Source organism: Dasypus novemcinctus, chromosome 25 (genome assembly GCF_030445035.2).
Source record: "Dasypus novemcinctus isolate mDasNov1 chromosome 25, mDasNov1.1.hap2, whole genome shotgun sequence".
Lineage (NCBI taxonomy): Eukaryota > Metazoa > Chordata > Mammalia > Cingulata > Dasypodidae > Dasypus > Dasypus novemcinctus.
The window spans coordinates 58,493,052-58,565,140 of NC_080697.1; the positions used below are offsets into that span (position 1 = coordinate 58,493,052).

Sequence of the window (72,089 nt, forward strand, 5' to 3'; positions counted from 1 at the left end):
AACCTCATATATATAGCCATATAATATTTGATAAAGCCACCAAACCCTCTCAACTGGGAGAGAATGGCCTATTCAACAAATGGTGCCTGGAGAACTGGATATCCATAAGTAGAAGAATGAAAGAGGATTACCATCTCACACCTTATACAAAGATCAAGTCAAGATGGATCAAAGACCTAAATATAAGAGCCAAAGCCATAAAGACCTTGGAAAGCAGTGTAGGGAAACATCTACAAGACCTTGTAATACGAAATGGCTTCATGAACATCACACCAAAAGCACAAGCAGCAAAAGAACAAATAGATAAATGGGACTTCCTCAAAATTAAAGCCTTCTGCACCTCAAAGGAGTTTGTCAAGAAAGTAAAAAGGGAACCTACACAATGGGAGAAAATATTTGGCAACCATATATCTGATAAGAGACTTATAACTTGCATATATAAAGAACTCCTATATCTTGAAAATAAAAAGATAAACAACCCATTTAAAAAATGGGGAAAAGATATAAACAGACACTTCTCCAAAGAAATACAAATGGCTAAAAAGCACATGAAAAAATGCTCCAAATCTTTAGCTATCAGGGAAATGCAAATTAAAACTACAGTGAGATACCATCTTACTCCCATAAGATTGGCAGCTATGAAAAAAATAGATGAATACAAATGATGGAGAGGATGTGAAGAAATGGGAACACTCATCCACTGCTGGTGGGAATGCAGAAGGATCCAACCATTCTGGAGGACATTTTGGCGGTTTCTCAAAAAACTATCCATAGATTTGCCATATGACCCAGCAATTCCACTGCTGGGTATATTCCCAGCAGAACTGAAAACAAGGACACAAAGCGATATATGCACACCAATGTTCAAAGCAGCATTGTTCACTGTTGCCAAAAGTTGGAATCGACCCAAATGCCCATCAACAGATGAGTGGATTAATAAAATGTGGTATAATGGGAGGCCTGCGGTTCAAACCCCGGGCCTCCTTGACCCGTGTGGAGCTGGCCATGCGCAGTGCTGATGCGCACAAGGAGTGCCGTGCCATGCAAGGGTGTCCGCCACGTGGGGGAGCCCCACGCGCAAGGAGTGTGCCCGTGAGGAAAGCCGCCCAGCGTGAAAGAAAGTGCAGCCTGCCGAGGAATGGTGCCGCCCACACTTCCCGTGCTGCTGATGACAACAGAAGCGGACAAAGAAACAAGACGCAGCAAATAGACACCAAGAACAGACAACCAGGGGAGGGGGGGGGGAATTAAATAAATAAATAAATCTTTAAAAAAATAAAATAAAATAAAATAAAATGTGGTATAAACATACAATGGAATACTACTCGACTTTAAGAACAAATACACTACAAACACATGTGATAACATGGATGAATCTTGAGAACCTTATGTTGAGTGAAGCAACGCAGGCATTGAAGGACAAATTCTACATGACCTCAATGATATGAAATAAGCAAGCTGCCTCAGAGAGCTAGAGACTGGAAGATAGGCTTACAGGAAATCGGGGGAGAGAGGAAAGATGTAAGCTGACATCTATATGGGTGAAATCTATGATAAGCTGGAGGTAAGTATGTGTACAAGGAAGGGACAAAATGGGGGCATAAGGTTATCTTTGGGTGGGGCTTTGCAGGATTGAGGGGGGCTAGTGATGGGCAGATGGGTAATATTGCCCAAGATTTTGGGGGGAGGGTGGAGCAACACATGAACTTAGGAGATTGTCAGGTGTTGGTTGAGAGTGTAATGCTCAGAAAACCTTTTCAAAATACAATTAGGAAAATTACCTGTTTAAGATACTCGAAGGGGATAATCTGGTGCAGGACAGACTCCTAGGGAATATCTAAATGCTCATTTTGCCAGAGTGGGTTATAGCATTGGGTAGAGACCCACATAATGAGAGTGAAGGTAGACCCACATCCTGGGGAGGACTAATGCCATCAAATAAAGGGAAATGTATCTCTCAATAGAAATGGTGGCTCCCAGGGCATTAGGGCAGTTGAGCAAGTCAAGCCCTCAACACTGTTGCAAGTATCTCTGAACATGACTCCTCAAGAAATGAAGAGTGACTGTCACTGTGGGCCCCAAGGGGAGGGGGAAATAGATATTGAATAGATGGAACCAAAGTAAATGTGAGGGCAAAAGAAGTGTTTCACAAGAGTACACAAGGATGGATATAAAACATGTAATATTACACCAAAAACATATAGGGATGACAGACTAATAATATAAAGCATAATGTAAAACATAGGATAACTAAAAAATTTAGAGAACTGTATAGCCTAAAGAATAAACCACAATGAAAACACAAATGTTACCTTGTTTGAAAGCTATTGTCTCAATATCTGTACATCAGTTTCAGTAAATATGATATGGATAAATTAAAAGATTATTGCTGTGGAAGGGAAAAGGTTTTATAATGGATATGTGGGAGTACTGTATATTGTTTATATGAATTACTGTGATCTAAGGCTCTTGTGAAGAGCAACTCAATAATTAGGGAAAAAAGAAAAGACAAAGATAGGGTGTCGAATTTTTCCAAATCAATATGTATTCTATATCTAACCTTTAAACTCATCGCTATATTCCATTTTACTATTAAGGGAACCTGACATTATATTGGGCTTTACTTTTCAGGAAGTTTTGGATCACAGAGTGGTTCAACAATGGCAGTGGAGGAATACTGGTATGGGATGATATTGAAAGGGGACATATGGTTGACAGAGAGTTATACAGGGCATGTGTCCAGGGTGCATGGAAATGTTTGGATATACTCATAGTGGAAACAATTAAAAACAACAGCCGGGGGGTACTGGGTTCCTGGCCAGTGGGGGGGCTCTGACGTGGTCCCTAGGGGAGCGGCGGCAGTCCCCCAGGTGCAACGGCAAGGACCAGGAAGGAATGAGGGTCCAACAGTGACCCCCTGATACTAATGACTATGCTTGTGAGCCTATACACCTGAAATAAGAACAAGGCCTAGAGCAGCACTATGCTTAAGAGTTCCCTCCTGATAGCCTCCATGTTACTTAAATGTAGCCAGTCTCAAAGCCAAACTCAGCATGTTAATGCACTGCCTTCCCCCCAGTGTGGGACATGACACCTGGGGATGAGCCTCCCTGGCACCTAGGGATCACTACCAAGTACCAGCTGATGACATAACTAGAAAATGACCTTGATTTAAAGGTTCAACACGGACCAGCAGAATATCCCCATCTACATTTAATAACAGGAGTTAAAAATGCCGTTTGACCTAAAGTAAGGGGGAAATGGAAAGGACAAATGAGTTTATATGGCTATGAGTCTCTAAAAAAGAGTCTGGAGGTTGTCAGAAGGATTACCCTTATGCACACCTGAGCAGAATCTCAGAGACAGATAAAGTAGATACAACCCCAGGTATTGGTTCTTTTGAGGGCTAAAGAGACCCACAGGTTCTATGGTCATGGCAGATGGAGTTCACTGCCATGTCAGTTGGCCCTTCTTTGGAGCTGGTGTTTCTGCGTGATGGAGCTGGACTTAGATGGGATCTCTTTTCACAAGCCTTTCATGCTACTTTACTGGAGTTGTATTTGTTGCTGGGGTTTAAGATATATCTAGGGGATTTGAATCTCTGGACTGACAGTATGATAGCCAGGCCCTGAGCCTCAACAGACTTCAGCTCCTACACTCTAATTTCGTGGACTTACCCCACTCAGCTAACATGGAGTTGAAGAAGGTCAACCACCACACCATGGAGCCTAGAGTGCCTACAACTGAAAGCAGGAGGATTGCATCCAGTATCCATGTGGAACTAAGCCCCCTCTTGACATAGATGTGGAATGGACACAACCAAGCCAAGGTCCACAGGAAGGAGGAATACAGTAAGGATTAGAGTGGACTTAATGATATTCTATTCATGAACTATTGTGGTTAACAATCGAGAAAATGTGGCATTGGTGTGGAAAAAGTGGCCATGTGGCTGCTGGGTATGGGGAATGGGAGGAAGAGATGAGATGTGGAGGCATTTTTGGGACTTGGAGTTGTCCTGAGCAGTGCTTCAGGGACAATTGCTGGACATTGTATGTCCTCCCATGGCCCACTGGATGAAATGTGGGAGCATGTGGGCTATAGTGTGGACTACAGGCCATGGGGTGCAGCGATGCCCAGAGATGACTCACCAGATGCAATGGATGTGTTATGATGATGGGGGAGAGTGTTACTGTGGGGAGAGTGTTGGGGTGGAGGTGGTGGGGGTGAATAGGGACCTCATATTTTTTGAATGTAATATTTTTAAAAATAATGAATAAATAAAATAAAGTTATTAAAAAAAATAAAGTTTTTTCTCTAAAATTTTTTACCATCTGCAAAGAAATGATTAATGATAATACTTGCTTACTAGGGTAATTGTGAGAATTAATTATAAAGAGATAGAGTGTAAATGGTAATCAATAAATATTAGTCATAATTAGTAAAGTAAATATTTTCATATATCCTAGGAACACTACCTGGTATATAGTAGTTACTCAGTCATTAGCACTTTTATCAAGTCATACAGACTATTTTCACCCCATATTACATTTTACATATAAAAAATATCAGTGCCCATAGAATTAAATGTGTATACAATGGAAAATGACAATATTTATTAGAGCATATCTGCAACCCAGGATTTCTGTTTTCAGCTTCAAGCAGTGTATAACATTGATAGTTCATTATTGACAAAAAGTTGCAATTAGCAAATGTTCCAAGATAGTCATGACTTAAATGTAATGACACCTTTGGTATAGTGAGGGTTCAATTCAGATGCAGAGCAAGAGCTTGAGGGAGGAACAGGATTTGGAGTACAAAAGAGACAAAAGGGCAACTATGGGAAATGGTGTGAAGAAGCTAAATATATAGAACATTCAAAATGTTAATGTGTGGATTGTGCTGACAGGATGAGAAGGTTTGTCAGAATAGCAAATGAAGTTTGCACTGTATAATTGGGCCAGGAATCTTCTCAAAGATTTTGTGGGCAAACCTACTCATATCAAAGATGAGGACCTAAGAAAGGGAAATTAACTAGAAACCAGAACAGTCACGTGAACTCAGGGCTTCTGGACCAAACCCAAAGTTCATGTCCTTTCCTCCCTAGTCCTATGCTCTATATGGAAACTGAGGTCTAGCAGCACCTTAACATGACAGTGAAATAGTTTGGAAGTATGAATCAGCAAACATTAAAGAAGTTATAGGTTTACAAGAAAATCATACAAAAGTACAGAAATCACCCTCCAAACACAATATTCCCTGTTATTAATGTCTAGATAGTGTGGTACTTTTGTGGTGATTATAAAAACCATATAACTATAGTTATACTATTCACTGCAGACCATAGTTTACATTAGGGTTCACTGTTTGAGTTGTGCAGTTCTTTAATTTTTTTATGCTGGTAAGATATATACACTAAGATTTCCCATTTTAATCACTTCCAAATGTCCTTTCAGTGGTGTTTATTACATTATACTGTTGTACAGCTCTTACCACCATTCATTACCAAAACTTTCCCATCTCCCCAAACTGAAACACTGTCCCAATTAAACATTAACTCCCCATTCCCTACCCCAACGCTGGTGCCTGGTAACCTGTATTTTAGTTTCTGATTTTATAATTTGCAAACTCTCATTATTTCATAACAATAAGAGCTTACAATATTTGTCATTTTGTGTCTGGCTTCTCTCATCAACTTGATGTCTTCAGGAATCATCAGAACTTCACACTTTTTAGAGCTGTATAATATACATTATAGGTACATATGACATTTTGTTTAGGAATTCATCTGTTCATGGACAGTTGAGTTGCTGCCATCTTTTGGAATTTGTTTTCCTGATTTCCTCCTCAGATTGTTCATTACTACTGTTTAGATAACTGATCTTTGTATGTTGATTTTGTACCTCACCACTTTGCTGAATTATTTGATTTTTCTAGTAGCTTTGCAGTGAATTTCTCAGAATTTTCTACACACAAGATCATGTCACCTGCAAAGAGGAAGTGATTTACTTTTTCCTTTCCAATCTGAATTCCACTTATTACTTTTTCTTGCTAAATGTTATGGCTACAAATTCTAGTACAATGTTAAATAACAGTTCTGACAGTGGGCATATTGCCTTGTTTCTGATCTAAGAGGGAACACTTGCATTTTTTCACCATTCTTCATTTGAAAACAGAGCAAATTGGCATGAATGTCACTAAGAGATCTTTTTCATAACACATGGAATACTCTCTGTAGCTTGAAAGGAGCTGTGGACAATATGTATTTGAATGGGTGTAGCTGTATGCCAATAGCCACCATTCTACCAGACTTGGCCAACAGCCTGTAGTTTTATGAACCCTAGTCAAGACCTTTGTATTACTCAGGAGATATTTTGATATAGAACAAAATGTAAGATGTTAAGAATGTTAATTCACAGTATGTGAATGTGTATGTGGAAGTGGGGTGGGAGAAAGTAAGATGAGTGTTGCTAAAGATAGACAAAGATATGAGGGGAATAAATCAAGGTATTTCCTAATTTCTCGTGACATCTTTGAGCCATTGGTTATTTAAAATGTGTTTTAAATTTCCTCACATTTGTGAATTTTCTATTTATCCCTCTTGTATTGATTTTTTGCTTCATTCCATTTTGGTCATAGAAGATCTATGGTGTGTGTTATGATTCTATATATTTAATTTTCTTGAGACTTGTTTTGTGTCCAAACATGTTCTAATCTAGACATAGATTTTCTAAAGGAGAGGGTCTCTTCTGCTGCTTTTGGGTGAAGTGTTCTATATATGTCTTTTAGTTCTTGTTGATTCGTCATATTGTTCAAATCTTCTGTTTCTTTATTGATATTCTGCCTAGATGTTCTTTCCATTACTGAAAGTGTTATATGGTAGTCTACTACTATTAATGTAGAACAATCTATTTCTCCCTACAAATCTGTCAAATTTACTTCATAGATTTTGGGTTTTGCCATTAGGTGCATATGTATTTATAATTGTGATATCATGTCACTTTCATCAGTATGTACTGATCTTTGTGTCTCATAACTGTTTTTTTTACTTAAAGTCTATTTTATTTGATTATACTATAACTACACAGCACTTTTTAGTTACTATTTGCAGGGTTTTTTTGCATCCATTCACTTTCAACATACTTGTGTCTTTCATTATATGGTTATAACGAATGTAAAGTTGGGTCATGTTTCTTTATCCATTCTGGAAATCTCTGCCTTTAATTAGGCAGTTTAATCCATTTACATTGAGGATGATGAGGATCTGCATGGGCATGAAGCCTCTGGTAATGAGGGTCTCTGAGGGGCCATAGCAACCCATGTATCTCTTAGGAGTGAAGGGATCCCTGTTTTTAATCTGTCTATTTGTGGGTAGACCAATGAAATATAATCATTTGATAAAGTGTCATTGTACATCCTGTAATTCCCTGGAACAAAGGCAGGGTGGGGTGGATGAGCTAATCATGTGAAATCTTCCTGCTTTTTGATACGTGTCTGATATAGTGATTCTACTGATTACATGGGTCTATTTGCCTGGTGTCTGCACTGGTAGAAACTGAACCGTTCTTATTCCCACCTACCTGAATAGCTGTTGTACTCTCCTTCCTCCTCCTCAACAAGAAACCATTGGTTCCATACAGAATTGTGAGGAACACTAAAAGCCCTGCTTACTTTGGATATGATTGTTATCTCTGAAAATTTTCCCTGGTCCAAAGCTTTCCCAAGAGGATGAAACCTTGATTTGGTGGGCATGTCAGCCAATTGGAATTGACTCTCCAGGTGATGAGAATATGACGTTCTTGCCTCATTTAAAGAAGTGAGAACAATGACACACATCTTTAAAATGAATCCAGATTTGGGGTTAGGAGAGAATCAGGCTAAGGCTGAACAAATATCTAAGGTAAAACTATTTAATCATATCACAATTTATATGAGTTGCCATGGAACCATCCTATAAGGTGTTTCATAGGTTTAATTCCCACTGGCAGGTGAGCTCAGAATGCCTTCCTTGAGCACAGCTCCTCTGCAGAGAGCTCCAGCTCAGTTTACCTGTTTAGAACTATTTTCCATTATCTCCTTGGTCACACTGTCTGCAGCAGGGATTGGCCTTTTAGTCCAACTTGCCATCTGTGCCATTGGTCTAACAGTTGCTTAGGAGATGACATGTTGCACAATCTTTATCCAATAGGGCAGAAAATAGCACATGTTGATTGACTGAACATTTGAAATCCACTTCTGTGGGTTCTATTCACTTGAACAGTACAGGAAGAATCATCAGATGTTGGCAAGGGCAGGAAACAGAAGGCAGAAATAAAGCAGAGAAATCACTACAGGGAGAAACTAAAAAAGAGAGAAAGAAGTATTGAGAACAGTTAGGGTCTCCAGTACGTGAAGGAAAAATGAGGGAATGCTGAGTTTGCAAAATGGCAAAGCCCAGGTCGGGAAGTAGTGGATGCCTAGCACTGTCTCTGGAGAATGGAAGCATCCTATGTTCATGTTTATACTGGTCTGTTAGGAGAATTAGCCACCTCTGGAGAAAGAACTCAGCTGTAGAGTTCACTGGGAAAGCTGATTGATTTGTTGCCATCAGTGTCACTTTGATGGCTCTTTGGTCTAACAGTTCCATTTATCACACATCTCTATCACCTGATATGTGCATTTATTGTTGAGTTAATGATGACAACAATAAGTGATGATAGCCCTTCTCCCCCATCAATTATCAAATATCTGAGTCCTGGACTAGAACCCTTCCCTAAAGAGATGAAACTCCAACACATTGTTAGGGTCATAGAAAAGGGCGATCCCCATGTTTCACAAGGTGAGGGGGAGGGCATGCTCGTGCTTGAGTGTAGGGGTCAGCACAGTATCATTTTCATGCCTCGAGTGAAATGAGGCATAGTCTGGAGTTAAAGTGGAATTAGGTGAAGGGTAAATCAGTCTGAGGTTGGGCAAAGATAAGGGAGAAAATATTTTATTGTGATCTATTTACCTGAACTTCCCAAGCCCCACTAAGCAAGCTATTTGATAGCTGTTCTTCCTAGTTCTGGGAATCCTCTGGAGCCTTTGCTTCTCTGAGCAGAGCCTTTAGCTCAGTTTACCTGCTCAGAGTTCTGTGACCCTACCTCCCTTGGTACATTGTCTGCAATAGGAGCAGCCTTTTCCTAAGGGCAGAATGTTGGTTGGCTGGTTGGTTAAATATGAGCTGAAAAAACACAGAAATTTGACCGACAGTAGCTATTATATTAGGTAGCATGGAGTTGAGTGAAAGAAGTCTCCTATTGGGCAATTTGCCTCACTAAACCCAAAGAAGGTTTTCATGTTTTTGAGCAGGAGCCAGGAAGGATGGAATGACCCATTAGACACATTACAGCTGAGAAGTGGAGAAATATGAATGCTGAGGACTGACAGTAGACTTCAGCAGTGTGGGGGGATGATTGACAAGTCTTTAAGGGCCTGGAGCAGACAGCAGCCTGAAAGCAGTAGGCCTGGGAGAGAAGGAGCAGTGAGGTAGGGGGTGAAGACAGGACAGATAGACTGTTTATTTGGGAAGTTGTGCTGTTGTAGTTGCACGTAAGAGAGGAAGTTGCATGTAAGCTGCTATTTACTAGAGCATACTTTGATGCTGTTAAGAGCAAGTAAGTGGAGAGGAAATTGATGGTGCATGAAAGAGAGAGAATGATTGCAGGAACAAACTCCTAGGCAGATGAGAGTGGGAGAAACCCATAGCCTTTCAACGCCATCATGGCACTTTCACGTACAGCTATACTGGGGACAATTTGTTTGGGATAATGGTGATTGCTTTGTGTTCACAAATCTAACTTTCAGATATTTCACTGTGCTGCTTCAGGCCATGTGTGTTCTCCCAGATTTGGCAAGATTAATGGTGCCTGTACCTACATGTTCCCGTTTTTATAATACAATCTGAAGTCTTGTTTACTATTTTACCTATGATGTTATTTGGAACTGTAGTATTTGTTATATTTTCATCACAACTCTAACACTTTATGAAATACTTATGTATTCATATTCTATTTTTTGTACATTGAGGATATATCACTATGGAGAAGTATCCAAGAAACAAGCTAATTCAACAAATATATTCAATATTATCAAGGTGATTTGAGAATACCTTAGAAATAATGTGAGCCACATAGTGCTTTCATGTATGTGCAGACTTTCTGAATGCAGTGCTTGTGAAGAAAGTAGCTAGGTTTCCATGGAGATCTAATTGGTCTGATATTTCAAATATAATTGAGATCAAAGTTATTTCAACACACTTTACTCTAAACCTGACAGAAGGCTTAGCCCACTGGATCTCCTGACTCTGGGTCCCCCACATGCTGACAAAACATGGCATCCTCAGAGGGATGTATTTTAGAGACAGACAGACCTGGCAGGAAGCCCTGCATTTGCCAATCCTTAGCTGCCAGCTTCCTTATTGCAGACTGCTCCAGGATTGGAGCTCCAGAGAAACACAAGGGTAGGAAATAGAGCTCTGCTGTTCAGGATCAGACACACAGTAATTACAGCCCAGGAGCAGACATCCCAAATCTGAGGCCTTTGACCTTTTTCAGGTGTTTGAGATGGCTGTGTCATGCCAACCATCACATTATCTCGCAACCACAAGCACATATTGTACTTGGGCTTGTCCGCATTCCTATCAGAGATGAAAGTCTTCTTCAAGTCATCCTCCAGCAGACTTCTCTGCTCCAGTTGCCTAGAGGTGGATCACAGACATATGCCCTCATTGTAAAGAAGGACAGGAAAAAAGGGTATGGCCCTCTGAACTGCTGGATAAGGGATGGAGCAGCTATTGGCCAGAAAACAAGTGTCCGCAATGGAGACTTGGGCAAGAGCAGTTTCAGCGGACAGCTGAAGGTAGAAGCCACATTGCTAGGGTCAGGGAGTAAAGGGGAGTTAAAATTAGATAGTGGACATAGGCAACTCTTCAAGAGGTTTCCTTTACCTATGAAGAGGAGGAAAGACAAGGTGATAGCTGCAGGTGGTGAGAGATTAAAGAAAATATATAGTTTTAAGATGTATATATTTAAATAGTTATGAGAAGGAGATGGACATGTTTGAAAATACAGGAAAAATGGATAATCAGTAGATTGCAGAGGTTCCTGGAGCTATGGTAAGGGTTGAGGCCCAGAGGCCAGGTGGGTGCTATCAGCCTTGGAGAAGAGGAATATGACTTTCCAGGAAGGAACAAGGTGGCAAATAGGGATACATTTAATTGGATTTGTAGCCTGAAGTCTGTGAAGTTCCCATCTGATGTCTTTTATTTGCTCTGAGCCTTAGATGGCAAGATCATCAGTCAAAAGTGAGTTTCAAGGTGAAGAAGTAGAATGTGGGGGACAAGATGTAGCTCAAGTGGTTGAGCACCTGCTCCCCAAGTACAAGGTCCTGGGTTCAATCCCCAGTACATCCAAAAAAAAAGTGTTCAAGGACAATAGGGTACTTTTCACATTTTGGAAGTGGTGGTGGGTAGCTCCTGAGCCCACTGGCTGTGGAGACAGATGGGCCTACAGATGAAAGCCCAGATCTTACCCCATCTCCATGTCCTCACCCCCCAAATCCAGACCACCATTCTTCCTACCACATGGTGTGGTTTCATAGGCAGCTATAAGACAGTGCCATGCCTCACATGATGTAGGTGATTAATGGATATTCACTGTATCAATGTGTGCCCTTGATCCTAAAATGGTATGTATTATGCAATTATAGAAATTTTTAAAAATAAAGCAAAACCACTATCGCATTGCATTTGCATGGAGACAGAAGACACATGTAGAATTTCAGAAACCTTTAATGTGGTGGAAAGTGGTATAGAATGATGGAACTGGGACATGATTGTAGCCTCTCTGAAGAACAGGTAAAGGTCATTTAGGGACACTGGGACACTTAGAATAGTGGAACATAAAGGCCAAGAAGAGGCTCCTGGCATGGGAGGGAGGTCTGATCAAGGGACTTCCGGTGAGAGCAGAAGTACCAGCCTGGAGTTCATTGTACATCTTGGAAGGACGTCAGTGCACAGGAAAAAACACTAGCCACTATTTGCACAGTTTAATGCTGAACCAATACTTTTGAAAACCAAAAGTACTTATTTTGGGAAATATTGATACAAATTTGATATTTAAATTCTCCTAAGGGACTTACATTAGATAGTAAATTTAGTATGCCTGATTTGTTTTGAAAACTTCTAACACCTTAAATGGCAGATAAACACACTCAAGAACAATAACAAATTTATTAATACCATTACATCAAATCTGTACAAAAGTGAACTTAACTTTTTTCTCATTTGTCCTGAATTTCCTCCTTTCTGAGGTTTTGTAATCTTATCAGACCCAAGAAGAGGCAAGATGAGGTTGCAGTTTTTGTTGTCAAATAGCTGACTCTGGGGCTTGGTTGTGTCTCTAAGATGATTCAAACACCAAGAACTGATTATTAATTTCAATAACAAATATGTTTTCCTTTGTCATGTCATGGCACTCTTAAATTACTGCCTTTTATGTAACTTTTTTTATATCCCCCCCTCACTTGTGGCTTTTTGTATGCTGTCTGCTCTCTGTGTCCATTTCTTGCATGCTCCTCTGTGTTCTAACTTGTCTCCCTGTCTCCATTATTTTTGTTCCTTCACCTTTCTGAGTCAGCTCTCCATGGTGCTTGTGGGCCAGCAGCACTCTGCAGCATGTGGGTGAGCCTACCTTCCCAAATGGTAGATGGCAGCCAAAGTGATTAAGCCACAGCCTCTTCCCTTTTATTTAACTTTTAATATTGAAAATGTGCCTTTCCCACAGATAGGGTGCTCTTTATGTTTTGCTTGGGAGTTGCTTTGTAAGTCATTGTCATTACGATATGCTGACTTACTTCATTGGTATTATAAACACATGCATATTTCCCTTAGCATTTTATTAAAATTACTAGGAGCTATTATAATTAATAGAATTAATATCTTCAAAAGTATGGAGGGTTGAGACCAGATCCTTTCTAGGACATTGGACTCACTCAGTTATCTTTCTGTGTCTTGGGGGACCCCCTATTTCACTAGTTATTTGTGTCACCTCAGTGACCAGCTTCTGGGCTCTCCTCTCTGCTTATTACAGGAAACCATTAGGCTGCTCAGCCATTCCTACTCAGAACGCTTCTCATTTTTCTTTGCCTGCGATTCACTAAGGCTTTACTTTGCTCTATACCATTTATACACATTGAAAAAGTTGTATATAGTGAACAAATTTGCTTAAAATAAGAAAAATATCCATATATATAAATGACTTCCCACTAATTAAATCTATAAAAGTAGTCTATTGTATGTAACTTTCCTTTGAATCAACAACCACATTTTCATAAATTTTATAGTGATGTGCCTCTTTTGAATAGCATTTTGAATGTCTAGAATTCTTTAGATTCAAACTAACCAATTAACCCGTTAGTGTCTCTTTGCTGTTTTTTTTACAACTGATGTCTGATGCTCAAATTGTGGATCTTTGTGAAACAAAGGCAGGATCCTCTTAATGTAAACCATTCAGGACAGAATTCACAATAAAATTGGACAGCAGAGAAAAGCCATATGCCATGTCACACAAACAAATAAGCACAGGCCAAACACTGAGGCTAATGCTTTAACTTTACTTTGGATAGAGAAGTAAGAAAAATTACAAAGCATACAGAGTGAAATCACTCTTTTCAAGATCTTCAGATTGGATCTTGCACTGCTTTGCATCTCAGTTGACATGGCTCAGGAGCAGCAGAAGTTGTAACATCTGCCATTGCGAGGACAGATCCCCAGTTGACGCTCATTGAACAAGCAGCACCCAGTTCTGCAGAAGCAGGCGACTCTCTGCTGAGGCCCTGGGAAGAGAAGGGGTGCATCAGACACAGTGGGAAAGGAGGGAAGGGGGAGAGGCAGAGCAGACCACGGGAGATGCTCTAAGACACGCCATGTCTACCACTAATCAATCAATGTACACCGTTCATAAAAGGATGGAGAGAATTCATGTGTTTGTCATGAAGCAAAAATAAATCTTACTCTGAGTTGCTCATGAAGGATCATTCTTCAATCATTCTAGTCTATCATTCACAGGCTTATCACACCCCCTGCAATACAGCTCCCAAATTCCAACCCATCCACACACTCCAGATTTTGAGCCCTGCCTGCCAGTGCTAAGGAACAACTGTAAGAGGCTTGTCAACCTCTGACCCTGAAGCTGCTGATTCTCCCATGCACACCTCCTGGAACCCAATCCTCTGGTGTTCCAAGAACCCTAGAAGAGTCTCTAGTTTGAAGGCCCTCACTTGCTAATGCTATCGTGGCTGGCTTTTTGGTGGCACCACTGGGCTCTCACCTGAGCCTCTTGCACGGCCCTTGCATTCCCTGCAAAGTAGATGGCCGTATCTTGGTGCTGGGCCTCAGGCTGCTCCTCAGCACTTTCTCCAAAGTGCTCAGCATGGGTGAGGAAGGCCAACAGGAGAATGGCAGAGAGGACAGCGAGGGTCCTCATGGCTGAGAGTCACCTGGGGGTCAGACCAGGACAGGAGAGCAGGAGGCTGAGTGTGGTAGAGAGGGAAGAGGTTCAGTCCTGCATTTATAGGTGTGTCAGTACCTAAATGTGTCAATACCTAAATGTGTCAATACCTTAGAGAGGGGTGGCCAGCCCAAGGTCCTCCTGTTACCTGAGTCACTTTGATGTTCCTCTGATCTGCTTCTCCCTCTACTTACAATATGCATCTATTTGCTTGGTGTCCATGTTTGTTTTTCACAGGTGATGATTCTTGTTAGGAACTTAATAAGTCTCCCTGCTACTCCTTTGTTCAAATATTTATGAGTAAAAATATTTGTGTGTGTATGCCTCTAAAACCATCTAGAAAAAAAGAAAATGACTACAAGTGGGGAATGATAAAAATGGCATTCAACTTTTCCCTTGAACATTGGTTACTAGGTGCCATTTTTTACATATCTGAGGAAAAACAACTTGAATATGGAATTCTATTTTGAGACAATATATGAATCATATTTATGGGGACAAATGGTCTTTTTCTTTGGATATTCACAGACAATGGAAATGTACAGTACATGAATATTTTTTAAAAGGAAGTTGCTCAAGGATATACTCCAATAAAATAAAAAAGGAATCCATGTAATAAGACATAGAAATAGAAGAACAGAGTTGAAAAAAGACTCATTAAAACTGTTTATAAGGCAAAGTGAGCAACAATGTTTATAGGTTTGTTTCTAGAATAGTGTTAAAGAACATGGTGATTGTGTACTTAGAGGTGTAATCATGTAGGTTCTGTACATTAGATGTGTATCTACTTTTCCTGGAAGAGACCCTTTGGGTGCTAAAATTATTCAATTATTTTGAGGCAGACAAAGCTGTTACCCCAACTGATTTAGTATGATCTGTAATTGAGAAAATGTTGACCAAATTATACTTTTCAGTGTACATTTTATAGGGGACATGATCTGTATATAGTGAATAAATAACTTTTACAGCATCAAAAAAAACTGTTTATATTTGGTTTAGATATTTTTCCATTCATGGTTGATAATAAGGTTGGATATTTTAGTACTGTTGTTAGAAAACATTATTAAACAAAGTAGATTGAATTAAAACAATTTACGCATTGCCATTTGGAATGAGAATTCCCCAAAAGCTCAACAAAACATGGAAATTTATCAAGAAGAGAAAGTCAGGATTATGGATAATGATGAATTCAATATGAAGATACTCATTTAAATATATGTTTAAAAGGTATGATGTTGACCAATGGAAGTCTGTATAAGCAGGATATATAATAAATAAAAAGGTACAGTGGAAGGAAGAAAAGATAAGAAGGGAAAAGGAACTGTATTCATTCTCGTTAACTAAGAAAAAAAATATCAAGAATTATAATAGAAAATGCCAACAAAATGCCAGGAAGCTCGTTCACCCCCCCCCCCCCCACCTGCCTGTGCCATTCCCTTTCTTCTCATTGAATTGAAAGTTCCGAGAGGGGGCAAGATGGCAGCTGAGTGAACATCCCTGTTAGGGTCTTCTGCAGGGAATCAGCTGGGTGGCGTTGGAGACTCTTTGGGACCGGATTGTTTCGGGATTTTTGCTGGTCCGGAGGTGTCTGGACATCGATTTGGAGGGAAGGTAACAGAGAGGATCCGTCTGTGAAATATACACGGAGATCCCAGCTACCTGTAGAGGATTCCCTCCTTGGGTAGGCAGAGCCGAGGCATCTAGCTCCGTGCGGTGGGGCTGAGCCAGGCCGGGCCGCAGCGGCGGACGCCAGAGCCGGGCTGGGACACGGCCACAGCGGCGAGCGGAGCCAGGCAGGGCCGAGCCGGCCGCAGCGGCGGGCGGAGCCGGGCTGGGCCGCGGAGGCCTGTGGAGCCGGGCGGGGCCGGTCCAGGCCCGGGTCGCAGGAGGCGGACGCCAGAGCCGGGCCCGGCCGCTGCAGCGAGCGGAGCCGGGCAGAGCCGGTCCAGGCCGTGGGGGCCTGGCGTACATAGCCAGGCGGAGCCGGTCCAGGCCTCGGCAGCGGGCGGCGGCAGCCGGAGCTGGGCCTGCGGAGGGGTTTCTGTTCTTTGGTGTGTTTTTTTTGTTTTTTTTTTTTAATTAATTAATTTTTTTTTTTGGAGCCTCTGTAGTACTGGGGAGTTCGTGGGCCCTGGGTGGCCTATTGGGGGTTTGTGGGAAGGGAGGTGCTTGCAGACCCATTTGGGCAGACAGACGGGGTTTTAGGGCAAAGGGGGGGGGGAAGTTGTGATTGCGGACACAAACATAGCGTTTCCGCCTAGAGCCACGCCCCCACCCACCCACCCCTGCTGCAGAACTACAGCAGTCTCAAAGTGATAGCAACAAAGAGACGCTACCAGGGTCTCACGGGGTGTCAGACGTTTGGAACCTGATTAGGGGAATATTTTGCGAAGCGTGGGAATTTTGGGTTTGGACTCTGCTATTAGCGTTTCTGGCTGGAGCCCCTCCCCCGGATCTGGATATTTGATCTGAGTCATTAAATTGGCTGCAGCCTAGAGGAGCCCCCAGGTGGACGTTCCTGGGGACCACAGGGTGGGAGGGTTCCTGAACTCAATTGGTGATATATCCACACAATAGACCCTAGTGAGTGAATTGTAGGACACAGAACACAGGATAGAGCTTGTGGATGAGACCTCACCCATAGGGCTGGCACCCAGCTGCGGGGATCCCTGAAGGCTGTGATGCACTGTGGTGCTCCCAGGATTCCCGTTAACTGGACTTGAGGTTGACAGGTCTGAGTTCCCTGGACTCTGGCGGCCCACACGCCAGAGACTCACACCTCTTGAGGCCTTAATACCTCAGACTGTCCATCCCTGAATCCACCACGCCCTGAGGTTCATCTGACATCTGAGGCCCTTGAATATCCTAGCCCTCAAAGTTTGCGTTTTTTCTTCTTTATTTTATTTTGTTTTGCTTTTATTTTTATTCTATTTCTATTTTTTTTTTATTCAAGTTTTTAAATGTTCTGATTCCTGGCATTGCATTATCCCCTAGTATTTTCTCCCACCATATCCCCCAAAGTCTCTTTTTCCTTTTTTTTTTTTTTTATCCTCTCTTTCTTGTCCCCGATCTTCTTCTTATTCTATATTATCTTAACAATACAATAGGTCCTGCAGAAAACACCTCACATTTACTGGGTTTCCTCATCTTCCACTGCCTCATTTCTCTGTGAATAGATTTAGGCTATCTACACTAACCCCTTTCCCCTACAACTTGATATGCTCCACCATCTGCTATCTCTCCTACATTCCAACTCCCTTTCTTTGATCCACTAAGCATCTAACTCTTAATTTCTAATACCTTTGTTTAGTTTTCCATCTGGTATCTGCCCTTGAAACGATTACCTTTCTTTTGTCTTTCCCTCTCTCACGAAAACAATAGCTTCTTAGTACGTACCATATTCCTCCCATATTCAGTCGTCTACCTTATTATAGGTACTTTCCTACTACTAGAACTCTACACAATTTACATGATCTAACCTCCATCCTCCCAGAACTCATATTGATGCTTTGTTAACATATATCACAAATAATACTTTACACTTTTTCCTTCCTTACACAATTGCCTTTCCCCAGCACTAATACTTTCCTTTAAAGTGAACTTAACCAGCAATAAGAAATTCGAATAGGAAGAACAAAGTGACAAAGAGAAGATATAACACTTATGCAAAAAAAACCCAGTTAATTAATCACCAAGACTAGACAAAGAAGCTACAGACCTAATTAAACCTGTCAAGGAAAAATGATGACAAGACAGCAACAAAAATCTACAAACCAAACCAGTAATCAGGAAAACATGACTGAATCCAATCAACAAACTAAAAATCAGGAAGGGGAGCAGAACTTCGCACAAGCAATGAAAGATCTCAAAACATTTATCACCGACAAATTTGATGAAGTAATGAAAGAGGTTAACAACATGAAGACAACACTTGGAGGGGAAATTGCAGACATGCGCAAAAAAATAACAGATATGATGGAAATGAACACCACAATTCAAGAAATCAAAAATACACTTGCAGCAAATATCAGCAGACTAGAAGAGGCAGAGCAGAGAATTAGTGATGTGGAAGACAGTGCATTGGAAATCAAACAGATAGTAGAAGTGGTCAATAAAAAGGTAGAAAAAATCCAGATAGGACTTAGGGACCTGAACGATAATGCAAAATGCTCAAACATATGTATTATAGGCATTCCAGAAGGAGAAGAGAAGGGAAAGGGGTCAGAAGGAGTGTTGCAGGAAATAATGACTGAAAACTTCCCAAATCTACTGAAAGAGACAGACGTACATATCCAAGAAGCACAGCGCACTCCACTGGTCATAAACCCCAACAGGCCCACCCCAAGACATATACTTGTCAAATTATCCAATACTCAAGACAAGGAGAAAATTCTAAAAGCAGCAAGAGAAAAGAAAACCATCACATACAAGGGAAGCTCCATAAGATTAAGTGCTGATTTCTCATCTGAAACCATGGAAGCAAGAAGGCAGTGGTATGATATAGTCAAGGTACTAAAGGAAAAAAATTTCCAACCAAGAATACTCTATCCAGCTAAACTAGCATTCAAAAATGATGGAGAGTTCAAAATATTCACAGATAAACAGAAACTGAAAGAGTATATCAACAAGAAACCTCCCCTTCAAGAAATTCTTAAGGGAGTTCTGCAAGAAGAAAGGAAAAAACAGGACAGTCAGAGATGGAGGAGAGTGTAAGAGCAACAAAAAAGACAAAAATAAAAGGGGAAAATATAATAATACAAACAAAATATAACAAACACAAATCCAACCAAAATATGGCTACCATAAATAACTCTCTAAACGTAATAACACTGAATGTCAACGGATTAAACTCACCTATCAAAAGATTCAGACTGGGACACTGGATAAGGAAATACAACCCATCTATATGCTGCCTACAAGAGACACATCTTAGACCCAGAGATGCATGGAGATTAAAAGTGAATGGCTGGAAAACAATCAAACAAGCAAACAACAACCAAAAAAAGGCAGGAGTAGCTATATTAATATCAGACAAAATAGACTTTAAATGCGAAACAATTGTGAGACACAAAGAAGGATACTATATTTTAGTGAAAGGGACAATCTGTCAAGAAGATCGAACGATCATAAATATTTATGCTCCTAACAAGGGTGCCTCTAAATACGTGAGACAAACGCTGGAAAAACTAAGTGAAAAAATAGATGCATCTACAATTATAGTGGGGGACTTTAATACACCACTATCAACTCTGGACAGAACATCTCAAAAGAGAATCCCTAAGGAAACAAAACATTTGAACAGTATATTAGAAGAGCTGGATCTAATAGACATATATAAATCATTACACCCAAACACAGCAGGATATACATTTTTCTCAAGCGCACATGGAACATTCTCCAAGATAGACCATATGCTAGGCCACAAAGAAAGGCTTAATGAATTCAGAAAGATCGAAATTATACAAAACAATATCTCTGACCACAGTGGAGTGAAGCTGGAAATTCGCAAGGGACAGAGGCCCACAATTTGGAAATTAAACAGCACACTCTTAGAAAAACAGTGGGTCAAAGAGGAAATCTCAAAAGAAATCAATGACTACCTTGAAACAAACAATAATGATAACACAACATACCAAAATTTATGGGATGCAGCAAAAGCAGTACTGAGAGGGAAATTTATAGCCATAAATTCACATATCAAAAAAGAAGAAAGAGCAAAAATTGAAGAACTAACTGCTCTTTTGACAGAATTAGAAAAACAACAACAAAGTAACCCAACAGGAAGAAGAAGGAAGGAAATAACAAAGATAAGAGCAGAACTAAATGAAATAGAAAATAAGAAAGCACTTGAAAAAATAAACAAGACCAAGAGCTGGTTTTTTGAGAAGATCAACAAAATTGACAAACCTTTAGCGAGACTAACAAAGAAAAAAAGAGAAAAGATGCAAATACACAAAATAAGAAATGAGAAAGGCGATATCACCACTGACCCCACAGAAATAAAGACTATCATAAGAGGATACTTTGAAAAACTATATTCCAACAAAAATGACAATTTAGAGGTAATGGACAAATTCCTAGAAACACATAAGCAGCCCATATTGACGAAAGAAGAAATTGATAATCTTAACAAACCAATCACAAGCAAAGAGATAGAATCAGTCATTAAAAATCTCCCAACTAAGAAGAGCCCAGGGCCAGACGGCTTCACAGGTGAATTCTACAAAACATTCTAGAAAGAACTAACACCAATCCTGTTGCAACTATTCCAAAAAATCGAAACAGAAGGAACATTGCCTAACTCCTTCTATGAGGCCAACATTATCCTAGTACCAAAGCCAAACAAAGACACCACAAGAAAGGAAAATTACAGACCAATTTCTCTAATGAACCTAGATGCAAAAATACTTAACAAAATACTTGCTAATCATATTCAACAACACATTAAACGAATTATACACCATGACCAAGTGGGATTTATTCCAGGTATGCAAGGATGGTTCAACATAAGAAAATCAATCAATGTGATACACCCTATAAACAGATTGAAGGAAAAAAATCACATGATTATATCTATAGATGCAGAAAAGGCATTTGACAAAATACAGCACCCCTTCTTGATAAAAACACTCCAAAAGATTGGAATACAAGGAAACTTTTTGAACATGATAAAGAGTATATATGAAAAACCTACAGCCAACATTGTTTACAATGGAGAAATCTTGAAATCCTTCCCTCTAAACTCAGGAACAAGACAAGGATGCCCATTGTCTCCACTCCTATTTAACATTGTCTTGGAAGTACTTGCTCGAGCACTGAGGCAAGAACCAGATATAAAAGGCATTCAAATTGGAAGGGAAGAAGTCAAAATTTCATTATTTGCAGATGACATGATCCTATACATAGAAAACCCTGAGAGATCTACAACAAAGCTGCTAGAACTCATAAATGAGTTCAGCAAAGTCGCAGGTTATAAGATCAATGCGCAAAAATCAGTAGCATTTCTGTACACCAATAATGAGCAAGATCAGGAGGAAATCAAGAAACAAATACCATTCACAATAGTAAATAAAAAAATCAAATACTTAGGAATAAATTTAACTAAAGAGGTAAAAAACCTATACACTCAGAACTATACAAGACTGTTCAAGGAAATCAAAGAAGACCTAAATAAATGGAAGAATATTCCTTGTTCATGGATAGGAAGACTGAATATTATTAAGATGTCTATCCTACCGAAACTGATCTACACATTCAATGCAATCCCAATAAAAATCAACACAGCCTTCTTTAAGGAACTAGAAAAACTAACTATGAAATTTATTTGGAAAGGAAAGAGGCCCTGAATAGCCAAAGACATACTGAAAAAGAAAAACAAAATAGGAGGAATCACACTTCCTGACTTCAAAACATACTACAACGCTACAGTAGTGAAAACAGCATGGTATTGGCATAAGGAGAGACACACAGACCAATGGAATCGAATTGAAAGTTCAGATATAGAACCTCATGTATATAGCCATATAATATTCGATAAAGCCATCAAACCCTCTCAACTGGGAAAGAATGGCCTATTCAACAAATGGTGCCTGGAGAACTGGATAGCCATCTGTAGAAGAATGAAAGAGGATTACCATCTCACACCTTATACAAAGATCAACTCAAGATGGATCAAAGACCTAAATATAAGAGCCAAGACCATAAAGATCTTGGAAAGCAGTGTAGGGGAACATCTACAGTACCTTGTAATAGGAAATGGCTTCATGAATATCACACCAAAAGCATGAGCAGCAAAAGAACAAATAGATAAATGGGACTTCCTCAAAATTAAAGCCTTCTGCACCTCAAAGGAGTTTGTCAAGAAAGTAAAAAGGGAACCCACACAATGGGAGAAAATATTTGGCAACCATATATCTGATAAGAGACTTATAACTTGCATATATAAAGAACTCATATATCTCGAAAACAAAAAGATAAACAACCCATTTAAAAAATGGGAAAAAGATTTAAACAGACACTTCTCCAAAGAAGAAATAGAAATGGCTAAAAAGCACATGAAAAAATGCTCCAAATCTCTAGCTATCAGGGAAATGCAAATCAAAACGACAATGAGATACCATCTTACTCCCATAAGATTGGCAGCTATGAAAAAAACAGAAGAATACAAATGCTGGAGAGGATGTGAAGAAAGGGGAACACTCATCCACTGCTGGTGGGAATGCAGAAGGATCCAACCATTCTGGAGGACAGTTTGGCGGTTTCTCAAAAACCTAAACATAGATCTGCCATATGACCCAGCAATACCACTGCTGGGTATATACCCATCAGAACTGAAAACAAGGACACAAACCGATGTATGTACACCAATGTTCATAGCAGCATTGTTCACTATCGCCAAAAGTTGGAATCAATCCAAATGCCCATCAACAGACGAGTGGATCAATAAAATGTGGTATATACACACAATGGAATACTACTCGGCTGTAAGAACAAATACACTACAATCACACGTGATAACATGGATGAATCTAGAGAATCTTATGTTGAGTGAAGCAACCCAGGCATTGAAGGACAAATACTACATGACCTCAATGATATGAAATAAGCAAACTGCCTCAGAGAGCTAGAGTCTGGAAAAGAGGCTTACAGGAAGCGGGGGGTGGAGGAAGGATGTGAGTTAACGTCTGCAGGGGTGGAATCTGTGATGAGCTGGCGGTAAGTATGAGCAAAAAGAAGGGACAAAATGGGGGCAAGGGGTTGTCTTCGGGTGGGGCTTTGTGGGTTTGAGGGGGGCTGGGGATGGGAAGAGGGGTAATATTGTCCAAAAATTCGGGGGAGGGAGGGGCAACATACAAACATGGGAGAGTTTCAGGTGTCCGTTGAGAACAAAAAGTTGAGAAAATCGTATCAAAGTATAAGTAGGAGGGACACCTGGTTAGGATGCTCAGGGGGTATGGTCTGATGCGGGACAGACTCCGGGGGAATAGCTGAAGGCTCATTTTGCCAAGGTGGGTTGTACCATTGGGAAGAGACCCAAGAAGTGAGAGTTGGGGTGGACCCACACCCTGGGGAGGACTAATGCCATCAAATAGAGAGAACTGTATCTCTCGAGAGAAAGGATGGCTCCCAGGGCATTAGGGCAGTTGAGAAAGTCAGGCCCTGAATACTGCTGCAAGGATCTCTGGACAGGGCTTCTTGGGAAATAGAGATTGGCTGGCGTTGTGGGCCTCAAGGGGAGGGGGAAAATGGATGTGGAATGGAAGGAACCAAGGTGAATATGGGGGCAAGAGAGGAGTTCTGTGAGAGTACACGAGGATGAATATAAAACATGTAATATTACACCAGAAACATATAGGGGACGACAGACTAATAATGTAAACCATAAGGCAAAACATAGGATAACTAAAAAATTTAGAAAACTGTACAATCTAAAGTATGGACCACATAGTAAGCACAGATGTCACCTTGTTTGAAAGCTATTGTCCCGGAATCTGTACATCAGTATCAGGAAATATGATATGAATAAGCTAAAAGATTATCGCTATGGAAGGGAAAAGGTTTTATGGTGGATCTGGGGAAGTACTGTATATTGTATATATGAATTTCGGTGATCTAAGACTCTTGTGAAGCTGACATTATGTTGCGATTCACTTTACAGGAAGTTTTGAATCATAGAGTGGTTCAACAATGGCAGCAGAGGAATACTGATATAGGATGTTATTGACAGGATATATATGGCTGACAGGGAGTTATACAGAGCATATGCCCAGGATATATAGTAATGTCTAGATATACTCATAGTGGAAACAATTAAAAACAACAGCTGGGGCGGGTACTGGGTGCCTGGCCGGGGGGTCATGGTCATGGACCCTGGGGAGCAGCGGCAGTCCGCCAGGGGCAACGGCAAGAACCAGGAAGGAAGGAGGGCCCAACATTGGGTTCCTGATACTAATGGCTATGCTTTTGAGCCTATACATCTGCAATAAGAACAAGGCCTAGAGTAGCACTGTGCCTGGGAGTTTCCTCCTGACAGCCTTCATGTTACTCAAATGTGGCCACTCTCACAGCCAAACTCAGCATGTAGATGCAGTGCATTCCCCCCAACGTGGGACATGACACCCGGGGATGAGCCTCCCTGGCACCGAGGGATCACTACCACATACCAGCTGAAGATGCAACTAGAAAATGACCTTGAATTAAAGGTTCAATACGGATCAGCAGAATATCCTTGTCTACATATAATAACATGACTTCAAAATGCTGTTTGACCTAATATAAGGGGGAAATGGAAAGGAGAAATGAGATTATAAGGCTATGAGTCTCTAAAAAAGAGTCTGGAGGTTGTCAGAAGGAATGCCCTTATGCACAACTGAGCAGAGTCTAAGAGACAGATAAAGTAGATACAACCCCAGGTATTGGTTCTTCTGAGGGATAAAGAGACCCACGGGTTCTATGGTCATGGCAGATGGGGTTCACTGCCATGGCAGATGGCCCTTCTTTGGAGCTGGTGTTTCTGCGTGATGGAGCTGGACTCAGATGGGATCTCTTCCCACAAGACTTGCATGCTACTTTATTGGAATTGTAGTTGGTGCTGGGGTTTAAAATATATTTAGGGGATTTGAATCTCTGGACTGATAATAAGACACCCAGGCCCAGAGCCTCAACAGACTTCAGCGCCTACACTTTGATTTATTGGACTGACCCCACTCAGCTAACATGGAGTTGAAGAAGGTCAACCACCACACCATGGAGCCTAGAGTGTCTACAACTGAAAGCAGGAGGAGTGCATCCAGTATCCATGTGGAATCTAAGCCCCCACTTGACATAGATGTGCAATGGACACAACCAATCCAATGTCCACAGAGAAAATGTGGAATGGGTGTGGGAAGGGTAGCCATGGTGGCTGCTGGGTTTGGGGAATGGGAGGAAGAGATGAGATGTGGAGGCATTTTCGGGACATGGAGTTGTCCTGGGTGGTGCTTCACGGACAATTACAGGACATTGTAGACCCCCCCAGGGCCCACTGGATGGAACGTGGGAGAGTGTGGGCTATGATGAGGACCATTGACTACGGGGTGCAGTGATGTTCAGAGATGTACTTACTGGGTGCAATGGATGTCTCACGATGATGGGAGACAGTGTTGCTGTGGGGGGAGTGGGGGTGGGGGCGGTGGGGTTGATTGGGACCTCATATTTTTTGAATGTAATTCATAAAAATAAATAATTTTAATTAAAAAAAAAAAGACAAAAAAAAAAAAAAAAGGAAAGTTCCTTGAGGGCAGGGACCTGGTCTGCTGAGATCTTTGTGCTTGTCTGTGTGAGTTTGGGAAGGTACTGCTCGGCCCTCAGCTTTCTTTTTATTCTTATCTTCATTTCATTTTGTGGTTGCAGGGATTAAAAAAAAACAGTGAAAAGTGTTTAGAGAGTGTCTGACAACTCAAAATATATTCCTGTTGTAGTTATTGTTTTTGTCATCATCAGCATCACCTTCTGAAATGTAAACACCAAGGTAGTGGTTGGCACCAAGAAGAGGTACAGCCATGCCTGGAATATGCATTTGCACTGGCGAATGGACAGCAACAATTGTGGTCCAATGCCCGTAATCTGCCCGTAATCTCAGCTTTTCTTGTCTGGTTGTGAGGTCCTTGCTCTAAGCTGTTGGCTGTGGACCCCTACTTCGCACTGTTTCAATCCACCATTCCTTCCCCTTCCTTTTACACCATTCCTGAGCTCTGCATACACAGCTCCTATTGCTTCATGAGCGAACTGAGGCTGGGTGGGAGAAGGAAGTGCTTAAGGGAAGTTTATTACAGTTATGACCGTACCCCATGGTTTCCTTCATGTGCATCTTCATCACCCAGATTCCTCTTTTATAGGAAAAATTTTACCTCACCTTTCTTCATCTTTCCTGGTCCTCAATTTATTTGGATCTAAATTCTGGAAAGAAAAAAATGAATGGCTAAAAATTTTAACTTCTGAATTTTTAACAGGTAGAATCTAGGATTCCCACAAACCAGAAGGTGCCTATGAACCCGTGTGTTTGGGATCAGTTTGCTCTCAGCTCACCTTTCAGCCTTAAACACAGCCCTGCCTCGGAACTCCCTCTCCTCGGCTTCTAACTAGAGAAGTATTTCTAGTGCTCTCTAGTGGTATTTTGGAAAAGTGTTTAGAGTTTCAATGTGCTAATGAGTAATAATTAAGAATAAAATACCTTTCTTTTTGCAGCAGGGCATCCATGGCCTACTGTCCTCGACATCAAGCCTGTGGTCATTTAAGGAAAGCCTGAGGACTCACGCTTCTCATCCTCATCCTCCACTCTTGCCTCTCCTAATCCACAGCCAGCAAAGAAGAAACTCAGCCACCCCCATCTGGACACCTACTTACAGTTCACATGAATTCCCGTGACCTTGACTTAGGAATTCAGAGAGAAAATGAACGTGAATGTACTGAGAAGTACAGTGAAAGGAACATGGTGTGAAAGGAGAGGTTAGACAGCTACAGAATGTGCTTTCAGAGAAGTTCGAATTCCAGTCTAGTTCAGGATGTAAAAGATGCTCAGCTGTGCCCCTTGTGATACTAATGGTCAAGCTCAATGGGAGGAAGAGTTTGTGGGCCTTTAGCAAACATGAACAGCAGGTGTGTACATGGAGCTGCTATTCCTAGACCAGAGGAGCACTGGAGGTTTGAGCCATTCAACCCCACAGGCTCCTTCACCCTCAGCAATGTGCACATCAAGCATCCTGAGGGCAGACCCTCCTCAGGAGTTTATTCCTCTCTGATCCTGCACCTCTGACCTGTATAAAGGCAGAGCTGGTATGTACTCACGTTCCTGTTCCCCATCAAGATGCTGATGTCCAGGTGGCCCACAGCCATGAGGACCCTCACTCTTGCCCCCATTCTCCTGCGGCCCTGAGGCCAGCTGAGCCACCAGAAAGAAAGATGAGATTCCCACCAGGAAGGCCCTGGACAGAGGGCAGAGTGTGGCAGCTCCTCAGCTCTGAAGGCTTCTGGGGAGGAACCAGACCCTGTGTGGGGGTTCCAGGCCCAGGTGTGCCCTTCACAAGCCATGGCATCATGAGCAAGAGACCGGCCCCTCCAGCCTCTGCCCTTTTCTGTAAGCTGAGGCCCTTGCAGCAGAGGCTCCCAGGAGCCCTTGGGGCACTATATGTGCTGGCTCCAGGGTGTGCACATGAGGCTCAGAAGCTGCAGTGCAGAGACTGAGGCAGGTCCAGTAGGAGCTCATGGGCACTGGGGTCAGCATTTCAGGGCATACGTGTCTGAGTGTGTGCTGGGTGGTGTGTGTATGCTCATCTATGTGTGTTTATAAGTGCACATGGAAGGGCAGGTGTTGCTAAGATGGAAACCTTGGGCTGTCATGTGTGCAAGTACATGTGTCTCTGAGTGAGTGTGTGTGGGTGTTACAGGAAACTAATGACAGCCCAAACGAGCTAAAGACCCACATCCTCAGTGACTGGCCTGTGGCTAGTTAAGTGTCCTCTTTGTGCTCGAATACAAACCATGGCCCAGGTGTCCTGGAGGCAGTGATTCTTCCCTGGGCTGCTCCATGCCATGACCCTCCCACTCGCCCCTGCTCCCAGGCCCCACAGTGGGCCCAACATGCCCCTTCTTTCCCAGACCTTTGGGAGAGACCCTCCTGCCACTGCAGACCCTGAAGGTGCAATGGCCTGAGCACCTGACTCAGTGACCCCTCCAGGCTCTGCTGCTCTGAGCTCTGCCAGCTGAGAATCAAAGCAGTGCAGGGTTCCACCTGAAGGTGTGGAAATAGCTGGTTTACTTCGTGTCTTTCTCTCTCCAAATCAAGGTTTAGTTATGAGCTTAGTGTGTGTGTATCTTCTTAAAATTGTTTTTTACATGACATGGTAAGTTTATATTCTTCCAGCCATTGATAGATGAGATCAATGCTGTATCATCCACGATATTGCTTGACCCCTGATGATGCTCACCTACAGCCCAGTGTTGGTCCATGGGTGGCAGTGTCCTCACTTATTCTGGGTGCAGCTACAAGAAAGAGGGAGGAGGGTGAAGACCCTGTGGGAGCTTGAAGACTTGTCTGTACAAAAGGCAGTATAAAATGCCCTGTCATGTGCCTTTGTGATGGGAGATGTTGGCATGAATTGAGGGGCAGCAGTGGGGGTGATGTTGGGGACACTTGAACACAGTAATGGGTAAGACTTTCCACTGTGCAGTCTCCTTCCCGCACACATATCATCCTGAGTTGGTGTCCATCATCCACCACCATCATCGTATAATTGATATCTTTTAAGCACCTTCTCTTTCCAGCACCTATTCCTGAGCATCACTCAGGTAACCTCACAACCACCTGTTGAAGTAGGTTCTATTACATATCTTACAAATGAAGGAAATGGAGCACAGGTTGATCAAGTGTAGCAGTTTGATATAATTGAGGAATTCCAAAAATAAATATTGGATTATGCTTGTAATCTGATCTGTACCTGGGCATGACTGAGTTATGATTAGGGTGTTGCATCCCCACCCCTTGGTGGGTGGGGACTCACAGGCAAAATGCATGGCAAAGGACAGAGTTGAGGATTTCTGATGTTAAAATTTGATGCTGAAAGACCCGGGATGTCAGCACACAGAGGAAAGAAAAGCCAGCCCCAGGAAGGAAGGAACCTTGAACCCAGAGAAAAGCAACCCCAGGAATGTAGGAACCCAGGAAGCCTGAACCTTTGCAGGCATTGGCAGCCACCTTGCTCCAAATAGGCTTTGGTGAGGGAATTAACTTACTCTTTAAGGCCTGGTATCTGTAAGCTCTGATCCCAAATAAATGCCTTTATGAAAACCAACCAATTTCTGGTATTTTGCATCAGCACCCCTTTGGCTGACTAATATATCAAGTATCTTGCTTGCATCTGCCCATTTAGAGGCAGCCTTGGGGTTTTGTCTGAGGCCCTGGATTCCAAAACCTGTGCTGCAGAGCCTTTGTGAGAATGCCTCCACCCCTGGTGGAGCTGCAAGGGACATCCTTGCATGTGTCTTTCTGTGGATATAGGTTGTCATTATTTTGGAGAAATACCCAGGTTTGGAAGTTCTGGATATAAGGTAGGTATCCATTTTGATTTAATTGAATTTGTTCATGCATCCAAGGGGATTGATAAATCTGAATCTGTAGGACAGGCTACAAAGATTGATGAAGATGACATTGGATTCCCCAGGAGAAGCTGTCTGTGTGAAGTAGAGTTATAAAATCTCCTTTCTGACTGCTGAAATCCTTTAAGGTCTCTACCTCCTTTGTCCAGGGTAAATGGAATCAGCCACAGATGGAATCAACTGACTGATGATTGAAGTCCACTGGTTACATACTCACAGTAACTGTCAAGTTAAGGCTTGCTTGACCAAACAACTGGTTGCCATAACCCAGCCAAGGTGACTCATGAAGTTAAGCCTCTGCTCTTCGTGTCTGAGGCAATAGCTGCTCCTCACCACCAGCAGAGCCAGAGCTCCAGTTCTCTGATTCTCTCCTCCCCCATACTTGATACTGGTATGCTTTCATGGTTAGCTATTGTAGTGGCATCTAACTTTGGTTTTAATATTTGTGGTTCCTTAATAACAGTGCAAAGTACCTTATTTAGCACTCTATCATAATATATCAGGATATATTTCATATTAATATATCCTCTTTTCTGCATGTCTGTCCAAATCTTTTGTCTTATTTTTTTTCCAAATTAGAAGTGTAAGAATTTTTTCTATCAGTTCATTATATAATATATATTCTAGGTACAAATTCTTTGTCTGATACCTATATTAAGAATATTTTTTCTCATTCCTTGGCTTGCCCTTTACTTTCAGGAGCAGAGGTTTTAAATTTTGATGAAGTCCATGATGTTTATCTTTTAATATTATTTTTTTGTATGTTCCTCCTAATAAATATTTGCCTTTCCCAGGTTGTAAAGATTTTTCTCCTGTGTTATCATCTAGGTATTTTATTTGAAACCATCTCAGTATCTTGAATAAAAACCATGACAATTTTGCTGGTTAAAGCTTTTACACTTAGACTATACTCCACCTCAGGTTTACTTTTTAGGTATGATGTGTTGTAGGAGTTGATGTCCATTATCTGTGTTTTTTTTAGATAGATATCCTATTGACCCAGCAATGTTTTTTGCAAAGGTTTTCTCATCCTCACTGGAGAAGGGTGGGTAGGGAAGAATTGTTATGCTAAACAAATTATTTCAACTGGGGGTTCTCTAGACTCAGGTCAATCCCATATGACAGCACCCTAAGGACAGCCTTGCTGCTTCCCTTGACCAGGTCAACTTTCTCACATTTCAGCCACCTCCTCTTCTGTCCATCTGCACTCAGAGGCCTTTGCACATCACTGCAACTTGCTGCTCACTGGGAAGGGCACTGTTCTCAGGAAAACACTTCACCAAGGCCCTGTAGTACCCACTACTCTTCAGTAGTTCCATAGATATGACTGATTTTATGTTATCTGAATTGTTCATTTAGATTTTTCTTGTTGCTACCTGAGGAAAAGTTCTTCCACATCCTCACATCCTGAATTGGAAGTGGCATGATCTCATATGTATTTTGAATGAAAACCCGGGGCAATTTTGCTAGTTCAGAGGCCCATCATTAACCACTGGAAATACCATCAAAAACTAGCTTAGGAGAGGACTGGGGTGTAATTTACCCTTAGGAAGAATTTGAGGGTAGTAAGATGACCACTAGAGGAGAAGGAATGGTTGTAATTTTGGGCCTAGACTGGTCATGACCAGAAAGCAATATCCCAGGCTGGAAATGCTGATGGAGTTTTATCAAATGATAGGATCAGTCAGACTTGTATTTTGTCATCTCTTTTATGGTGCTCTGTAATTCCCACCTATTATGTAAAACCTTCCATTTTAAAAAATCCATTATGCATTACTGCTCTGACTTACTTGTTTCCTTCAGCAGGGGAAGGGGAGAGTATAAGAGCAATGTGCTGAGTGAGTCAACATTGGAGAAGAGCAGCAGTGGTGGAAGGCAAGGTGAAGAGTGACTCAGTAAAGCAGAAACTAACAGAAGATTAAAATAGGAGAAAGGTGCTCTGCAGAGGACTCCTGGGAGGTATCAGGGCAACTGGTGCTTCTCCTTGTGATATTGAGGCTGGAGTCATTTGATTTTGATTATTAAAGAAAGACTGATCCCTTGTAATAGATGTCCACAATTTTACCTGCTCCTATATCTCTTTCTTTTGGAAAATATCTATTTTACCCAGTGTCATTCTCAGATGGGGGAGGGGTTGTTAATCCAAGGTTCTTTGCCTTAGGAGGAAGCATGTAGCACAAAATTACCAATCAGAAATCCTTCAACATATGAGCACAGTGATTGGTCCAGGTGTGGGCACCTGGAGCCAGTAGGACACTTATTATAAGGATGCTGAGGGGGGAATTCCTCTCCAAGAGGGGCAATAGTTTTCTCTGACACAGGGAAAACATTTTGGAAAATGAAGTAAAAACAATAGGAGGAAAATGGAGCTGAAAGGACCCTAGTACTTTCTTCTCATGTAATGAAATCATTTTTGTCCTTGTTCGATTGCTTTGTGTTTTCTGCTAGTAAAAGTGTTCTGACTAAAAATGCTATAAAGTAGGAAGACTTGCAGACACTTGGGCTTACATTTTGGTTCCCTGTGTAGGAGCATTTTGAATTCTTGTGAGGCACCCATATGCTTCTCCAACTAAGCTCTATCCTAGATTTGAGCCATGCTATCCTCTCCATACCCACAACTTTGTTAGGTTAAAGGTGACGTACAGTGCAAACTGGCAAGTCATAGGCTGTGCTGTAATTTAGAATGACACCACAGATAGAAGCATAAACATGGAAACTTTCCCTGAAATTGATGTCAGAACATGGGGATATCATTTGCTTAAGATCGGTTGAGATAGCAAGAAGGCAAATGCAATATTGTGGGAGCAGACCAAAGTAGTCAGGGGCAAAAAATTCTACTGAAAATTACAGGCTAGACAGCATCCATGGGTTAGTGCTGAAATCAACAGTATTTAGCTAGGGAATGAGCTTCAGTTGAGGGATTAAATTTGAATAATATGTCATCGGTGCCTGAATGAGTTGCATGGAGTTTAGTATTAACAACGTAGTATCAAAAGGCACTGAAGAGCCTTGAGAATTTCTGACAAGGTGTTTAGAGGAATGGCTTAGGCTGAGAAAGCCTCAAATGTTTGTCATCCTGTTGCCTAGTTTATTGCATCAGTTTATTTGCATCATTTGCTCTATCAGTTCACTTTGCTCATTTTTGCATCAGTTTGTTTGCATCATTTGTTGCATCAGTTTGTTCATATCAGTTGTTGCCTCAAAACTATTGTATCAGTTCATTCCAGTGGGGACAGCTGTCTTTTAACACATTGATCGAACTCTATTTCTACCATGATTTGAACTTGGTCCTAGCAAAGTTTGACCTAGGTAAACCAAGGGCAGAACTCTAAATCCTAGAATCCTTTGCAAATTAATCCTTTCACAAGTGAATTAGTCAGACCCTGGAACTCACTAATTGCCAGGCATTTCCCCAGCACTTCCAGGCTGCCTATGTGAGCACTTGCCTGCTTTTTCCTTAGGCAGAGAAACAGCAGAAAGGTAAGTGGTTTGTCCCTGGTGGGTTAGAACCTGACTTGTCCTCGTTTCAGCTGGATGCTGGAGCCCTGAGGAGCAGGGAGGTGCTTCCCATGCCCCCACCCCTGGTAGCACAGGCTCCACACTGGGGCATGCCATGGCTGGGCCTCTGAGCAGGATGCCAGCAGGGTGCAAACCTCCTCCCTTGGGACAACCCAGGAGCTATTCCCTGCAAGTGCCTTGAGGCTTGAGGCTCAGAGAAGGGGGCACCTGCCAGGGAAGTGGTGACAGATATGGGCCACTGTGTATTTGTAATAACTTGCAAAAATATGTAGGAGAGAGTATAAGCTCAATGTAAACTGTAATCATCACCTAGTGGCAATGCTCCTAGACGTGTTCATCAAAGGAGGCAAATGTACCACACAAATGAAGGAGGCTGCTAATGTGGAAACTGGGAGAAGCCTAAGGGGCATATGAGAATCCCTCCATTTTTTCTCCCTTTATTTTTTTTAAATGTTACAATAAATAATATAAGAGGTCCCCATATACCCCCACCCTCTCACCCCACTCCTTCCACATCAACAACCTCTTTCATCATCATGGGACCTTCATTGCATTTGGTGAATACACTTTGGAGCACTGCTCCTTCACATGGATAATGGTTTCCCTTGTAGTTTACACTCTCCCCCAGTCCACCCAGTGGGCCATGGCACAACATACAATGTCCAGCATCTGTCCCTGCAGTACCAGGACAACTCCAAATCCTGAAAATGCCCCCCCATCATATTTCTTCTTCCTTCTCCCTACCCTCAGCAGCTACTGTGGCCACTTTCTCCACATCTTTTGGAGTTTGTTTTCCTGAGTGTGATGGAGTTGGACTCAGATGTGACCTTTCTACACATGCCTCTTCTGTCACTTTTACTGGACCTGTGATTAGCTCTGGGTTTGGTGTATACTCAGGAGACCTGAATCTCTGGACTCTCCATGTGACAGCCAGGCCCTGAGCCTCAGCAAACTTGTAACTCCTACTCTCTGGTTCACTAGGCTTACCCCACCAGCTAACAAGGAGGTGAAGAAGGTTAACCACACCAGGAAGCCAAGAGAACCTACAACTGCAAGCAGTAGAATTGCATCCATCAGCCATGTGGAATCTAAGCCCCCTCTTGATGTAGAGGTGGAGTGGACATCACCATCCCAGGGTCCACAGGATGGAGGAATAGAGTATGGACTAGAGTGGACTTACTGATATTCTACTATGGAACTATTGTGATTAGTAATGGAAGAAATTGTAGCAATGATGTGGAGAAAGTGGCCCCTCTATTTTTTCAATAACATTTATGTAATCTAAGTACATTTCCTGGCACAGGGTGGCAGTCATGACATGCTAATTACCATTTTAAAGTGAGGAAGATTTCAATAGAATTCCTATAAACTCAGCAAATATTTATTGTAATACCAGGCTTCTGAGTTGCACTAAGAATGATCAATAGAAAAGAATGTATTGTCTTTCTTTTGGTTTCCAGAAAACCTTAGGAAATAAATCAGCTTGTCAGCACTTTTTGGATACATGGGTCTTTCTACAAGCATGACAGTTTACAAATGTATTTGAAACATTTTTGCATGCAAAGTGCTTTCCTGGTTAGATTACTAATTTCATTTCAACTTCTTCCTACACAGACACCATCTTAACTTTTTTTACACAATTAAATAATTCATTATAATTATATATTACTGTTCTGCTGAGACACAGACCATTTGTTTCTATAAAAATAGTCTCACAATATTGGCCTTCCTGAGTTCTTATGTCTGTTCTGCATTTTTTTTTCTATCTCCCTCTTCAGGACCAGGCTTCACTTGCCTCAGGTAGAATGACTTAAAATCTGCTTAAATCAGTTACTTAAAATCTGATGTGAGAAGATTAACATGCACCTTGGCCTTCAATACAGAGGCCTTTTTCAGACCTGAGCAGACCATGGGGGCCCTACAGAAGTCCCAGGAGCTCCTTAGCTCCATGATGGGGCACTTGTGCTGCTCCAGGCCATCTTGACCAAATTCCATGAGCAATAACTTGAGGTTCTGCAAAGCATGACCAAACCTCTTAAATCACTTAATCATTCAGAGCACTGAGGCAGATTTCACCCCACAGTGAAATGGTGGAGGCTAATGACTGGTTTGAGGACTCATAACAAGTCCAAGGCTGGACACTGGGCTGTGACCATGCATAGAGGGCACCTGTCCAAGGAGGCTCTCAAAGGCTATTTAATGAGCAAGATCTGAACTGTGAAAAAGTACCAAAATACCTGAGAGATTTCCATAAGGCACAGCTGTAGTTTTGTCCCTTCATACCTGACTGTTTCCTGGAACTGTCTCTTTTGCCTTCTCTGTGAGTGTTAGAAAGCAAAGGGAAGGAGATCAGGCTGCAACCTGTGATTCTCATAACAGTCTTCAGTGCATGACCTAATTCTATCTTTGTCCATTTGGGGGATCTCTGCCTTTTTTTGATTTGCAGTTTCTAACTTTTATGAAGAAAGTTGGGGTTGACTACTTTCTGATATATAAACAGCAGATTTCCTTTCTTCTGTTTCATTTTCTATCTTAATTTGTCTGTGTGGGTGTGCATATGGATTTTACTTTAAAGTTATGTTATCCAAGTTGACTACACACAAAGGGGACTCCAGGGACCCACCACCCCAAGAAAGGGGGGAGATGGACACAGCCTAAGGCTGACTCAGCTTCTGACCCACAGATTAAGTGTGCCTTGTCCCAGGAGCCCTTCCAGGCCAGGTGGTCCTTTGGAGCCCACAAGGAGCTAAAGATATACAACCCCCCCCCCCCAGTCTCCTTCTCTACTCAAAGGGACTGACTGTTGAGGACTCAGATGGGAGGGGAAATATTTCCAAACCAGGAAAAGGGAGGGGGCTGTGAGAGAAGGCTGGAGAACTGTCACTGAGAAAGTCTGAATCACAAGGCTCTTAGCCTCCAGGCAGGAAGTTCTATCACATTGATCCCATCTGTGTTGCAGCAAATACTCTCAGACCAGGCATTGACTAAGAGCTGTCAAAGGGGACTGCCTGTTGGCAGACAAAAAAGCACATGTCAGAAAACTAAACATAAGTAAGAGAGGCCTTTTCTGGCATCTATAGCTCCCCTCCCAAGGCCCTAGGAAGCAGGTCTGCAGCCAATTACTGGTTCATGAGCCTATTACTGACAATTAGCAGGGACAATTCTGACAATCCAGGTTGAGCCAAGAATCAAAGAGCGGTGGTAACACACAGAGAAAAACACATTTGAGACATACAACAGCAGACTCATAAAGACAGAAGAAAGAATAAATGACACCAAAGACAGAACAGCTAAAATTGAAGAAAGAAAAAAATAGAGAGAGAAAAGTATGGAAAAAAGTTGAGCAGGGGCTCAGAGAGTTGAATGACAACATGAAACACAAAAATGTACATGTCAATGGAGTTCCAGAGGAGAAGAGAAGAGAAAATGGCAGAACGAGTATCTGAGGAAATAAGAGCTAAAATTTCCCCAACTCTCATGAAAGAAATGAACTTAAATGTCCAAGAAGTGCAGCATACCCCAATCAGTATAAATCCAAACAGACTTACTAAGAAATGTCAACTCTCAAAGAGAAAATTCTCAGAGCAGCAAGGGAGGAGCAAACCATCATGTACAAGGGACATCCAGTGAGACTGAGCCCAGATTTCTTTTCACAAACCATGGAGACAAGAACACAGCAGTATGTTACAATGAAGATACTGAAAGAGAAAAACTTCCACCTGAGAATTCTTTATCCAGCAAAATTGCCCTGCTAGTATGAAGGTGAGTATAATATATTCACAAACAAACAGAAACTAAGAGAGTTTGCCAAAAAGAACTTACCTTTGCAAGAAATAAATATAAAGACAAGTGAGTAATACCTGGAGGAGAGGATAGAAGGAAGAATAGAGAAAGGATAACCAAAAGAGTAAAATGACAGACAAAAATATGATACAGTATAAGAAAACCAAAGAATAAAATGGTGGAAGGAAATAATGCACTTATAGTAATTTCATTGAATGTGAATGGATAAACTCTCCAATCAAAAGATATAGGCTTACAGAAAGATTTAAAAAAATGAGCCATCCATATACTGCCTAGAAGAAACTTAGACCCAGGGATACAAACTGGCTTAAACTGAAAGATTGGAAAAAGATACTCCATATGAATAGTAACCAGAAATGAGCAGGGGTAGTTATACTAATTAAAACAGATTTTAAATGCAAAAAAAAAAAAAAGGGCATTATATATTAATAAAAGAGACAATCCACCAGGAAGATATAACAGTCATAAACATCTATGCACCTAACTAAGGTGTCCTAAAATACATGAGACAAACTCTGGCAAAATTGAAGTGAGACATTGACATCTCTACAAAAGTCATTGGAGACTTCAACACTACACTCACATCATTAGATAGAACAACTAGACAGAAGATCAAAAGGGAAACAGAGAACTTGAGCAATATGATAAATGACTTAGACCTAACAGACATATACAGAAAGCTGCATCCAAACTTTGTGGACTATATATTTTCCTCAAGTGCCCATTGATCGTTCTCCAAGGTAGACCCCATGTTGGGGCACAAGGCGGCTCTCAATGAATATAAAAAGACTGAAATTATACACAGCACCTTCTCAGATCATAATGGAATGAAACTGGAAATCAATAAGAGACTGGAAAAAAGTAAATTTGCAAATGTGTGGAGGCTGAACAACACACTCTTAAATAATCAATGGGCCAAAGAAGAAATTGCAAGTGAAATCAGTAAATATATTGAGACAAATGAAAATGATAACACAACTTATCAAACTTATGGGATACAGCAAAGGCAGTCTTGAGAGGGAAGATTATAGCCCTAAAATACCTAAATTTTTAAAAAGAAAGTTAAACTCAAAGATTTAATGAACAACTAGAGAAACAAGAAAATGAACAGCAAACCCATCACAAAGCAAGCAGAATGAAAGAAATAATAAAGATTACAGCAGAACTAAACAGAACACCAATGTTGCCATGTTTTTCTCTTTTTTCAGTGGCTTAACTCTATTAACCCCCACTAGCCCACAGCTACATTGTTATGTAGACAGCAGGGGGTTTGCTGAGTTGCTGCCAGAATAGTTTCCTTATCTTAGTTAACACTTTAACAGAGAGTTTTCTTACAAGCCGGATTTCACTAACAAGGACATTATTTAGTATCTTTGCCCGTTTTAAATCTTTCAATAGTTTAAAAGTTTTTGGCTCAGGATGAAGCCTGACACCCCCTTGTGGGTGTTGAGCATCAGGAGGAATTTGTTGAATAGTTACAGGAAAAGCTGCTACAGCTTGCATAGCCAGAGGCTCACCTTGACTAGATCTCAGTAAAAGACATTTCATTAATGGGGTAACAGGCACAGGATTTGGCTTAAAGCTGCTATGAATATAAGGCAGGTCCATAGAGAAAAGTCCACTAGGTACTTTTCCAGGTTCTGGAGGTGCAGAAGGAACCTCATGAGTCAAATTAGGATATATGTTTGCCTTAGAAATATTTAGTTCCGACATGGATTTAGTTAAGAACGGATTTGTGTCTTTAACTTCAAATAACTCCTCTTCTTCCTGATCCTCCTCCAAGTTCCTGTCTTTACCTGTATCATTCATAGCCATTTCCTCCCTTGAGAAAAGAACAATCTCTTCTTCTTCATCAGACTGCAAAGGATCTAATGCAGCAGCAATATGCTGTCCTAAGGCCCAAACTGATACAGGTATATTCTCTCCTTTCTGATATGCTCTCCTCAATGCTTTCATTACTTTCCTCCACTGCTTAACATTCATCAAATTCTTTCCTTGTGGTTGAAACCAATAACAATGCTTTTGAACCAAAGCAAACAATTCCAACAAATCTGCAGTCTTAACTGTGACGCCTACACTGTGCAACAGTGTTTTCAAAACCTGTGAATATTCTTCCAAGCATCCTCTTTGATTACCCATACCCTGATGCTAGCGGAAAGCAAAACTTAATAATATGAAACAGCAATCTACCTGGGTTAATTAATTTCAATGCTACTTACCTTAAAAAAGGCTTTTCAGCTTTCTGCATTCCCGATCCAGAGGTGGAAGATTCTACGCTGCCGTGTCTTGATGAATCCTCTGCCTCAGGCCCCACATTTGGGCACCACCTGTCGGAGTCTTAGTCGGTGACCCGAGGATATTGGGAATGAAAGACAAAGAGAGATTGGGTTCAGGGGATCTGAGAGCACTGATTTCTCAAGCTCATCAGACAACTTTATTGAGTCAAGGGGCTAGAATATATACCCCTAACATATGTGACATTCAGCACAAAATCAAGTTACCTATTACCCTTACCTCATTCTATACTAACTAGTGATTGATGAACACCAACAAACTTTACTGGAACTATTATTATAAAAATCAGTAACTATACTCATAAATCTTGTTACTCAGGTCGTTCTGTTCTATATGTTATTGCTCTGCCTGCAGTTGTGCTTTCCCAGCCAAGATTGTGATCCGCACCGATAATCACAAGGGACAGTTTGACTCAGTGGTCAAGGAAGTAACTTGCTTCCATGGAAACAACATGCCTTTGTTTCCCACAGTTCTGTTCTGTCTCTCATTATATTTAAGTAAAACTGATGCCACACTATGTGTGCTCATTGGTAACTGATAATTTACTCATTACATTTTCTATTATTGGATACTTGGATACTTGGTTTGTTTCCTGCTTTTCTGTTTTTGTTTTAATTTTTTGGCTGTTAATTCAACTAGCACAAGATAACTGTCTGCCAATCCCATGAGCTAGAAATAAAAGAGAAAAGAGGGCAAAAACAGAAAAATGCATCAAAATTTTGAAAAAATAGCAAAAATGTTTAAAGGCCCATATACAATTATAAAATCAGTCAGGATTACAACAAAATTATGAAGTCTGGAAGTACTAGTGGCTGAGGATTATTATTGCTGACCAATTTGTCACTGAAGCCAAAATGAATTTGGTCACAGTGTTTCTATTTTTTTTAATAAATTGAAAATACTTACTTATGTAAAATAAATTGGTGGTTCTATATCCAGGCAAGGCCCTCCAACTTCAAAAATCAGAACCACTCTCCATCTGCAACAACAGGGGCCTGTCTTAGAGACCGAGGGCAAGTCTCTGTTATCCTACTTCTCATCCATTTCTCCAATATTGCCTTCAGCTCACAGCCAACCCTGCTGAGGCTGGTTTTTAAAGATAGTTTTCCTTCACTTTTTGAAGAATAGATCCATGTTCTAGGAAAGTCTGACCTTCTTCAAGAAGTAACCAGTGAGTCTACTCTAACCTCTGGAGCCCTAGGGGAGCTAGAAATGCCCTCTATCATATCATGACTGGGAAGAGACCCTCTCCCTGCAGACCTGGCCTCAGGGGAAGTGGAGATGGGAGTCCCTCCCAGTTCCTGTAAAGGTGTGCAGCAAGGGCACCCAGGAAAGCCTGGGAGAGAGGCCACCCAGCACCAGGCTACAGCAGCACAGGAACACAGAGGACAGGGATTCATCTCCACTCACACAGCATTCCATGGGATTGATCTTGAAGGAGAAAACACCACTTATATGAACACTTTTAGATAGTAATATCAAGTGATATTTGTGGTTTCCAACCCAAAATATTTTATCCATTTATTTCAAATGCATTTTTATGGAGACCCACTAGATAGTGTACACTGTCCTAGGCCCTGAAGAAAGCAAAGCTCTTCACCTCTTCTCAGCAGAATCAATTACATCCCTCTTCACTGCTCTCCTACTCACCTGCCCATTCAATAGATCACGGCATAGATCCAGGTATATTTTACTACTTTGATTTGATGTCTGCCTTAAGGAGACAACTGCCTTATTTATTTTTGTTTCTAGAATATTACACTCTTTCCTTTTGATTTACACCCTCTGTATAGAGATCTTACATTTTTCACTTGTTTAAATATTAGCCCTAAGTTTTACACATCCTCAGAGATTTCCCTTCCCATTTGCTGGGGATTAACCATGTCCTCCTCAGAGAGCCCCATGTTCAGGTCCCAACCCCTGGTTCTGTGGGTGTGAGCCCATTTGTAAAGAGCAGCTTTGAAGATGTTGTCAGTGAAGAGGTGCCCAAACTGAATGAGGGTGGCCCTTAATTGAATGTGGCTGAAGTCCTTTGAGAATGCTGGGCACAAAGAAAAGCTGCAGGGAGCAACCAGAAGTTGGGAATCTACAGAACAAGAAAAATAAGAGAAGATGCAGTGATGTGCACTGCCATGTGACAGAAAAGCCAAGGACCAAGGGTCACCAGCAGCCAGCCCCAGAGTGCCACAATCTTTGGGAAGAAAGCCCAAGCTTGCTGTTGCCTTGATTTTGCACTTCTCCTAGCCCCCAAACCATGAGCCAATAATTGCCATTTTTAAGCCAGCCCATTGAATGGTATTTGCTTTAGCAGTGTGAAAAGAAATAAACAAAACAAAACAGAATTACTATGGCTAGAGATTTAAATGGAGTTGGGAGACCATTTTGGAAGTTATCTTATGCATGTTTAGATATCATGAACTGCCAAAGTGTGCAAAACCAAAATCACTATTTCTGAGGACATCTGGACACCATGACCCAACCACAAGATCAAGAAAGGAGTAAACTGTCTAACTTGAAGGACATCTGGAAAGCCCCAAATAGCCACCAGTCATCTTTACAAATTATGTCATCTTTTCTTTAAAAATCCTTGCTTGAAAGCCCTAAAATGGGATATAATTTAGGTTCCTTCTTGAATTTGTGCTCCCTGAATTGCAATTCTAAGATCCTTAAAAAATAAATGATTTTGTTATCTTGCAGCTCAATTTGTAATTTCTTGGTTGAGAGTAGATAGGGATGAAAATAATTTGTTACCAAAATGTGGGTGCTGCGATGACAAACACCTAAAAAGGTGGAAATAGCTTTAGAATTGGGTAATAAGTGGAGGCTGGAATAATTGTGAGGTGCTTGATAGAAAAAACCTAGATTGCATTGAAGAGACTATGGGTAGAAATAAGGATTTTAAAGAAACTTCCCACGAGGACTTAGAAGGAAGTGATGAATGTGTTATTGGAAAATAAAGGAAAGGAGGTCCTTGTTATGAAGTAGCAGAGAACTTGGGGAAATTGGGTTCTGATGTTGGAGTAAAAGTAGAACTTGTAAGCAATAAACTTGGATATTTAGCAGAGGACAATTTCAAGTTAAGTGTGGAAGGTGCAGCCTGGCTTCTTGCAGCTTTTAATAAAATGTGAGCAGAAAGGGGTAAGCTGAGAATTAAACTTTAATCATAAAGGAATGAGGAATTATTGAATTTGAAAATGCTCAGTATATGCAGATAGCTTCCTCTGAGAGTACCCCTTCAAGCAGCTCTATTAGGGGACTGCCCTGAGCTTTTGGGGTGTAACTCCCCAGAGAGCAGGTTTCTATGTGAGGGCTGAACTCAACAACCCTTTGTAAAGAAGGTGTCACTGAACATGGATCCAGTCAGCCATTTCAGGGGGAGACAGGATTGGAAATGCAGTTAACAGGAAGGATGTGTGGGAAGTTCTGATGTCTATAATTAGGACCCCCTGGAACTGCAAGCAAAACTAATAGATTTTAACAAAATTTTTATGAATGGAAATAATTCCAGAAAGGGAAAGAGAAGGGTGAGTAGAGAAAGAATGGCTTCAAGGGCAGAACAATGGAGAATGAGGTCTAGACTGAAGAGATCTCCTTGGGCCAAGAGAGTGGGCTCACCCCAGTGTGTGGACAGCACAGGTCCGCCCCTGTGCTTGCAGGGAGCAGGCCATCTGCCCTGGTGCTCAGAGCAGGTGGCTTTGCACATGATGTTCAAGGAGAGGGCAGCTACCCAATGCTTGGAGATGGTGCAGTGTACACCCCAGTGTTTGGGGAGAGCATGGCTGTAGTGCAGGACTTGGAAAGGGTGGGGCTGCTTCTCCCACAGGCCTGGAGGACAAAACATCTATCCACAGAGGAGTCTCAGATTTGAGATTGAATGGAGTTTACCCTGCTAGGTTTGGGACCTGTAACTCCTGTTTTCCTTCAAATCTCTCCTTTCTGGAATGGGAATATTTATCCTATCCTTTTCTCTCCATTGTTTACTGGAAGCAGATAACTTGAGATAACAATCTTTGATTCTCTGGTACCCTTCACTGCCCTTATCCATCTGTGTGCCCACTTAGCTCCTGTGGTGGAAGAGTAGCTTTCCCATTACTTTCTGGAGAAGCAGGGAATGGGCTAAGTACTCAGGCATTTTAGTAGCCTCTGGTACTCTAAAATCTTCCATTATTTGACAAGCCTGGCCCAGGGAAACACATTTACCAATGCTAATAGAGGTGCCTGACATGAATGCTTGGGCAACTCTAGGAGAATGCTGCTTGCCTGGAAATTGTCAACTCAGTGATTTCTCTGGCTCACTCATACCAGCATGATCAGAACACGGTCAGGTCATTAATTGCACATCCAGACAAGACTCCTCAAGAATGAGAAAGAGACTGAGCAGGCTTCCCTGATGCCCATGGGACCTCAGATTGGTGAGTGAGTACTCTAGAGTTTGTGGAGTTGTGGAGAACTTGGGATAGGCTTGTATGTTCCAGACAAGTAGTTTTTGTTTTTTCCTTCCTAGAAAGAAGATTCAATTAAACTGAGGTGACCATTTCATTCTCACTCAGATTTCACTCACCCTTTCCATTGGCACACCCACAACTGCTAGAGCTTATAGAACCACACATCTCAGAACTGAGAGGAGGCTTCAGGAGATCATGTGACCTAATCCCACCCTTATGTCCATGATGGATCCAAGGCCCAGGTAAGAAATTTACCTGCAAATCAGTGGCAAAGACAGAACTAGAAAATAAGTGTCCAAATTTTTAAGGTATTATTTATTTTTCTGCATAATATTCTCTAGGTACCTGAAGCTATTACTATGGAAGGGTCTGGGATACATGAATCAATATGTATGGGGGTTACAAGCAGAGGTGTGAATGAAGCTTAAGTTGAATTCTTCTTTGTCCCCTGTGTGACCTCATTGCCTCATCCATAGAAGAGCATTTTTAATAGAACCTACCCCCAAGAACTGCTGTGAGAATGTAGAGAAATGGTTACGTACAACACTTAGCACAAGGCTTTGAACATGGTGAGGACTATATTAGGCACATTTGATGCCTATTTCCTGGTTTCCAAAAGACTGAACCCTCTGTATGTACATAGTTAAGACAGTATAGTTCATTTATTTATTTTTCTTTTTAAAAAATTTTATTGAAGTATTTCATTGATACATGAACATATTAATAAGAAATATGTGGCAAAATCTGTGAATTTATAAAACAAACATGCACATCATCATACAAGGTTCCGATGCATCTCACCACTTCCACCATCTTACATTGTTGTGAATTATTTGTTACAAACTATGATGGAACATCATCAAAATATTTGGTGTAATTTTCCTGGAACCCACTCAATTATTTTTTTTATTTTTGTAATTAATAGGTCACAGGGAATGTTACATTAAAAAATATAAAAAAGCAAAAAACATAAGAAGTTCCCATATAACCCACTCCCCACTCCCCACCACATCATTTTTGTAATTTGTATTTCTTTGAAGATACGTACATCACAAAAAACTATTACACTAAAAAATATAAGAGGTTCCTGTATATCTCTCACCCCCCAAACCCACTCCCATATATAGTTCATTTAAATTAACTCAAAGTTTGAAAAGGCCACTCCTTGTGTTCTCATTTTAAGAAGGATGTGGGTAAACTGGAGTGTATCCAGAAGTGGCCAACCAGGCTGGTGAAAAATTTAAAAACCCATGTCTGAGGAGCAGTTACAAGATCCGAAGGGCTCCAGTGCAAAGCAGGGAAGGCTGAGGGAGAACATGATAGACGTCTTCAGATAGTTGAAGGGTTGTCACACAGAAGAGAGATGAATTTCCAGTTTCTGTTTTGTGAACAGTGCTTCATATTTCTAGGTTAAAGTCATTCTCTGGTTCACACTGAGGAGGTCAATGTTGAGGAGACAAAAGGTAAATAAGCTCAGTCTAAATCACAGACTGATAGGTGAAATATGGGTTAACAAATAGAGGATCAAATTAATTTATGATTGGCAAGGAGAAAATTCTGTTTTTTTGTAGTGATTCAGTGACAAATGTCTTGCCAGAGATGGTGTTCATAAGCTCAGCCCACCCTAGGTCCAAGAGCTTGGGCAAGGGGGTTGGGGTAGAGAGTAGAGAACAGCCAGCATTTTGTTTTCTCATTGGAGAGACAGGAGCAGCAGGGGTGCAGGTGGAGAGACCTCAGCAAGTGACCCACCCTCCTAGAGCCCACTGCCAGGGAGCAGCCCTGAGGCTTCCTCACTCAGCTCATCAAGAAGGACTTAGGAGAAAAAGGTTCTCTCTCTCTCTTTCCCTCTTTCCCTCTCTCTCTCTCTCTCCATCCCTCCTTCCTCCCCTTTCCTTCCTACCTTCCTTCCCTCCTTCCCTTCCTCCCTCCCTCCTTCCTTCCCTCCTTCCCTTCTTCTTTTCTTCCTTGCTTCCCTCCTTTTCCTTCCTCCCATCTTTCCCTTCCCTCCTTCCTTCTTTCCTTCCTTACTTCCTTCCATCCTTCCTTCCTTCTTCCCTCCTTCCCTCCCTCCTTCCTTCTTTCCTTCCTCCCTCCTTCCTTCCTTTCTTCCTTCCTTCCGTCCTTTTCCTCCCTCCCATCTTTTTCTACCTTCCTTCCCTCCTTCCCTTCCTCCCTCCCTCCTTCCTTCCTTCCCTCCTTCCCTTCTTCTTTTCTTCCTTCCTTCCCTCCTTTTCCTTCCTCCCATCTTTCCCTTCCCTCCTTCCTTCTTTCCTTCCTTACTTCCTTCCATCCTTCCTTCTTCCCTCCTTCCCTCCCTCCTTCCTTCTTCTCTCCTTCCCTCCTTCCCTCCTTCCTTCCTTCTTTCCTTCTTTTCTTCCTTCCTTCCCTCCTTTTCCTTCCTTCTATCCTTTCCTCCTTCCTTCCTTTCTCTGTGTCTCTCTCTTGTTTCTTGTCCCCATCTCTATCCTTCCTTCTGTTATTGTCTCCATTTCTATTTTTCTTTCCTTAAAAAAAAAAAAATCACCCTCATAATATTTGACTTAATGCTTTTCACTCTCTCCATCCTCCATTGACTTCTCTGAGGATTTATAAAAAAAAATGCCTTCAATATTACCAGACCCAAAGTGGGTGTTTTTCTGGCTCTAAATTATCATACTGAACTCTAGACTTGAACTAAATCAATTTGATTTCAGACCCTAAAAGGGCAGTAGGCTAAACACAAGAGTCACAAAGACACTGGGTTTTTGTGTCATCTTAAATTTCTCTCAGTTCCTTTACCATAAACAGCCTTATTTCTGTTGTCCAAGAGTATGTGGGTGAAAACTACAATCTGTGCTTAATGCAGAAGTTGAGAGTCTTAATCATGTCCTGGAAGAAAAATCAAAGACTTTCATGGAAGAAATACCATGTAACAAAAAACTACTGCTGCATCTGTATTTTTAAACCTAGTTATCTCATGTATGTGCTTTTTAATGTTTTGTTTTTTTTAATACTAAGGGACTTGGTCCTCTGCATGAGAAGGGCAGATAAGAGAAACAATGAAGAAAGAAGAAATTGGGAAAAGTACAAATGTTTGGGGGAGAAGTCAGGCAATTTTTGCATTGTGGTAAATGAGAAGAATTCTGCAAAATTAAGAGACATATACCAGACGCTTGATCTGTGAAGGTCTTTCAACACTTCTGGTTGGTCATAGTTTCTTCATCTGTAAAGTGAGTAGATTGGGCTACATGATCTCTGAAGGTTCTAGTAATTTTAGTCAATGCAATTAGAAGAGAGAAAAAAATAGCATGCATATGCATTAGAATCAAAGGGGCACATTATAATTATTTATTATTTATATTTTATGATTGAAAACCTTTAAGAATTTGGTCACAAAAAGTTAAAATCTGCAAGAGTTCAACCGTGGGCTAGTGACAAAATTGAAAGTCTATAGTTTTCTCTATGTAAACAACAGCAAATTATACCATATAATGAAAGGAAAATGCAATTAAAGATACCATAAAATATATAGGATAAAGTTATAAAATATTCAGGATTTAAATGAGCACACTTACTGAAGAATAACCAAAGAATATATTAAAACAAGACAAAATCTTTTAAAGTAAAACTTTAAACTTTAGACTCAAGTTTACATGACATTTTTTCTTAAATAAAACCTTCAAATTCAATGCAATTATCAATTAATACAGCTATATATGATCTTTTACTTTGACATGGTAATTTAAAATTTATTTTTAAGAGTAAATCATTGGCATGGTTATGAAATTTTTAAAAACTGATGAGAAAGACTTAACTATGTTGAATGTTAGGAACTGTATTAGTTAATACCACATACTACTGGCACAAGATGAGACCAGCAGAAATGGAAGAGAGGAGAATCCACTCTGTGACCTAGGAATGTCTAGACATTTGATACCTCACAAGATGGGTGTTTAAGTGTCTGAAACATTGAAGAGCGTGAAAAATGCCACTTCTGTTCTCTCCAGGATGTCCTGATATACTCATTACATCTAGGTAGACCTGGCCATGTTCAGCACCTTAGAATCCTGTAAAATTTTGTGGTTTTTTTCTGTGCATAGACTGAATCTTCTAGTGAACAGAGCTATGAACCCAGACATGTTTTTTACCTGAGATGCCATACGATAAGAGAGTGATGAAATTTCTGTTGGCTCATGAAGAACACATTCTGGGTGGGGCAAGACACAACTTCCATGCCATTGTTTTTCAGGACAGCCTCCATCCCAAGGAGATCCTAGCTAAAAGAATTGAGGACAAAATTTACTATGAGTACATAGATAATTAAGTACATGCAAATAAAACAAATAACTTTAAGGGGAAACAAACATAATCTAGGTAAAAAATAATCATTGAGAGTAGCCATGTATTTAGTCTAGTGGATGAGAGAGTACAAGGTAAAGGGACAAATCAGAAAAAATATTTGCAATGCTTATGATAAAGGATTAAATACTCAGGGAGTTCTTGGAAATTAGTAATAAAATACAAGTAACCCAATAGCAAAATGGGTAATGTGTATGAACAGGTAATAGGAAACAAAAATAACAAACATAAAAGTGATCAATCTCAGAAATAATTTTAAAAGGATATATTAAAGCAACCAGGAAATACTATTATTTACCCATATGATTTGCAAAGATTACAACAATTGATAATAACCTGTATTGTTTTGGAAAGAATATTGATAATCACAAGCTTCCTTCATGTATTGTTAGTAAGAAGATAGAGTGGTGCAACAGTTTTTGGAGCAGAAAATTTGGCAATATCTATTAAAATTTGAAATATCCATAACCATAACAGTACATTTCTGGGAATTTATAAAAAAAAAAAAGATTAGCCATGTACATTTCTTTTTTTTTAGATTTATTTTTATTAAAAAAATATCAATCATTTGATAATCTGTCATTGTGCAGCCTGTAATTACCTGAAATGGAGGCAGGGTGTGGTGGGTGAGCTAAGCCAGGTGAAATCTTCCTGGGGTCTTCATGGGCAGTAGCTTTGATAGCTGGCAGATCTAGTGAGTCTAATGATTACATGGGTCTATTTGCCTGGTGTCTGCACTAGTGGAAACTAGAACCCCTTGTATTCCCACCTGCCTGAATCTGTTGTACTCTCCTTCTCCCTCCACAGCAACAAGACACCATTGGCTCCATACAGAACTGTCAGGAACACTAAAATGTCTGCTTGTTTAGAATGTGACCATTACTCTCTGAAATTATTCCCTGTCCCAAATCTTCCCCCAGAGGATGAAACCTTGATTAAGTGGAGGTGTCACACCCTTGGAAGTGACTCTCCAGGTGACAGGAATAGGAGGTTCTCGCCTCATCTAAAGATGTGAGAACAATGACACACATCTTTACAATGAATCCAGATTTGGGGTTAGGTGAGAATCAGGCTAAGATTGAACAAAGATCAAAGATAGAATCATTTCATCATATCATAATTTATATGAGTTACCCTGGAAGCATCCCATGAAATATTTGACAGGTCTAATTGCCACTTGCAGGTGAGCTCAGAATGCCTTCCTTGAGCACAGCTCCTATGTGGAGAGCTCCAGCTCAATTTACCTGTTTGAATTATTTTTCCCTTAAATCCTTGGTCACATTGTCTGCAGCAGGGATAGGTCTTTTATCCAAATAGCCATCTGTGTCATTAGTCTACCAGGTACTAGAAGGGGACATGGTGCACAATTTTTATCCAATAGGGCACAAAAGAGCATATGTTGATTGGATGAACATATGAAACCCACTTCTGCAGGTACTTTTCATTTGTACAGGACAGGAAGAATCATCAGTTGTTTGCAAGGGCAGGGATCAGAAGGCAGAAAGAAAGCAGAGAAGCCACTAAGGGAGAAACTAAAACACAGAGAAACAAATATTGAGAACAGTTAGGATCTCCAGTAACAGAAGGAAAAATATGGAAATACTGAGTTTGCAAAATGGCAAAGCCCAGTTTTAGGAAGTAAAGGATGCCTAGCTCTGTGTTTGGAGAATGGAAGTATCTTATGTGGATGTTTATATTGGTCTGTTAGGAGAACTAGCCAACCTGTGGAGACAGAACACAGGTGTAGAGTGTACTGGGAAGACTGATTCATTTGTTGCCTTCAGGGTCATGTTGATGGCTCTCTAGTCTAACAGCTCCATTATCACACATCTCTATCTGCCTGATATCTGCATTTCTTGTTGAGTTAGTGATGATAACAACAAGTGATGATAGCCCTTCTTTCTCCCCAATTATTTGAATATCTGAGTCCTTGGGCTACACCCCTTCCCTAAAGTGATGAAACTCCAAAATATTGGGGTCATAGAAAATGGTGATCCCCATGTTTTACAAAGAGATGGGGAGGGCTTGCTCATGCTTGAGCATAGGAGTCAGAACAAAAGCATTTTCATGCCTCCAGTGAAATGAGGCATAGGCTGGAGTTAAAAAGGAATTATGTGTAGGGCAAATCAGCCTGAGGTTGGGCAAAGATCAAGGAGAAAATATTGTAATATGATCTATTTACCTGAACTTCCCAAGAACCACTAAGCAAGCTATTTCATAGCTGTTCTTTCTAGTTCTGGGAGTCCTCTGGACCTTTTGCTTCTCTGAGCAGAGTCTGTAGCTCAGTTTACCTGCTTAGAGTGCTGTGGCCCTACCTCCCTTGGTATATTGTCTGCAATAGGGGCAGCCTTTTCCTAAGGGCCAACTGTTGGTTGGCTGGTGGGTTAAATATGAGCTGAAAAAAACACAAAATTTTGCCCAACAGTAGCAATTATTTCAGGTGCACTGAGTTGAATAAAAGACATATTTTGGTGGGGAGGGGGGGGTTTGCCTCAATAAACCCAAAGAAGATTTCATTTCTTGGAGGCAGAAGCCAGAGGACACCAGCAGTAAGTGTTCAGGAAGGACAGAATAATCAATTAGACCTAATATAGCTGAGAAGTTGAGAAACATGAATGTTGAGGATTGTTATTAGAATTCAGTGGTATGGAGGTGTTGATGTAACCAGCGCTCTCTCAGGGCTTGGAGCAGACAGAAGCCTGAAAGCAGTAGGCAGAGGAGAGAAGGAGCAGTAAGGAAGGGGGTGAAGACAGGACAAAGGTTTTTTTGCGGGGGGGGGGGGAAGTTGTACTGTCATTGTGGTTGCATGGAAGAGAAGAGAGGAAGTTGCATGTAAGAAGCTATTTACTAGAGCATATTTTGATGCTGGCAAGAGCAAGCAAGTGGAGAGGAAACTGATGAAAGGGAGAGAATGATTGCAGGAGCAAACTCCTGGGCAGATGAGTGGGTGAAATCCACAGCATCAATGGAGGGGGTGGGCTTTCAAGCCACTTTTGGCTACAACTATACAGTGGACATTTTCCTTGGGATAAGGGTCATTGATTGTGTGTTCACAAATCTAACTTTCACATATCAATGTGCTACTTCAGGCCATGTGTGTTCTCAGATTTGGTAGGAATTGTGGTTCCTGTACCTACATGCTCTCATTTTTAAAATCTAAACTGGAGGCTAATTTTCCATTTTACTTATGATGTTATTTGGAACTGCAGTATTTGTTAGTATTTCCCTCACAAGTTTAATTCTTTATGAAATACTTATGCATTCATATTCTATTTTTTGGTCACTGAGGACATATCAGAAAGGAGAAGTAACCAAGAAACAAATGAATTCAACAAATATATTCAATGTTTGAGAATACATTGGAAATAATGTGAACCACACAGTGCCTCAATGTATGTGCAGACTTTCTGAATGCAGTGCTTGTGAAGAAAGTAGCCAGATTTCTAGGGTGGTCTAATGGTCTGATATTTCAAATATAATTGAGATCAAAGTATTGCAACACACTTTCTTCTGTGCCTGCGAAAAGGCTCAGCCCACCTGATCTCCTCACTCTGGACCCCCACAAGCTGAGAACAACCAGCATCATCTGAGAGCATGTGTTTTAGAGACAGAGAGACCTGGCAGGAAGCCCTGGGTTTGCCAACCTTAGCTGCCAGCTTCCTTATGGCAGATGATCCAGGATTGGAGCTCCAAAGAAACACATGGGTAGGAAATAGAGATCTGCTGTTCAGGATATGACACACAGTAATTTAGCCCCAGGAGCAGATGTTCTGATGAGAGGCTTTTGACCTTTTCCAGGTTTTTGAGATGGTCATGTCACACCAAGCATCACATTGTCCAACAAGCACAAGCACGTATTTTACTTGGGCTTGTCGGTATTTCTATCACAGATGAAAGTCTTCTCCAAGTCACCCACCAGCATACTTCTCTGCTCGACTTACCTAGAAGTGGATCACAGACACATGCCCTCATTATAAAGTAGGCCAAGAAAGCAAGGGTACAGCCCTCTGAACCTCTAGGTAAGGCATGGAACAGCTATTGGCCAGAAAACAAGTGTCTGCAACAGGGATTTTGGCAAAAGCTGTTTCAGGGGAGAGCTTGAGGCAGAAGTCACATTGCAGAGGGTCAGGGAGTAAATGGGAGTTAAAAGGAAATATTGGTTATAGACAACCCTTCCAAGAAGTTTCCTTTATGTATGAAGAGGAGGGAAGACAGGATGATAGCTACAGGTGGTGAGAGACTAAGAAAACATATTGGAAAAAAGATTTATGCATTTAAAAAGTTATGAGGAGAATAAGGATTTGAAAATACAGAAGATAAAAAGATAATCAGTTGATTCCAGAGGTTCCTGGAGCTGTGGTAAGGGGCGAGGCCCGAAGCCCAGATGGGGGACGGTGGTATCAGCCTTGGAGAACAGGAATATGTCTTTCCAGGAAGGAACAAGGAGGCAAATAGAGATGCATTTAGTTGGATTTGCAACCTGAAGTCTGTGAAATTCCCTTCTGATGACCTTTATTTTCTTTGAGCCTTAGATAGGAAGATCATCAGCTAAAAGTGAGGTACAAGTGAAGAAGTAGAATGTGCAGGAGTAGATGTACCTCAAGTGGTTGAACAGCTGCTTCCCTGTGCAAGGTCCTGGGTTCAGATCTCAGTAACTACTAAAAAAAAATGTGTAAGAGTTGGGAAGTTTTGGGAAACGGACTTGGCCCAGTGGTTAGGGCGTCTGTCTACCACATGGGAGGTCCACGGTTCAAACCCCGGGCCTCCTTGACCCGTGTGGAGCTGGCCCATGCACAGTGCTGATGCACACAAGGAGTGCCCTGCCATGCAGGGGTGTCCCCCGTGTAGGGGAGTCCCATGCGCAAGGAGTGCGCCTGAAGGAGAGCCACCCAGCGCGAAAGAAAGTGCAGCCTGCCCAGGAATGGCGCCGCACACACTTCCCATGCCACTGATGACAACAGAAGCAGACAAAGAAACTAGACGCAGCAAATAGACACAGAGAACAGACAACCGGGGGAGGGGGGATTAAATAAACAAATAACTCTTTAAAAAAAAAAGAGAGAATAGGGAAGTTTTGACATGGTTTGGAGTGCTGGTGGGTAGATCCTGAGACCACTGGCTGTGGAGGCAGACGGACCTAAGGATGAAAGCCCAGATCCTTACCCCATGTCCATCTCCTCACCTCCCAAACCAAGATCATCATTCTTCCTACCCCATGGCATGGTGTGATAGGCAACTATAAGACAGTGTGATGACTAAGAAAACATAGGTGATTAATGGATATTCATTGAATCATTGTATTCCCTTGATCCTAAAGTGGTATGTATTGAGCAATTATAGAAATTAAATTAAATAAAATGAAGCATAAGCACTATAGCATTGCATTTGCATGTAGATAGAAGATGCATATAGAATTTCAGAAACATTAAATGTGGTGAAAGGTGGTATAGAATGGAGGAACTGGGACATAATTATAGCCTTTCTGAAGATGGGAAAAGGTACTTAGAGACACTGGGACACCTAGAATATTGGAACATAAAGACGGAGAACCAGGCTCCTGGCGTGGAAGGGAGTTCTGCTCAAGGGACTTCTGGTGGGAGCAGAAGGACCAGGCTGGAGTTCATTGTAGTCTGTTTCACATCTTGGAAGTACATCAGTGCACACCAAAGAACACTAGCCACTATTTGCACTGTTTAATGCTGAATCAATACTTTTGAAGACCAAAAGTATTTATTCGGGGGATTAAATATTGATACAAATTTTATATTTATATTCTCTTAAGAAACTTATATAAGATAATAAATTTTGTATGCCTGATTTGTTTTGAAAATCTTAACACATTAAATGGCAGATAAATATAGTCAAGAAGAATAGCAAACTATTAGCATCATTATATTAAAACTGTACAAAAGTGAGTTTAACTTTTTTGCATTTGTCCTGAATTGCCTCCTTTCTAGGGTTTTGTAATCTTACCACAACCAAGAGGAAGCTAGATGATTTTGCAGTTTTTGGAGTCAAATAGCTAACTCTTGGACTTGGTTGTGTCCCTAAGACGATTCAAATGCCAAGGACAGATTATTATTTTCAATAACAAAATTGGCTTCTTTTGACATGTCATGGCACTCTTAAAACACTGCCTTTTATTGAAATTTTAATATTGAAAATGTGCCTTTCCACAAATAAGGTGTTCTTTAAGTTTTGATTGGCAGTCAGTTTATAAGTGTCTTGTCATAATGATATGCTGACTTAGTTCCTTGGCCTTATAAACACATATATTTCCTGCCTGCATTTTATTAAACTTAGTAGGGGTTATTATAATTAATAGAATTTAAATCTTCAAAAGGGTGGAGGGTTGTGACCAGATCCTTTCTAGGACATTGGCTCATTCGTTTATCTTTTTTGCCCTGGGGTCCCTGTGGTTCACTAGTTATTGGTATCACCACATTGAGCAGCTTCTGGGCGCTCCTCTCTGGTTATTAATTGAATCCATTAGGCTGGTCAGTCGTTCCTACATAGAACACTTCTCATTTTTTTCTTTGCCTGTGATTCACTTAAGTTTAAGTTTACTCTATGCCTATGAGACTGAAAAAATTGTATATACCGAACATATTTGTTTAAAGTAAGAAAAGCAGAGATTTTTACTTTTGAAAAAGTTCATGATTGTTTCACTTTTAATATCATTTTTTTGTTCCTCCTAAGAAATATTTGCCTTTCCCAGGTTGTGAAGATTTTTCTCCTCTGTTATCATCTAGGCATTTTATTTGAAACCATTTCTGTACCTTGAATAAAAACCATGACAATTTTGCTGGTTAAAAGCTTTAACAGTTAGGACTATACACCACCTTGGGTATAATTTTTATGTATGGAGTGTGGTAGGAGTTGATGTCCATTATCTATATATTTTTTAGACAGATATCTTGTTGACCCTGCAGTATGTGTTGTAAAGGTTTTCTCATCCTCCCTGGGGAAGGGTGGGTAGGGAGAATTGTTATGCTAAACAAATTATTTCACCTGGGGGTTCTCTACACTCTGGGGGTCCTCTAGACTCTGCTCAACCCCATTTGACAGCACCCTAAGGACAGACTTGCTGCTTCCCTTGACCAGGTCAAGTTTCTCACATTTCAGCCACCTCCTCTTCTGTCCATCTGCACTCAGAGGACTTTGGAATTCACGGCAATGTGCAGCCCATGGGGAAGGACAAGGTTCTGAGGAAACCACTTCACCAAGGCCATGTAGTGTCCACTACTTTTCAGTAATTCAGTAGGTATGTGTGATTTTATCTTATCTGAATTGTACATTTGGGTTTTACTTGGTGCTACCTGAGGAAAGTTATTCCATGTACTCACATCCTAAATTGGAAGTGGAATGGTCTCATATATATTTTGAGCAAAAATCAGGTCAATTTTTCTAATTTAGAGGCTCATCATTAACTACTGGACATACCATCCCAAAGTCACTTAGGAGAGGACTGGGATGTAATTTCTTCTGAAGAAGAACTGAGGGAGAATTTGAGGGTAGTAAGATGACCACTGGAGAAGAGGAAATGGTTGTAATATTGGGCCTAGACTGGTCACAAGCAGAGAGCAATATCCCAGGCTGGAAATGCTGATGGAGATTTATCAAATGATAGGATCAAACAGACTTGTATTTTGTTGTCTATTTTGCGGTGCTCTGTAATTCCCACCTATTATACAAAAGCTTCAGTTTAAAAAATCTCTTACACATAACTGCTCTGAGTTACTTGGTTTCTTCAGATGGGGTAGGGAGAGAATCACAACTGCAATGTGCTGAGTGAGTCAGAGAAAGCTGGAAAAGAGCAGCTGTGGTGGAGGGCAAGGTGAAGAGCAACTCAATAGAAACAGAAACTTACAGAAAGATTAAATAGGAGAAATGTGCTCTGCAGAGGAATCCTTGGAGGTATCAGGGCAACGAGTGCTTCTCCCATCGGATATGGAGGGGGGAGTTATTCAATACTGATTATTAAAAAAAGATTGACCCCTTGAAGTAGATGGTCACAATTTTACCTGGTCCTATATCTCTTTCTTTCAGAAATATCTATTTTCCTCCTTGTGAAAAGGAAGAGTGAGGCATATGGAAATTCCCCGTATTTTTTGAGTAACCTTAATGTAATCTAAGTTTCTTTTTAAGAAAATAAAATAAAAAGTATATTTAAAAAACAGAATCAACACTACCTGTGTGTGACCTTGATCTCTTTCAAACACCTAATGTCCCTGGGCCTTTGTTTCCAATTTCACAAAGTAGCGATCATGCTAATAGTTATGATATACTAAAAGTACCCTCCTCACAGGACTTGCTTGATGATTAAGAGATAATGATGGTGAAATTCTTAGCACAGCTCCTGGCACAGGGTGGCAGTCATGAAGTGCTAGTTACCATTTTAAAGCAGCTTTCCAAGCCCTCTGTGGCACTGCTGTTTTAGCACCCTGCTCACTGTCCCCTGGGCAGAAGGGCTGAGCTAGTTGCAAATACCCAAAAGCAGGGCTCTCTGGAGGTGTGCAGTGCCGTGTCCTGTCTATAGGCCACGCGGCTGGCTGGGCTGAGGCTGCTATTCCATGCTGGTCAATGGCCCGTTACTTGCTGCTTTACTCCACATCATGCCCACAAGCAGTGGAGGGAAGACTTGAGCTCAAGGTATGGATTGGAGCCTAAGGGGTTTCAGTAGAATTCCTACAACTTCAACAAATATTTACTGTAATATCAGGGTTCTGAGTTGCACTAAGTAAGATACAATAGAAAAAGAATGTATTGTCTCTGCTTCTGATTTCCAAAACCTTAGGAACTAAATCTTTCAGCATGTCAGTGCTTTTTGGATAGATGAGCCTTTCTACAAGCATGAAAGTTTAAAAATGTATTTGAAACATTTTTACATGCAAAGTGCTCTTCTGGCTAAATTACAACTTTCATTTCAATTTCTTCCTATACAGAAACCATTACATCTATTTTAATTAGTTGTGCAGCCAAGGGATAAGACAGGCGTATTGGGATACTATTGGGTGGGGCTTTGCAGGCTTGAGGGGGGCTAGAGTTGGGAGGATGTGTCAGATCATCCAAGGAATTGGGGGAATGGCTGGGAGGGGGAAAGTGAGCATGGGAGTTTGTCAGTTATGTGGTGGAAACTACAATGTTGAGAAAACCCTTTAGAAAATATCATATGGAAGGTTTCCTGGTGTAAGTTGTTTGATAGGGGACATCTGGCAGAGGGTGCACCCAGGGCAGGCTTCTAGGGAGTGTGAGAGTGCTCATCATGTCATAGTGTGTTATATCAGCAGGTGGAGATGCATACAATGGGTGGGAAGGTGTCGCAGCCCCATCCTGTGGAGGCCTAGTGATCTCAAAAGAGGGGAGGGTGTCTCTCAAGAGCATGGTTGGATCTCAATGGGGGAGGACAGACCAGTGTGTCAAGCCCTCAGCCTTGTGGCAAGTATCTATGAATCTTGTCCTTCAAGCAATGGACTTGGTTGTCACTGTGGGCCCCAAGGGGAGGGGAAGAGAAGAGTAGAATTGTTAGACGTGGGCATCACTGGGAGGCAATAGAAGTGTTCTGCATGATCCTGCAGTGATGGATCCAGGCCATGTTAAATATCACCAAGAAATTTTATAGGTTTATAGTCTAAAATGTAAACCATCAGGTAAATCATAATATAACTGATAATATTATAAAAGTGTACAAACTAAAATGTAAACCATAATGGAACCATGGTTGGTAGCTATGTTTCATTATTTTTACATCAGATGAAGGAATGTATCATTCACATGTAAAAAGGTCATTACTAGGGAAGAGAAAAAGGGTTTGATGTTGAGTTTATGGGAGTTCCCTATGTTATATATGTGACAAAATTGTGAACTAAACCTTTTTGAAGGCATAATAATAAAAAAAATGATGTAGATACTGAGATATAAATGATTGCCTTACCACTATATATACAGGGCAACACCTATTACAGTGATGAAAGGCAAAACATCAAAAAATATTTTCTTATATTTTTCATTTTTTAATACCCCAATTTATTTCCCTTTTAGTTTTTCTAAATTATTATATATTCTATTTTTAATCTTTAAACCTATCATTACCATATCATTTTCCAATTAATTAATTTTGGGAATATATTAGACTTCATCTTTGAAGAAGTTTTGGATCACAGAGTTATAAGAGCACTGATGTGGGGTGTCACTGATGGGGGATGCATGGATGGAAGGGAGTTCTCCAGGGCATATATATAGGGTATAGAGTTATGGTCAAATGTTCCTTGGCTGTTGACACAGGGGATAGAGTTTCACATGACAACTGATGGAGTGCTGAGTTACCATTCTGGGAAACTGCTACACTCCTCAATTGAGCATCAACCATCCTCCAAGTAGTTGTCCTGGGTGGTGCTCCAGGGACAATTGCCAGACATTGTATGTCCTCCCATGGCCCACTGGATGGAATGTGGGAGAGTGTGGGCTATGATGTGGACCACAGGCCATGGGGTGCAGCAATGCCCAGAGATGTACTCACCAGATGCAATGGATGTGTCATGATGATGGGGGAGAGTGTTACTGTGGGGGGAATGGTGGGGTGGGTGCAGTGGGGGTGAATGGGGACCTCATTTTTTTAATGTAATATTTTTTAAAAAATGAATAAATTAAGTAGAATTTGGAAAAAAAATAAAACAATCCTCCAAGTAAAAGTTCAATACCAGTAAATAAGGAAGATCCAATTATGAGCCCTCGATACTGATGACTAAGTTTATGAGCCTGTGTGCTTAAAATTTCAGCTAGGCCTAGATCTGAAGGGTACCTAAAGGTTATCTCCTGAGAGCCTCCATGTCACTCAAATGTGACCACTCTCTAAGCTAAACTTAGCCTGTAAATGCATTACCTTCCCCACAATGTGGGACATGACTCCTGGGGATGAGCCTCCCTGGTGTGGAGGGATTATTATCAAGCACCAGCTGGTGATGTAACTAGAAAAAGAACTGAATAAAAAGGGGAAATAGTAAACACAAATGAGTTTACATGGTTAAGAGACTTCAAAATGAGCCAGGAGGTCATCAGAGGGGGTTACACTTATGTACATCTCAGCAGGGTCTCAGAGACAGTCAAGGTAGATACAACCCCAGATACCAGTGTTCCTCAGGGTACAATGATACCCAGGCCCTACAGTAATGACAGATGGCTCTGGAGTTCAGTACATTGCCAGTGGGCCCTACTTTAGAATTTGTGATCCTGAATGTGATGGAGTGGGACTCAGATGTTACCTCTCTATGCATGCCTCTTCTGTCACTTTCACCAAAACTGTGGTTGGTGCTGAGATTGTTATATGCTCAGGACACGTGAATCTTTGGACTGTCTATGTGCCAGCTGGGGAGGTGAGGATGGTTAACACCACATCAGGGAACTTGAGAGCATCTATAACAGCAAACAGGAGAATTCCATCCATCAGCCATATGGGATCTAGGCATCCTCTCAATTTAGAGGCAGAGTGAACAAGGCCATCCCAGTGTACTCAAGAAGAAGGAATAAAATATGGATTAGAGTGGACTTACTGGTATTGTACTATAGAATAATTGTGACTCTAGCAATGGAGGACATCATGTCATTGAAATGGAGATAATGGCCACAGGAGTAGGTGAAGGCAGAAAGAGGGAAAAAGAGGTGTGATATTTTCAGGACTTGGAGTTGTCCTCAAAGATATTACAGTGACAGATGCAGGATACAATATATCTTTCAAAAGCCACTGAATGGACTGGGAGAGAGTGTAAACTACAATGTAAACTATAATCCACGCTGTGCAGCAGTGCTCCAAACTGTACTCTTCAAATGCAATGAATATACTATACTAATAATGAAAGAAGTTGTTGATGTGGGAGGAGTGGGGTGTGTGGGGAGTAGGGTATATGGAATCTTTTATATTTTTTAATGTAACATTTTATGCAATCCATGAATCTTTAAAAATAAAAGATAATAATTTTAAAAATAAAGGATTTATTTCTCCCCACATCCACCCCCATTCTTTTGGGCTCACACTCTGCTTTCTGTGTCCATAGTCCATATTCTGTGTGTTCTTCAGTGTCTACTTGTCTTCTCTTTTAGGTGGCTCCACGAACCAATTCTGGAACCTTCCAGAGTAGGAAAGAGATGCTCAATCCCTTGCACCACCTCAACATCCTGATCTGCTGTGTCTCTTACTGTCTCTTCTCTCTTTCTTTTGCCTCATCTTGATACGCCAACTCTCCACATTGACCAACCCTTCATGTAGGCTGCTTGATTTCACCAGAAGGCCCTGGGAATTGAAACCCAGACTTCCTAGGATAGACCATGCTAGTCTATCATTTACAGGCTTATGACAACCCCTGTGATACATCTCCCAAATTCAGGATTACTCACCTCTCATTCCAACCCATCCATACACACCAGCTTTTGAGCCCCACCTGCAGGTGCTCAGAAGCAAATCAAAGAGGCTGGTCTAGTCTCTGTCCCTGAAGCTGCTGAGTCTCCCACTCACACCCACTGGAACCCAATCATCTGGTATTCCATGAACCCTAGAAGAGTTTCTAGAAGGCCCTCACATCCTAATGCTGTTGTGGCTTGTTGGTGGCATTGCTGGGATCTCACCTGCAGCCTCTTGAGTTGCCCTTTTGTCCCCCACCAAGGAGATGGCCTTATCTTGGTCCTGGGCCTCAGGCTGCTCCTGGGCTGGAAACTCCTCAGCATTTCTCCGAGGGGCTCAGCGTGGGTCAGGAAGGCCAACAGGAGAACAGCAGAGAGGATGGTGAGGGTCCTCATGCCTGTGAGTCACCTGTGGGTCAGGCCCTGAACAGGAGAGCAGGAGGCTGAGTGTGGTGGGGAGGGGGAGGTTCAGTCCTGCATTTATAGCGTGTCTTTACCTACATGTGTCAATACCTGAGGGCGGGGTGGCCAGCCCAAGTTCCTCTGTTACCTGAGTCACTTTGATGTTCCTCTGATCTGGCTTCTCCCTCTACTTACAATATGCATCTCTTTGCTTGGTGTCCATGTTTGTTTTTCACGGGTGATGATGCTTGTTAGGAACTTGATAAGTCTCCCTGCTACTCATCTGTTCAAATATTTATGAGTAAAAGTATTTGTGTGTATATACTATAAAACAGACTAGAAAAAGAGAAAACTTACTACAAAGAGGCAATGATCAAATTGGCATTGGACTTTGCCCTTGCAACATTGGTTACTAGGTTGCATTTGTAATATTTCTGAGGAAAAAATACTTGAATGGAGAATTCTATGCTGAGACAATACATAATTCATATTTATGGGAGCAATTGGTCTTTTACTTTTTGGATGGTCACAACACAGGAAATGTACAGTACATGAATATTTTTGAAAAGGAAATTGCTCAAGGATATACTGCAATAAATAAAGAAGAATCCAAGTAAGAAGAAGACATAGGAATAGAAAAAGTGTTGAAAAAAGACTCATTAAAATTACAAATATTTTGTTTAGAGTAATTTTCCATTAATGGTTGAAAATAGGGTTGGATATTTTAATACTGTTGTTAAAAAATACTATTAAAGTAGAGTGAAATAAAACAATATATGAATTGACATTTGGAATTAGAATTCCCCAAAAGTTCAATAAACCATGGGAATTTATCAAGAAAGAAGAGAAAGTGGGGATTATGGATAATGATGGGCTCCATATGAAGATACTCAAATATATGTTAAAAGGTGTAATGCTGACCCATGAAGTCTGCATAACTAGGATATATAATAAATAAACAACTGCAGTGGAAGGAAGGAAAGATAAGAAGGAAGAAAAAAGGAATCAATTCATTCTGCTTAACTAAGAAAGAAAAAGTCAAGAATTATAATGGAAAAGGTGAAAAAAAAAAAAAAGGCCAGGAAGACCATTCACCCCACCTCATGCTTGTGCAATTTCCTTTCTCCTCATTCAATTGAAAATTCCACTGAGGTAGTGGTTGGCACCAAGGAAGAGGTACACTATGACTGGAATATGAATTTGAAGTAATGAATGGACAGCAACGACAGCTGTCTAATTCCCGTAAGCTCAGCATTCGCTGTCCATTTGTGTGGTCCTTGCTGTACCCTGGAGGCCCTGGACACCTACTTGGCACTGTCTCAGTCCACCATGGCTTCCCCTTCCTTTTACAATGTTCCTGAGCTTTGCATACAGAGCTCCTATTGCTTCATGAGCTGCATCTTTTGGATGTTTTCTGAGTCTTCACGAGCTGAGCTGAGGCTGGGTGGGTAGAGAACATGCATAAGGGGAGTTTATTCCAGTTATGATAATACCACATGGTTTCTGCCATGTGTGTCATCACCTCCCAGATTCCTTTCCTAGGCGAAATTTTACCTCAGCCTTTCTTCATCCTTCCCTGACCCCAATTTAATGGGGTGAGCCTAAAATGTCTTAAAAATATTAACTTCCAGGTTTTTAACAGGTAGAATCTAGCATTCTCACAAACTCAGAGGTGCCTGTGAACCCATGTGCTTGGGATCAGGACACTCTCAGCCCTTCCTCAGAACTTCCCTCTCCTCGGCTTCTTCCTGGGAGAAGTGTTTCTAGGGCTCTCTAGTGGCATTTTGGAACAGTGTTTAGAGTTTTAATGTGCTTATGAGTAATAATTAAGAATAAAATATCTTTCTTTTTGTAGTAGGGCATCCATGGCCTACCATCGTTGGCCTCAAACCTACGGTCATTTGAAAAAAGGCCTGTAGACTCATGGTTCTCCTCCTCCACTTTGACCTAGTCTTGCTTCTCCTAATCCAAGGCCAGGACAGAAGTAGCACAGCCACCCCTGTCTGGAAATCTACCTACAGATGGCATGAATTGCCATGACCTGTGACTTAAGAATTCAGGAAGAAAATGAACGTGGCTGTGCTGAGAAGTATGGTGAAAAGGACATGTTGTGAAAGGAGAGATTAGACAGGTACCGAAGGTGCTTTTGGAGAAGTTTGTACTCCGGGCTAGTCCAGGAAACAAAAGGTGCTCAGTTGTACCCTTTGAGATGCTAACTGTCACCATTTGGTGAAGGAGAGTTTATGGGCCTTTAGCAAACACAAACAGCAGGTGTGTACATGGAGCTGCTATTCCTAGACCAGAGGAGCACTGGAGGTCTGAGCCATCCAGCCCCACAGGCTCCTTCACCCTCAACAATGCACACATCAAACATCCTGAGGGCAGACCCTTCTCAGGAGTTTATTCCTCTCTGATCCTGCTCCACTCAGACCGGTATAAAGGCAGAGCTGGTATCTGCTTGGGTCCTGCTCCCCATTCAGGATGCTGACATCCAGGTGGCCCACAGCCATGAAGACCCTCGCTCCCCCATTCTCCTGTGACCCTGAGGCCAGCTGAGCCACCAGGAAGAAAGCTGAGGTTCCCGCCAGGGGGGTGCCCAGGACAAAGGGCAGAGTGTGGCAGCTCCTCAGCTCTGGAGGCTTCCGGGGAGGGACCAGACCATGTGTGGGGGGTTCCAGGCCCAGATGTGCCCTTAACAAGCCATGGTTCATGAGCAAGTGACCAGCCCCTCCAGCCTCTGCTCTTTCCTGTAAGCTGCAGCCCTTGCAGCAGAGGCTCCCAGCAACCCTCAGGGTACTAAAGGTGCTGGCTCCAGGGCTGTGCACATGAGGCTTAGCAGCTGCAGTGCAGAGACTGAGGCAGGTCTAGGAGAGGAGCTCATGGGCACTGGGTTCAGCATTTCAGACATCCATGTCTGAGTGTGTGGGTGGTGTGTGCACACTCATCTGTATGTGTTTATAAGTGTGTATGGAGGGGCAGGGGTTGGTAAGGTGGAAACTTTGGGCTGTCTTGGGTGCAAGTATGTGTGTATCTGAGAGATTGTGTGTAGGTGTTACAGGAAACCAACGACAGCCCAAAGGAGGGAAAGACCCACATACTGAGTGACCGGCCCGTGACCAGTTAAGTGTCCTTTTCCTGCTCTAATAGAATCTGTTTCCCAGGTGACCTGGAGGCAGCGATTCCTTCCCTGGGCTGCTCCATGCCAATGACCCTCCTGCTCACCTGTATCCCTGGGCCCTGCGGTGGGCCGAACACACCCCATCTTTTCCAGGCTTTTGTGAGAGACTCTCCTGCCACTGCAGACCCTGAAGGTGCAATGACCTGAGCCCCTGACTCAGGGAGCAGTCCTTACAGGCTCTACTGCTCTGAGCTCTGCCCATTGAGAACAAAGCAGTACAAGGTTCCACCTGAAGTTGTGGAAATAGCAGTTGTACTTCATGTCTTTCTCTCTCCAAATCAAGTTTTACCCATAAGCCCAGTGTGTGTGTGCATCTTTTTAAAATTATTTTTTACATGACATGATACGCTTATATTCCCCCAGTCATTAATAGAGTGAGGTCAATGCTGAATCATCCATGATAATGCTTGATCCCCGATGATGCTCACCTACAGTCCAGTGTTGGTCCATGTAGGGCAGTGTCCTCACTTATTGTGGGTGCACTACAGCAAGGAGGGAGCAGGGTGAAGAATCGCTGTGGGAGCTTGATGACTTGTTTGAGCAAAAAGGAGTAGGAAATGCCAGGATGTGCCTTTGTGGTGGTAAGAGATGTCAGTACAAATTTATGGACAGCAGTGGTGGTGACACTGGGGACACTTGAACACAGTGATGGGTAAGACTTTCCACTGCCCAGCCTCCCTCCCACACACTTACATCACCCTGAGCTGGTGTCCCTCCCCATTACCATCACCATCATCATATGACCAATGCTTTTCAAGCACCTCCTCTTTCCAGCACCTGTTCCTGAGCCAATCTCACAACCACCTGTTGAAGAAGGTTCTATTACTTATCTTACAAATGAAAGAAATGGAGCACAGGATGGTCAAGGATTTTGCTTACATCTGTCTGCTTAGAGGTAGTCTTGGGGTTTGTCTGAGGCCCTAGAAACCTGTGCTGCAGAGCTTTGTGAGAGTGCTTCTGCCCCCTGGTGGAGCTGCAAGGAACACCTTGCACATGTATTTCCGTGGATATAAGTTGTAATTATTTTGGAGAAATACCCAGGTTTGGAATTACTGGATATAAGGTAGGTATCCATTTAGATTTATTCAAATCATTCATATGTCCAAAGGGATTGATAAATCTGAATCTGTAGGACAGGCTGCAAATTGGAAATGTGATGAAGATGATGTTGAATTCCCCAGGAGAAGCTGTCTGTGTGAAGTAGAGATAAAGAGTCTCCTTTCTCACTGCTGAAATCCTTTAAGGTCTCTACCTCCTTTGTCCATAGTGGATGCAGTCAGCCACAGATGCAATCAACTGACCCATGATTGAAGTCCATCTGCTGCATATAGTAACTATCAAGTCAAGGCTGCTTGACCAAATAACTGGCCAACATTAAGCCAGCCGAGTTGACTCATGAAATTAACCCTCTGCTGTTCACATCTAATGCAGTAGTTGTTCCACTCCACCAGTGGAGCGAGAGGTCCAGTTCTCTGAGTCTCTCCTCCCTCATACTTGATATTGTTACTCTTTCAAGTTCAGCTGTTGTAGTGGCATCTCACTTTGGTTTTAATATTTACTGTTCCCTAATAACAGAGTAAAGCATCTTCTTTATCATTATATCATATATCAGGATATATTTTATATTAATATATATTTATATTAATATATCTTTTGTGAATGTCCAAATCTTTTGTCATTTTTTTCTATATTAGAAATCTAAGTCATTTTTGTTTGATTAGTTCACCATATAATATATATTCTAGGAACAAATCCTTTGCCTGATATCTGTACTAAACATATTTTCTCTCATTTCATGGCTTGCCTTTTATTTTGAGGACCAGAGGTTTTGAGTTTTGATGAAATACAGGATTTTTTTTTCTTTTAAAATTTTATTGTGTTCCACCTAAGAAATATTTGTCTTTCCCAGGTTGTAAAGATTTTTCTCCTGTGTTATCATCTAGGTACTTTATTTGAAACCACCTCAGTATCTTGAATAAAAACCAAGACAATTTCACTGGTTAGATCTTTTACACTTAGAACTAAACTCCTCATCGGGTATAAATTTTATGTATGGTTGTGATAGCAGTAGAGGTTCATTATCTGTATTTTTTTATAGATAGGTATCCTGTTGACCCAGCAGTGTTTGTTGTAAAGGTTGTCTCATCATCACTGGGGAAGGGTGGGTAGGGAGAATTAATCTAAACAAATTATTTCACCTGGGGGTTCTCTAGACTCTGCTCAATCCCATATGACAGCACCCTAAAGACAGCCTTGCTGCTTCACTTTACCAGGTCAAGTTTCTCACATTTCAGCCACCTCCTCTTCAGTCCATCTGCACTCAGTGGACTTTGAAAATCAGTACAACTTGCTGCTCACTTGGAAGGGCACTGTTCTCAGGAATCCACTTCACCAAGGCCCTATAGTGTCCACTACTTTTCAGTAATTCAGTAGATATGTGTGATTTTATGTTATATAAATTGTTCATTCAGATTTTTCTTGGTGTTACCTGAGGAAAAGGACTTTCATGTCCTCACATCCTATATTGGAAGTGGAATGATCTCATACATATTTTCAATGACAACCAGGGAAATTTTGGTAGTTCAGAGGCTCATCATTAACTAATGGAAGTGCCATCCCAAACTAGCTTAGGAGAGGACAGGAATGCCATGACCTGTGTGGGTGAACAGATAACCTGAGGGGAGTGATGGGAGCTTAAGAAAGACACAGAGACAAAGGCAAGTTTAGAGGGGACCAGGAAGGCCAGGGCTAGCTGATGGCAAAGCCAAGGCCCGGAGCTGACACCACAAGCTTTATTTAAAGCAGTTAACTAGGTCACTGTTCTCAGAGCAGGGGCCTTCAGGCTTGAAGTTCTTTGAGGAGGGTTTTTTTAAGTTCCTTCTTATCAGGACACCAGCTCCCTTCTGCTTACTTGCAGGTACGGACAAGGTTGGCCACACCCTCAGCTCTCTGCTCACATTATTCCTCTCTAGCAACGTGGATTGAGCTCTGCACATTACTTCGGAGATCCCTACAAATCTCTTTGGTCTCTAACCCTCATGGAGAAGACAAAGAAGATAGTTTCAGGAAACAACCAGGTATGAAGTGACAAAACTACAGCTGTGTCTTGTGGAACTCCATCAGTTACTTTGGGACTTTTTCAGAGTACAGATCTTGCTCATGAAGTAGCCTTTGAGAGACTCCTTGGACAGGTGCCTTCTATGCATGGCCACAGCCCCATGTCCAGTCTTGCCCTTGCTGGGAGGCCTCAAGCCAGTAACATCAGCTCTCAAATTTAGCCTCCCCCTCTGCACATTGGGGTGACCTCTGCCTCAGTGCTCTGCATGATTAAGTGAATTAAGGGGCATGACCGTGTTTTGCAGAACCTCCAGGTATTGCATGGGGAATTTGATGCAGGTGGCTTGGAGCAGCACAACTGCCTGAGCCTGGAGCTGAGGAGCTCCTGGGAATTCTTAAGGGTCCACGTGATCTGCCCAGGTCTGATAAAGGCCTTTGTAATTTTTCCAAGTTGCACATTAATCTTCTCACATCAGGTTTTAAGTAACAGATTTAAGCAGATTTTAAGCCTGCAGGGCCAATGGAAGAATGGCAGTGGAGAGAGTGAGGTCCTCATGGCTGTGGGCCACCTGGATGTCAGCATCCTGGATGGGGCAGCAGGAGCTGAGCAGATACCAGCTCTGCCTTTATACAGGTCTGAGCAGAAGAGGGTCAGAGAGGAATTAACTCATGAGAAGAGTCTGCCCTAGGATGATCAATGTGCGCATTGCTGAGGGTGAAGGAGCCTGTGGGGTTGGATGGCTTCAGTGTTCCTCTGGTCTAGGAATAGCAGCTCCACATACACACCTGCTGTTCCTGTTTGCTAAAGGCCCATAAACTCTTTTTCCCCATGAACTTGACCATTAGCATTGCAAGGGGAACAGCGGATGATCCTTTGTTTCCCAGACTTGCCTGGAATACTAACTTCAAAGCACCTTCTGTAGTTGTCTCATCTCTCCTTTCACGCCATTTCCTTTTCATTGTACTTCTCAGCACAACCATGTTCATTTTCATCTTAAATTCATAAGTCATAGGTCATGGGAATTCATGCCATCTGTAAGTAGTTTTCCAGATGGGGTGGCTGTGCTGCTTCTGTCCTGTCCCTGCATTAGGAGAGGCAAGAGTAGGTCAAAGTAGAGGACAAGAAGCATGAGTCCTCAGGCTTTCTTTCAAATGACTACAGGTTTGATGTCCAGGATGGTAGGCTGTGGATGCCCTGCTGCAAAAAGAAAGGTATTTTATTTTTAATTATTATTAATAAGCACATTAAATCACAAAACAATTATCCAAAATGTCAATAGAGAGCCCTAGAAATACTTGTCCCAGAAAGAAGCCGAGGAGAGGGAGGTTCTGAGGCAGGGCTGTATTTAAGGCTGAAAGGTGAGCTGAGAGCGACCTGATCCCAAACACACGGGTTCACAGGCACCTTCTGGTTTGTAGGAATCATAGATTCTACCTGTTAAAAGTCTGGAAGTTAAAATTTTTCAGTCATCCATTTTTCTTTCCAGAATTTAGACTCACCCAAGTAAATTGAGGTCAAGGAAGGATGAAGAAAGGTTGAGATAAAATTTCACCTGTGAAAGAGGAATCTGGGTGATGAAGACACACATGATGAAAACTGTGGGGTACAGTCATAACTAGAATAAACTCCTCTTATGCACATCCTTCTCCCACCGAGCCTCAGCTCAGCTCATGAAGCAATAGTAGCTGTGTATGCAGAGCTCAGGAACGGTGTAAAAGGAAGGGGAAGGCATGGTGGATTGAGGCAATGCCAAGTAGGGGTCCACAGCCAACAGCGTAGAGCAAGGACCTCACAACCAGACACTGAAAGCTGAGATTACGGGCACTGGACCACAATCATTGCTGTCCATTCACCAGTTCAAATGCATATTCCAGGCATGGCTGTACCTCTTCCTTGGTGCCAACCACTACCTTAGTGTTTACATTTCAGCAGGTGATGCTGATGATGGCAAAAACAATAACTACAACAAGAATGTATTTTGAGTTATCAGACACTTCTCTAAACACTTTACACAGTTTTTTTATTGACTTTGTAATAATATTACATTAAAAATATATATGTGAGGTCCCATTCAACCCCACCCCCCCACCCCCCCCCCTCCCCCCCCCCCCAACAACACTCGTTCCCATCATCATGACACATCCATTGGATTTGGTAAGTACATCTTTGGGCACCTCTGCACCTCATAGACAATGGTCCACATCATGGCCCATACTCTCCTCCATTTTTAATTATTTATTGCTTGCAACAACAAAATGTGAATGAAGATAAGAAAAAGAAAGCTGAGGGCAGAGCAGTACCTTCCCAAACTCACACAGACAAGGCACAAAGATCACAGCAGACAAGGTCCCTGCCCTCATGGAACTTTCAATCCAAGGAGGAGAAAGAATCGCACAGGCAGACTGTGGGGTGAATGGCCTTCCTGGCATTTTGTTTGCATTTTCTATTGTAATTCCTGGCTTTTTCTTTCCTAGTTAAGGAGAATGAATTGATTTCCTTTTTCTGCCCTTCTCATCTTTTCTTCCTTCATCAGCATCTTCTTATTTATTATATATCCTAGTTTTATCAACTTCCATTTGTCAACATTACACCTTTTAACATATATTTGTCTTCATATTGAGCTCATCATTATCCATAAACCCCACTTTCTCTTTTTCTTGATAAATTTCCAAGTTTTATTGAACTTTTGGGAATTCTTATTCTAATTGCCAATGCACATATTGTTTTAATTTATGCTACTTTGTTAAATAATATTTTTTAACAAGTGTATTAAAATGTCCAACCTTATTATCATCCATTAATGGAAAAAATAATATAAACATAATATAAACCATTTTAATGAAACTTTTTTCAACTCTATTTTTCTATTCCTATGTCTTCTTACTTGGAATCTTCTTTATTTTTTTTGTAGTATATCCTAATGCAATTTCCTCTTCAAAAATATTCATGTACTGTACATTTCTGGGTCAGTGAACTTCCCAAAAACAGACTATTTGCTCCCATAACTATGATTATATATTGTCTCAGCATAGAATACTCCTATCAAGTTTTTTTCCTAGAAATGTAAAAAATGCCATCTAGTAACCAATGTTGCAACTGAAAAGTCCAATGCCAGTTTGATCACTGCTCCTTTATAGCCATTTTTCTCATTTTCTAGACAGTTTTAAAGGCATACACATGCAAATATTTTTACTCATAAATATTCAAAGAGATGAGTAGCAGGTTGGTGTGTCAATTTCCTAAGTAGCATCATCACCTTTGAAAAACAAACATGGACACCAAGCAAATAGGCACATGATTTAAGTGAAGGGAGAAGCCAGATGAGAGGAATATCAAGGAGACTTGGGTGACAGGAGGACCTTGGGCTGGGCATGCCACCTTCAGATATTGACACATTTAGGACACCACCTGCTTTCCTCCAATCCTTCTAAAAATGCAGGGCTGAACCTCTACCTTCTCCACCACGCTCAGACTCCAGCTCTCCTGTCCAGGGGTGACCCCCAGGTGACTCTCAGCTATGAGGGCCCTCCCTGTCCCCTCTGCTGTTCTCCTATTGGCCCTCCTCACTAACGCTGTGGCCCTTGGAGAAAGCGCTGATGAGCTTCCAGCCCAGGAGCAGCCTGAGGCCCAGGACCAAGATATGGCCATTTACTTTGCGGGGGATAAAAGTGCCACTTGAGAGGCTTCAGGTGAGAACCCAGCAGGGCCAACAAGTCATGAAAGCATTAGGAAGTGAGGGCCTTCAAGCTAGAAACTCTTCTAGGGCTCTTGGAACACCAGGATTGGGTTCCAGGAGGTGTGAGTGGGAGACTCAGCAGCTTCAGGGTCAGAGGCTAAACCAGCCTCTTCAAGTTGCTCCTTAGCACCTGCAGGTGGGGCTCAAAAACCGGTGTGTGTGGATGGGTTGGAATGAGAGGTGAGTAATCCTGATTTGGGAGCTGTATTGCAGGGAATGTGATAAGCCTGTAAATGATAGACTAGAATGGACCAATAATGAGATCCTTCATGACCAACTCAGTAAGATTTCTCTTGCTTTATGATGAACATGTGATTTCTCCCCATCCTTTATGACTAGTGTCTATTGGATGATTAGTGGCAGACACATTACTTCTTAGAGCATCTCCCCTGGTCTGGCTCTGCCTCTCCACCTTCTCTCCTCTCCCACTGTGCCTGACATGCCCCTCTTTTCCAAGGCTCTCAGCAGAGAATGATCTGCTTTTGCAGAAGTGATGTCTGCAATTTAGGTGAGATTGACTTCAGGACCTGTATCCTCAAGGGCACTGGTCACAAGCTTTGCTGTAGCTGAGCTGTGTCGACTGAGATGCAAAGCAGTGCAAGATCTACTCTGAAGATCTTGAAATGACCAATTTTATTCTGTATACTTTGTGTTTTCTTTTACATCTCTATCCAAAATAAGGTTAAAGCATTAGTCTCAGTGTGTTTGGCCTTGGCTTATTTGTTTGTTTGAGTTGGCATATGGTGTATTTGTGCTGTCCAATTTTATTGTGAATTCATCCTGAATGGTTTACATTTAGAGGAACTTGACTTTTCTTCCAATGTTCCACAATTTGAACATCAGATATCAATTAAAATTTTAAAAAAATAACAGCAAAAAGAAACTAATGCATTCATTGGTCAGTTTGAATCTAAAGTATTTTACATGTTCATAATGCAAACTAACCCCAAAAGATACCACTTTCACTCAACTCAGTGCTACCTGATATAATTGCTATTGTCAGGCAAAATTTGTGTTTTGTCAGCTCATATACAACCAACCAGTCAACCATCAGACTGCCCTTAGGAAAAGGTTGCTCCTATTGCAGTAAATGTAACAGGAGAGGTAGAGCCACAGCACTCTGAACAGGTAAACTGAGCTAAAGACTCTACTCAGAGAAGCACAGAGAATTCCCAGAACTGGGAAGAACAGCTAACACATAGCTTGCTTGGTGGGTCTTGGGAAGTTCAAGTAAATAGATCATAATAAAATATTTTCTCCCTCA

At 41.5% G+C, this 72,089-nt stretch overlaps 1 long non-coding RNA gene across 1 annotated transcript; it reads right to left on the minus strand.

Annotated features, from left to right (window-relative positions):
• Window positions 1-13,609: 13,609 nt before the first annotated feature.
• LOC111765323 (uncharacterized) lies at window positions 13,610-39,742 on the minus strand. Its single transcript, XR_011647412.1, has 4 exons — window positions 39,200-39,742; window positions 15,950-16,113; window positions 14,346-14,547; window positions 13,610-13,851 (listed from the first exon to the last, which is right to left on the minus strand). It is a non-coding gene; the product is annotated as an uncharacterized lncRNA (long non-coding RNA).
• Window positions 39,743-72,089: the final 32,347 nt, after the last annotated feature.